The 72,089-nt window shown below is 44.1% G+C and overlaps 1 protein-coding gene across 2 annotated transcripts; it reads right to left on the reverse strand.

The window, feature by feature from the left end:
- Window positions 1-11,608: 11,608 nt before the first annotated feature.
- LOC138303759 (uncharacterized protein SCO4629-like) lies at window positions 11,609-40,288 on the reverse strand. 2 transcript variants are annotated; one of them, XM_069243143.1, is made up of 7 exons: window positions 39,809-40,106; window positions 37,898-37,986; window positions 33,462-33,585; window positions 24,721-24,873; window positions 16,065-16,247; window positions 15,117-15,182; window positions 11,766-14,186 (listed from the first exon to the last, which is right to left on the reverse strand). In XM_069243143.1, the coding sequence occupies exons 2-7, from the start codon at window positions 37,967-37,969 to the stop codon at window positions 14,068-14,070; spliced, it is 717 nt and encodes a 238-aa protein (XP_069099244.1). In that variant the 5' UTR covers window positions 37,970-37,986; window positions 39,809-40,106; the 3' UTR covers window positions 11,766-14,067. The 2 variants fall into 2 exon arrangements, with proteins under 2 accessions (XP_069099245.1, XP_069099244.1); XM_069243144.1 differs by lacking the exon at window positions 15,117-15,182 and having other exon boundaries at window positions 11,609-14,186; window positions 39,809-40,288.
- Between the last annotated feature and the right edge of the window lie 31,801 nt (window positions 40,289-72,089).

Raw genomic sequence — 72,089 nt, forward strand, 5'->3', positions numbered from 1 at the left:
CTTTCACCACAATTCCAAGTAGGATAAAATAACAAACCTTTGCTCAATGGAGTAAAAGACTGTTCCAGATGAAGACGCGCTTACTTCAGTATGCTCTCCGAAGGGTCTATATACCATAATATCAAATACAGATTTATCATCTCACATCAATATTCAATTTTAAATATCATTAAAAAATATATTGTCCAACTCTGTGTAGATTTTTTATTATTTACGCCAAATGAAGTGATATGTTTGTAAAAGGTATTTAGGACACACTCGCTGAAAGTATTAGTCATGAGCTCAAGAGTGATACAGCTGTATGAAAAAAGCAAAGCGAAGAAAGTGATTGGCTATAATATATGCTAGGTGTTGGATCGAAAAACTGCATTCCATGATCTTTAACAAGAGCAGTAATATACTGTGAGGAAATGGGGTGTATTATAGGGTGCGGTTGTTTGACTTCACTGTGTAATACACTACCAGCCCCTTTAGGGCCAACTATGTTTCATTTATTAAACCTTAGCTCAACACTGGGTAGTTGTGGCTTTTAGCAGCCGGGCTTACACAAAGGAAAAAGTGTAAAGCTTTTAAATAGCACTAAAACTATTGAAGAAAGAAATTCAACACTCAAGAAATCCAACACCGGTCAATGTTCAGGGCATGGATAGAGTGAGGAGGAGAACATGGCGGCTGCTCGGATTGCAGCGCTGAAGTACCTATGTGGGATCTTAGGAAGCTCTGCATTTTCTAGATGGGAGTAGCTCCCCAAGTCCTGGGGCTATTTTTCGAGGTTTTGTCGGCCCCTCAAAATCACTAAGCTGGTCGAGGGCGAGATCGAAGATTAGGTGATCCAGATGAGTTTCAGCCCAGGTTCCCTTCTAGGGCAAGAGCGTCAGAGTCTGCGCAAGCGCTGACAGGCTGCCGGTTGGTAGTGGGGGAACCACAAACCCTGCAGAAGAACAGCAAAGGTATCGTGGAGGGGGGGCTGCAGCCTGCCCTCCGCCCAGGGAACGAGTGGACCATTGTGGAGAGGTAGGAGTTGTCTGGAGGGGGGAGAGACAGCAGGGACTCGCCCAGTCTAAAGTGGATTCTATGAGGCGTAACAAGCCACAAGACAGACAAGTTTTGCCTAGTACTAAAGTTGAAATTGGGAAAGGGAGGTAAAATTGTTAAAAACACTAAAGTAAAGAAAAAAACTTTCACTACTAATCCTAGCTCAAAGCTTACTCCATCCCTGAAAACTTACCTTAAGATGAGGACCCCAGCTAAGTCTGCTAATGAGCAAGAAGAAATGAGTGTTAAAGTTTCAGGAGCACTGGGTATGGAGGGTGAGGGCGGACACCAAGTAAAAAGTTGCTTATATAAATTGCGACAGCAGCCATTGATGGTGTCCCAGGAAGCTGGTGACCTTCATAAAGAGAGTAGGGAGAGCATGAGTAACGAGGATGTATTATTCGACACTGCGGACCCCTCAGTACCAGTGTGAACAGAAAGCGAGGTACCAGTCATGTCTACCTCCCTGTCTTTGGCTCCCACCCCAGGTTCTGTCTTACTTGCAAACAACCCAGATTCTTCTATTGAGAAGGCATTTCTGGCCTTGTCTAAAGACATTAAAAGGGGTTTGCAATTTCTGAAACTAATCAAGGACAAAAAAGGGAGGCCTGTGGAGCCTTGGAAAAAAAGCTGGATCTCCTGGTATTAAGAACGCAAGCATTAGAAGAGTCGGTGGAAGTAATGAAGGACGAAATTAGAGTACACAAAGAACAAATTAACACATTAAATGAAAAGGAGCAGACTTTACAAATTAAGCTTGAACAGTTAGAAAACAACTCTAGGCGGAATAATTTGAGAGTGTTGAATGTTCCAGAAGGAGCGGAAGGGGAAAATCTTAAAATGTTTTTGTGCTCTTTTTAAAAGTTTTGTTGTTGCTGGAGGAAAGTCCAGAACGATATTCAGTGGATTCATAGGGATCCTTTTAAGAAAAAACTTGATAGTGTCAAAGCTCGGAGGATTCTAATACATTTTCAGACATACTTATTGAAAGAAAAAATCCTTACCTTGGCACTTAGACAGAAAACCTTAAAGGGAGATCATTTTACATTTGAGGTCAGGTCTGTCTAGTGTAACTATAAATAAGCAGTGGGAGCTTGGGAGGCGGATGGATGAGTTCAAGAAATTGGGTGCATCTGTACAGTTGAGATTCCCAGCCGCCCTCAGGATTATGTATAATAAAAAAATGTATAATATGAGAGGTGAAAGCAGCGGATGAGCTATTGGAGGCTATTAAAGACAGAGAGATCGAGAGATAGCTGAGGGTACCGCGCCCGCTGAGGAAGACCCATAGGTGCTTCAGAATTGGGCCAACATCGGTCCTTATGAATGGAGGGTTCTCCAAGGGAGGGAAGGGGGTGTGGTGGGGTTGGGAGGGTTTGGGGAGCACTGGGTGGGGAGCAGATGGGAAAACAATATGAGAAAAAAAGTCCTGTGCACCTCAGAAATCACTAAACAAACTACAATAGATGGATAATAAGGGGGTGGCCCAGGGGACCAGTGGCAAACAAGGTATTCAAAGTCTTGGAATGTGGACGGTTTGACGGCGAGAGGTAGAAGGGACAGGATTCTGCAGTATTTGAGGGACTCTCCCGCTCAGGCTTTGATATTGCAAGAAACTCATTTAACCGGAGATTAATGTAAAGAACTGTTTAAAGAACAGAAATGGGTCCGTCACTGTGTATGTACTGAACACAATTTTAATACTAAGGGGTGACAATATTGTTTAAACACCAGATTGATGCAGTAATATTAAAGGTTAATATAGATAATACATGTAGGTGGGCAATAGTTACAGTTATTCGAAAGATTTATTACGTTGGTTGGATATTATGGCCCAAATTGTGATGATATAGAATCACTCAGAAAGTTGTTTTGCCAGCTTCTGGACTTTCCTGATCCAGTTTTAATGGCAGGAGATTTCAATGTAGTTTTAGACAGTAAACTCGATAGATCGACAAAAAGCAGATCATCAGTTAGCTCAAAATCTCAGCAATTTTTTTAGAAGAATGATGAGGGAGAGGGTTTTGTGATTTGTGGAGGGAGAGAGCTGGTCGGAAGCAGGTCTTTTCATATAATAATAAAAAATACAGCCATTCTTCGCGTATTTATTATTTTGTGGTCGACCAGGTGTGGTGTGATGTGGTAGAAGATATAGTGTATTTTCCTCCCCACCTATCGGACCATGGGGCTGTAGTATTAAAAATGAATTTACCAAAGGAGAGAGAGAAAAAACGGTGGACATTAGATCATACTTTATTGTTAGACAAAGAAGTTGTAACTAATATGCGTGTAGAGACTGAGGAGTTTTTTAAGGAGAATCTAGGCTCAGCTTCACTTAATATGGTCTGGGACGCTTATAAAGCAGTGATACGAAGGGTAATTATGAATATTGCTAGTTACAAGAATAAGCAGTATAGGGCTGAAATAGGTAATTTTGAAACAGAGATGAGGGGATGCAGAGAGTGGTTATTGAAGAGTACGGATGAAAGTGAGAAGGTGGTGTGGCAACAAAAGCTGGACACTATAAAACAGCAATTTGAAGGCCATTACAATTAAGAGTTGCAAAGAGATGGGAGGTAAGCAAGTTGGCCCATTTTGAATATAGGGAAAGTCAAGGGAAGCTATTAGCGTGAAAATCTAGAAAGGATCAAGTGAGGAATTACATTAAGGAAGTTGAGTCAGATCAAGGGGAAAGGACCACAGACAGTGAAAAAATAAATAATGCCTTTATGCAATTTTTTTCCCAACTCTATATTGAAGAGGCAGGGGTTGGGGAAACAGAGGTTCGAACTTGGTTAGGGAAGGATACACTTTCCACTTTATCGTCAGAGCAGCAGCTCTGGTTGACTAGACCAATTACGTTAAGTGAAATAACAGCTGCTTTAAGGGGTAGTAAAGGAGGAAAAGCCCCAGGCCCAGATGGTCTCCCGGGGGAACTGTATAAAGCATTGGAGGAGGCACTAACACCATTCTTGCTAAAATTATTCTCTGAGGTTTTTGGGAATAACTCTCTCATTCCAGCTTCCTGGAATGTGAGTCATATACTGTAGACCCATATCTTTGCTGAATTCTGATTATAAGATATTTGCAAAGATATTAGCGGATAGATTAAATGTGGTAGTAAAAGGCTTGATTAATGTAGATCAGAAGGGTTTTATCAAGGGTAGGTATTTACATGAGCTTACGCACACTCTAATTGGGGCAATAGATCTGGTAACCACTTATAAGATCCCTTTAGGAATTATAACTTTGGATGCTACAAAAGCCTTTGATAGGGTCAATTGGGATTATTTATCTTTGAATTTGAGATATTATAATTTAGGCAATAGTTTTCGTAGCATAAGACAGATTTATCATGTTCCCTCAGCTAGAATTCTGATTAACGGGAAACCAACAAAGCCCTTTAGGATATCTGGGGGTACCAGGCAGGGTTGCCCTCTATCTCCAGGGCTGTTCGATCTTTACATTGAACCCTTTGCCAGGAAAATAAGACAGGATACTGAAATAGTTCCTTGTTAGTGGGAGCATTGGGAGAGGAAAGTAGCACTCTATGCGGACGATTTAATGGTGTATACACGTTTGTCAACCACACTTCCAGCATTGCTGAGGTTAGTTGAGGATTTTGGTTCTGTCTCTGGGTATCAGGTGAATTCAGACAAGACGGAAAAAATGTCATGGAAGCAAGAAGGGGCGGTATGGCAGGGGAACGCGGAAATGAGGTACTTAGGTTTAATTATAACCCAGGACATTGAGAAACTTGTAGTGAATAATCAGGAAAAACCTCTAAAGGATTGTACTAAATTAATGAAGGGATGTGTCCATCTCCCACTGACGATACTGGGGAGAGTTAACTTGGTCAAGATGATAATCGTGCCCAAAATAAACTTTATTCAGAACGCTATCCCGTTACAAATGAATGGTAGGCCCCTCAATAAGCTTCAACAGGCTATTAACTCATTCATTTGGGCATGCAAGGGTGCCGAATTGCATGGAAAAAGCCGCGAAGGAGGAGAAAGAAGGGAGGCCTATCGCTGCCGGATCTACAACTATATGCATGGGCCTTCCAATTGAGGAAGTCAAGGATGTTATTTGCCTCACCGGATGCTACAGTGATGGGTGTTATGTTTAAGGCTATGACACGAACCATCCCTGGAGCTGAAAACCATTTTCTTTTTAAGTTTGGCGACCCAAATTATTTCAGGAAAATAAGACAAAAAATATTGAGGGATGCAGCAATGTGCTGGCACCAGGTTAAAATGATCACTAAGATAGCTTATTACAATCAGTGGGCTCCGATTTGGGACTCCCCGGGTGGGTACAGCAGAATGTAGGAAAGACGTATTGGCCAAACCAATTAGGGAAGCCGGTTTGGAATTTTGTGCAGAATTTCAAGGGAAGCAGTGTTACTCCCCTGGGAAGAATTAAGGGATAAAACTGGGGGGGCTCTAACCAGGTTTAAATACATTCAAGTGGAAGCCTGGGCACAGTCCATTCGATTAAGTCGGCGGGGGGGGGGAATCCCTTAGCATATAATCTTTTTGATGGCTCCTCTAAAAGCAATAAGGTCTCAACTTGGTATTGGGAGATTCTGGAGCTAATTGGTGGCGACTTCCAATTGCCTGAGCAGCTGTGGGAGTGCACTATGACGAGGGAATTGATACAGATGGGAGGGCAAGAATCAATGAGAATGTGTTTTGAGGTAGTAAAAGCTGCAGCGCTGAGGAAAAATCATTTGTCTGTGATACATAGAGCTTATATCACCCCGGCAAAGCTCCCTAAAACAAAGAAAGGGGAAGTGGTGAATTGTGCTAAATGTGGGGCCCCAAATGCTACTGATATCCATATGTTTATGGAGTGTCCAACAATGGACTCCTTTTGGACTGAGGTGGTGGAAACATTGTCGGAGATGCTGGGAAGGGAAATAGTCGTAAATCTCCCCCTTATTATTTTTGGGAAACCACAAGATTTGAAGGGTTGGACTGAAGAGAAAAGGAACTTGCTGTTTTGTGCTATTCTTTTGGCAAGAAGAGAGATTTGCTTGAAATGGGTTAGAGTGTTTCCTCCCACGCACAGGAGTTGGCTTGAAGCTCTTCTGTATACGGCTAAACTAGACACAATGGTGGGTGGCCCCTAGCAGAGACTGAAAACGAAGAAGTTATGGGATCCCCTTCTGGAGTGCCCCTCTCTTATCTTTCCTTAAACTAGAATGTTATGATATAGACACTATGATGAGCCGTTCAAGGAAGGTAATTGTTGGAGTTAAAGTCTAATGATTAAAACCTTTGTCATCCGTGCCAGCCACGAGGGGCGCTCCCAGGAAGGCTGAGTGGGTGAGATGGGTCTCCTTGGGCTGATTGTCCGCCTTTCATGCCTTTTGTTATGGAAACTGAGAAACTTGCGGTATGAAGGTGTGATTGAACTTCTGAGGTGTAGGAGGATAAAAGGAAAAAAAAGAAGCCCAACACCAATTTATAAAAATAGATTATATTTTTATGAATTTATGGACACCAAAATGAAAAACATCCACCGGAGGGTTCCAGAGATTAACATTTTACAAGAAACAATAAATCAGGGCTTTTCACTTAATTATGAACAAGCAAATTTGACATTTAGAAACTTGTTCAAGAAGAGCTTTGACAAGTTGGACTTAGGTTACTTACAGTTACTTTGAGCCACCAACTCTGGCATGGAGCCCTTTAAGGGGACAAGCAAGGTCCAAAGGACTGGTTACATCCTCAAGGAAAGCAGTCTTCAGTCCAGTTCCAGCGCCAGTAGCCTCATGCCATTGACGTCTATGGAGTGGTCCAGATGCAAGGGATACAGGATGCTGAAGAAGTACAAGGATGCTGAAGATGCTGTGCAGAGAGCAAGGATCTTCCTAGTGTGGCATTTAGCTATCCCAGAGTAGTTGTTTTTGCCCACTCCCAAGATGTCAGGCCCATCTCATGGTATATAGAGCTCAGTAGCTTGCTGTAGCGATGTGGCTACCTGTGTGCTATTGGCCCATGGAAAAAAATGGATTTCCAGTGTTTCCCTCTCTGTGTCTCAGATGTAAACCTGTCTACCTGAATAGAAGAGGAGCCCCTCTTTAGTGTGTCCAATGTTACCCTTACAAATGGCAAAGGCGAGTTAGCAGTTTTAAATTGCTCTACCAGCCTGCAGAGGCAGGCTTGGAGAAATGCTTTACTTTGTCATACTTGTGATGGCATCAATAGTGCTGCAATCTTCTGTTGACACCTTACTTAACAGCCTTAGGTACTCCTGCTACCACACCTAAAGACGTACAAATAAGTTAAGCTATGCCAGTTTGGGTTAAGCCAATCATCCATGTACCTTTTTAAAGGTCAGAGCATATCCACTAAGTCCTGATTAGGAGGACTTGTGGCATTTCAGAGTCATTACACTAGTACCTAGTGGTTTACAATTGGAGCAAAAAGTGGGGTGAAACCTGCTAAAAGTTCGTTTCATCACATATACTGACAGTTCAACTATGCAAGCAGATTTCATTAACCTTCAGGGAGTCCAGGAAGATGCCCTGGACAAGTGAGAGATTCGCAATAGTTAGTAGTGAATTAACAAATGTCACACAAGAGTTCCAAAGACAAAATAACATGATCATCCTTTTATTTCATGGACAATAATTTAATGAAGTCTGAAATTTTGTTAGCAGAAGTATCTCAGTTAGGGTACAGATCTTCACATTAAAGCAGTCCCTGTCCCTGAGTGAAAATCAATCTAAAACTTAAACATTTTGCATACAGTGGGTGTACAGAACTTCACCCTACATCCGCACTTGGCAGTTAGACCATCATCCTTCATTATCAGGTGGTGCAAAGCCATACTTCCTACATCCTTAGTTGGTGTACAAACCTTCAACTTACAGCTGCAGTTGGTGTACAGACCATCACTGTACATCCTCATTCCGTGCTAGCAGAACTTTCGTGATTTTTTGTATTTCGTACACCAGGGTACTTATCACTGAAACTTTGCATTTGTGCAAATAAGCATTGCAAATGTATTTGTTTTTTTTCTCCCTGTGTTACAGGAAACTAGTCAAATAGTGTTTGCAGTAAGTTACAACACTGAACAAACTGTTTTTCTATTTGCATAATAAGATGTGACTGATATACACTTCTTCCCCTTTTACATGCAAAATGTGGGATTTCTGTAATAGAAGAAAATCAGTGTGTGCTACCTAATCCAATAAAAATGGAGCGGGCAATCTGTATGCTTTTTTTTTCATAGGTTAAGATTGGTTTGTTATAAACTCCAGGGCAGTGGTTCTTAAATATTTGACTTCTGTGGACCCCCAATGAACCATTACTGGAATCTGGGGACTCCCAATGAATCACTACTGGCTTTCGGGGAGCACCACAAGGGGATTACTGGAAGCTGTAGACCCCAGCCTAAGCAATTTGTATGATTTGAGTCTCAAAATGATACACAAAATACTGAAACTAGTGCACAGCAAATGAATCCATAAATGACATATTTTAATAATTTTACAAACATAGAATTTTCGAAATTTTAATAGGAAGGTTAGAGTTTTTCTAAATGTGGTTTTTATTTGTGGAAGATGAGGTGATATGCCAGACTCTTACATATTACTTAGGGCTTAATTTAGATATTGGCAGATGGGTTACTCTGTCATGACGGGTATCCCATCCGGTCAAATCTAAATCCCATTATTCCTTATGGGATTTAGATTTCAGCGGCGGGATATCCGTCACCGTTGTGATGGAGTAACCCATCCGCCAATATCTAAATCAGGCCCTTACTCTTTTTTGCCCCTAATGCATGGTCTCTTTCTGTTGTGCTTCATTTGAAGCATTCATCATTTATACCACATTCTGTCTGCTGCACTTGAGCTGCTCACATGAATCCAGTTAAGGATACAAAATTAATATTTAGCCTCTAATTTCAAATTCCTTTGTATTTATAGAACTTAAATTTTTCAGTTTTAGATTTTCCTTCTTTATTTATTTATTTATATATATATATATATATATATATATATATATACACACACACACACGTTAAATGTCTACTAACAATATTTATTTTTCTAAACAGTTGCAGATCCCCTGAGCAGGCACTGTGGACCCCCAGGGACAAAAAGACCACAGGTTAAGAACCACTGCTCTTTTATTTACAGAAAATGATGCAGGAGCAAACCTGATACATTTGGATTCACAATCTAGAATCTTTTTTTTGCCCAGGTGCAAAACAAACTTTCTGCAGTATGGAGGAAACACTGTGAGGATCATCAGCTATAACACCACTGAAATGATGAGAACTCTCAAAAAGCAGGGTCGTTCAACGTGGGACCAGAGGGCCTGAACCATGCCATATTTTCAGGATAACAGCAGAACAAGTAAATGGGCTCTAGCTGGACGAAATGTATGCAAGATGATCTAATAGGGACACCCTGAAAACGTTTCCCAAATGTAATACGATCTGTAGGCCTAGTAAAAACTGTGAAATCTAAAAATGTGTTCTGTTACTAATCATTGTGCAGTATTACAAAGTACAAAGGATCTCTTCAGAAAAACGCCACATGCAAACATGCTTGCAAGCTACAAACAATGTACATTCAAGCTGCACCATCCCACTCTGTGCCTTGGTGCCCCTTAACTGGGCACCCTGGGAGCACACCACGGCTGCATGCCTTGTGATAGTAACTGCACTATTCAGGGTGCACGTGTGGACTAGTGTTTGCCCTTTAGACAGCACACTGGTAAAGGGCAAGCCAGCTCTTTGAAACCTCTGCATTTGACGGCAGATGGAGATCCGCCCTGAGTTTCAAAGAAAAGTGGGGGTCCCCCCACAGGCAGGTCAGACGCTGTACCCACCTGCTGGGGGATACAGCGCGGTACTGTCTATGGGAACTCCAAACCTCCATCTCAAGTGGTGCCCTTGGAAGAGGCGACGACTGGGCACCACCTCTATGTGAAGCACAATCAGTGTGCCTCCCAGCCCTCTGCATAGGTGCCATCGCGCGGGCTCATATGTACGGGACCAAACCCATGTGCAAATGAGGCCCCACCCCCTTGGAATCACACTGGCGCACATTTAGTGCTGGCACGTGCTGTTTTACAGAGGGGGCTATGCAAGAATCTGTGGCCCCTGCTGAAAGACCAAAGTGGTCCTGGGGCGCAAAACAAGAGGCCCACAGCCCGGCTGCGCACACGGGCACTTTGTATAATATGGTCACTGGCATCTTATTTACTAAAGGTGCCCTAGTTGTTGAGGTATTAAATGCTTGAGTGACACTTGCCTTGCAAATTTTACATACACGAGTTCCCCAGCTTTCACATTGTTTTTTATTGATACGTTACCATTTAAAGGGCACAGGTCACCATGTTTTTTCTCCACCACACAATTAGTTACATTGAATGTACTTACAAAGTGTGTTTCAGAGTTGTAAGTATAAACAATGGAAATTTAGAGTGGGATTCCAAATGTTACGTGGACGAAAAAATGGTATGTTATCTTAAAAAAATAAAACAAAAAAGGAACTATATTATCATGAAAATGATGTGTTCCGTTAAGTATTATATTTTTAAATATTGAATGTTAATTCTATTAAGAAGCAGTAGATGCATGCTTGCAGTTTCTAAAAGTAAGCAGAGAATGTACCAACACCACGTTCAAAAGCTTGAAGTCGTATTTTTCCCTTTCGGTAACACAACTAGTTTTGTTTTAAACGTGCAACACACCGGGCACCTCTTGAAAAGTTTGAACATTCATTTTGTACACTCTGTTGTTATTATGGTCTGGCTTGACATCCAGGTGGAGAGCTTCAAAGTGTGTATGTCACTTTGGCCAGCGCAAGACAGCCGTCCAAACTGACATGCACCCCTGTCTCGTAGTGGGTGGGGCATGGGGTGACGCACCCTACAGCCCACGGAGGAACCTATTATTCCACACAGTAGGGGCCAACAGATGTAATTTTGTCACAAAACAATGGGATTGTTGAGGTACATGTGCAAAATATATTTCACCAAATGCACCACCTTTTTCCATTGAATCACTGTTCATGAATATGAACACAAGAAGAAAATATGTATTTCTCAAGAACAGATTGGGGTTTCCCATGCAGGACTCTGATAAAAATGGAACTTATATAAAGGTAAAACTAATGATTAAGTTCAATCTATGCAGAGCAGTCTTTGTGGGAGTAATGCTACATTTGGTCTCATAAGACACGCCGCCACGTGGCCTCAACATTCAACCATCAGCCCAACCCTTGTTTCATGGAGCGATGCAAGTGAAAGGAAGTGCTGCTTTCACGGCTGCTACGTAAAGGGATTATCTTAGTCTTATGAACTCAGGGGCCATCTGCTGACCAGGAAACATCTTCTGAATCAGAGCATTTCTAAGGTGAAATACTTAATAAGGGTCGCCGCCCTTTGTATACCTTGAGCCACAGCGAGTCTATAGTCTCACTTTGCGATGTATTTCAAGCCCAGCTTCAAAAAGGGGACATTCTCTTAAAAATGGAGGCTGACCGCTTTCATCTGTGTACATGGCTTGAGGTGTTTAGAGAGTAGGACTAAATGCACTTCGAAGGTTTTCTCAGACAATCTTTATTTTATATAAAGCTAGGATAGATTTTTAACCCTGTACTTCAAATTTCCACGCAGTGCCACACTCAAAACCTGGTCTTCGTGTTCTGTTTCATGATAATTCCATATAACCAAATAAAGCTAAATTAAACACTTTTATTTGAAATGTGTGATCTTTAATAAAAATGTACAAGTTGTTAGCCTTGTGAGGTTGTCTTCTGTAAAAACCTTTTGGTGTTCTGAAGTTCTCAACGATTCCCTTCAGATGACTGCTTGAAGGGAACGCTTTTGGCAGCCTGGCATTCCTGGCATGTGGACTCTAAGCCGTGACACCGTCCATTTCTAAACCTTTAAAAATGGGAGGTGTTGAAATAAAATGGGCCAGGTTCATTCATAACCAGAGGTTAGACAGTGTAAAGTAGCACCACGAGCCAAGTCAAGAATCAGTATAAGAGATCTAGATATAACATATCTGAACACAGCAGGAAAAGCAAACAAGTGCACTCAATAAATACAACCCATTAAGACCAGTCTCTGTACAAGGACCAACTAACATTTCACTGCAGCACATTCTTTGTATTTTTTCTGGAAAGAAACTGCGCCATATTTGATTTCCTTACTTTTTCCCTTTATCAATACATCTTAAATTTTTAGCCTTCATGGATTTAACTTAGCTATTTTCTGGCCCTATACACTTAAAAAGCACCCAAAGAAACAGTAGCCTTTTCTTCTCTTGCGGTGTAGCCCACTCAATAAACTAGTCCGCGACCTTTGTCCAGTGGCTTTGCACAAAGTGATGGGGCCCCCCTGCAGTATGTGAAGACTTGCCTAAAGCTCTCAAATCTCAGAGATATTCATTGGCCTTGGACAGAATGGGGCCCCCTTGAATGGTTAGGGGACCCCTGAAGGGTTGAGGTCCCCGATGCACCACAGGGGCAGCGGGACCAGCGTCAAACGCCTGGCTTTGTCGATACAACAGGAGCAGCCCAGTTGGGTTTTTGTTGTAAGACGTTCCCAGAAGTGGAATTATTGCAATGCCTCCACTTTTTTTTCCAATCACTATTTAGAATAAATTACTTGGGAAAAATATTGTTGGGAAAAGAAACCACAATTGAACAGTGTAAATAAAAACCTAAACTACTTGTAACTAAGGGAGGTTAACAAATAATAAAACAGCTTGGCCCTCTAGGTCATCAGAAGTAGGATTAACTAGCCCCATACTTGGATGTTTAGGATACAAATGATTGGACTGTGATGGTAAATAAGAAGTTCTGTTTCTACGGCTGGATCAACAACTCTCTGCCCAACTGTCTATGCCCTGGCTCTGAAAGTCAAAAATCTGGTCCCAAAAGATTTTCTTCTTTGTTTGGAGGCAATTCCCATATCTGTTGGAATTCACAAACAATAGCACAAGTACTTAAGGAAATGTGTGATAGTTGCAGAGATCTTCGAGTGCACAAAGAAATCACACATGGAAAAAATTCACCTTCTGGCAAAATATGCATATGTAAATCTGATGCAAATGTGCTTTCATAAATGTAATATTGTTTTTGATTCTCCAAGCATAAAACTGTTTTCCCATGAAGAAACACCTTCACCTACACTGTCACTTTTACCAAACATGCCTTTGCGAGGATTAAGAGTTTTTGAGACAAGGAAACTGTGCCGGAGGGTCGCCAACACCTGTGTACAGCTACATCTTAGAAAACACTTGCAAATCCACCCCTATCACTACACCTGTGAATGAGGAAATTCAACCAAACTGGCAGAAATGTGAAAAGTGTCACTTTGTGTACCTTAATTCCACTTAGATATTCAAAATGCTTTGTGAATCTGTACTTCTATGATTAATATCCTTGATATTATGGAGGATATTTAGCATGCCTGTTCTACATGCATATACAGTTGTTATTAGAGAGGGAGCTTCCTTGCTTTTTGCCAGTGAGGGAGGAGGTCTTGACTCTTGAAGTAAATTATCGTTACTGCACGTTATACTGGCCAGGAGTAACATGACTTCCCGCTGATTTTGTTCATGGGCAAAACATGGCTTTCCCGGGTGACAAGCATATTCACCAGCAGTCAGCCGTTGCATGGGTGCCCCTCCCGGGTGTAGGGGTCGTGAGTGCAGCAACACCGTGGCCGCCCGGTCTGTGGGGCCCACTATGCCACAACTGTAGGTGTGTTTCACTAGTGCTTACAAGGGTGCCCTGCCATTCTTGCTCCATCATTAGTGCCTCTAGAGCAAAACAGGTGCCAGCCACTTACCAGCATATGTGGTGATCACCTGATTTGTACCCCGGTTTGATCCCCCATTGACTCTGCCAAAGGGTATGTCAAGGAGAAAGCAGGCATTATGTTGGTGTGATTTATTCTCATTACAGGAGGAAGGGAAGATATCTGCCTAAGGATGCCCCAGCAGAACTTATCCAGTCGCCTTGGTTGAGATGTGGCAAGCATGGGTGCCTTATTTTGATTGATATCCGATGTGGCGCAGTTCACTGTACGCTTCCAGTACTTCTGCCGGGATGCTCTGCTCGATCTGAAATCCTTTACTTGGGTATTCCCGAATCCGCTCCACCGTACCTGGAATAGAAAAGGAATCAGAAAGGATCATTGTTGGATTTATCATGAGTATCAGAGAACCAGAGAGGCCTGCATTTAGACTCGTGCAGAATACTAACAGAAGGATCTTCGTCCATCCTTTACCATCATATTGATTTTACATAAATATTATCTACAAACACTAGCACTTAACGGTGAGGTATGTAAACTTTCAGAGATGCCACTGATGCTAAGGTGGCTTTGCAAGATCATTCCAATTCGGGAATCAGTAACTTTTCAATATTTGGTGACTGAATTCGAGTTGCAAAAGATTGATACATCATATACCACTTCAGTATGTAGCGGGGAAGTCTACAACATGTCCCTTCTGTTAAAGCTGAAATGAAGAAGTCTTCAAATAATGTAGGAGTTAGTCATAGGGAATCTCCAATTTCATTTATTCTAGTTCCACTGCAGCAGGGGAGTCTCTGAGCATTCACCAGAGTCTGCTTCAGCTTACAAATTACTCAGCTGATATATACATTTGTAGTCAGATAGGAAATTAGTGAAAACAATGATCATTAACATCAGTTTATTGGTTTCCTTCCTTTCTCGCAATGTCTGGTTACACTTTAAGCAAACCATTATTCAATGACCTTGACAGCACAATTGGGCGTTTGTAGTATTTATAACTAATCTTATGAGAACATCTGTGCAGTGCCATCTTTCTCACTGGCTCTCAGGCCCTGGTGGCAGTTTACAAGACAAAGATAAGCTCTTTCCTTTAGAGATCTTTGAACGGGGAGGAAAAGATTCTGCAGTCAAAGCCTTTCCTAAGGCACATCATTCAAATAACCTTTCCATGAACCCAGCTGCACTCAGCCAAAGTAGATAAACATGTTTATCCCAGGAATAAGTTCATGTAAAGGGTAAATAAAATAAAGCAAGATTAAAAAGGGTGATCTCTCTCACTTCCCAATACCGTATCAGTATGGGGCTGCAATCCCAGTTCAGGAACCAGCAAAAGTTTACCAACGCCTGAAACAGGATTAGTACATTAGTAACAAGCATTTGCAATGCAACGGGTCTCGCGTTTGCTCATGTTCGAGCTGATAGCATTGTAAACTCCTAACCCGACTTTTCACCTATCGGCAAAAGTGCATTTATGTACGTAAGCCGAAAAAGTGCATTTAACTATGTAAAGCGCTCGACTTCTGGCAAGCGAAATCGCACTAGTAAATTAGAGAAAAAGCAGTCCACGAGCCGGACAGAAAACAGCGAGCCTCGCATGTTTTCTGTACTTGGTCAATGCGCTCGAGGAGGGCTAGCCACCGGAAAAGGCATGACGTATGCATGCCTTCGACTAATGAAAGCAAGCAGATTTTAATAGGTAAGCCCACTAACCAATTAAAAACACTGACGTGGCGTCGACAGGGCTCCGAGCCCTTTTCTAAACCCTAAAGCGTCTTGCTGCGATATGCAGGCTCGACCCTAAAAAGCAAGGTTGAATTTGCAAAGTTTGAATCCGCATGTTGCAACTGTAAAAAAGCTTTGCACTACCCTTTGGACTTTACTCAAGGAAAGGTTGAATTAATTTAAATTTAATATTAAGCCATGTTCTATGATGTTCTCTCTCTAAAAGTACGCATTTGTCTCAGCACGTGGTTTAAGGGAGTACTAATGTGCTGATAAATTATACTTTATGGGCATGCAATGGCTGCACATTTCTCTAGGCTTGTGTCCTGAACCAGCGTGGTGGGCCAGGCTAGAAAGGACACAAGAAAAACTGAATACCAGCCTAGATGTTGCCACTTCTCAACTCAGAGACCAACAAACAAGCTTCTAGTCCAGTGTAGTGAATGCAGAGACCTAAAGGTGACAAAGTGCCATGAATGTGCTGCTTATGGACGATACTCTTACCCAACATGTATCCAATCAGGTCAGCCATGCTCCCCACAGATTCGTTGGGATACTGTTCAATACTCAGCTCAGGAGAGGCGACGAGGGCCCGTGTGTTCTCCTTATCACCAGGCCATTGCTGCAAGAACGTGGCTAGGACTCTGCGCTCCATGAATGGCTGCTGAACCAAAATGACTCTCTTAGCTGAAAAGGATAAAAGAGATGCAGTGAGAGTGTGAGTGAGTGAGAGAGAGAATAAGGCAACAAGTGGGTCAGTGGATGAGTATTTGTGTGGAACAATTCAGTGAGTAAATGAGTAAGGGACCAGCTGGGGGAGAGAGAGTGAGCTAATATTTAAGTGAAAGTATGTGGGTAATTGAGGCCCTTATTACAAGTTTTCCACCCCCAAACTCTTTGGGGCAAGAAAAACCCCACTCCAGTATCCGCCCACTGGCCCTATTACGGGTTTTCCACTGGGCTAGCGGGAAACAGGCCACAATATTGACGCCTGCTAGTTATCGAGCCAGCGGCAATATTGCGGTGCGCCGGGCGGAACAGCACCCATTGCACTTTTCACTGCCTGTAATTCAGGCAGTGAAAAGTGCGACAGGGCTGTCCATGGGGGACCCTGCACTGCCCATGCTAAGTGCATGGGCAGTGCAGGGGCCCCCATAGGGCCCTGGTACCTCTTCTTCGGTAGCCTTTGCATGACGGTGGAACTGCCATGCAAAAGCCGGTGTAGAGGAAACTTGTAAACCCCAGGGAAGCGCTGCTTGCACCACCAGGCTGTCAACCAGCGGCAAAATGGCGGTGTTAAAGGTCAGACTGTGGCGGCTCTGCCACGGTCATAATGTGGAGGCCAGACCACTGCTTTGGTGGTGGTCCAACCACCACCACATGGCTGGCGGTCCCAGTACCGCCAGACTCATAATAAGGGCCTGAGTGTGTGGATGGATGGGTGAGTGAGCCAGTAAAAACATATAAGTGAATTAATGAATAAATGCATGAAGGAATGAGCATGCAAGTAAATACTTTGAGGGATGCACAACACAGACTCTGTAACAAGTTCCTGGCTTGCAAGTATACATGGAAAAAGAAACAAATTACACAGCCCATTTGTTCACATAATAATTTAAATAATTCAGAAGCATTGCTCCTCGTGATGTGATATATGGGGTAAGGTACCCGTTACTGTACATATAGTAAGCCACTTAACATTCTAAAAAGGCTGAAGGCAAAGTTGCTTTTTAAGATCAAGGACTCTGTAAGCTACTATGGGGGTCATTCTGACCCCGGCGTTCTGAGACCGCCGGGGCCAGGGTCGGCGGGAGCACCGCCGACAGGCCGGCGGTGCCCCGCAGGGCATTCTGACCGCGGCGGCTTGGCCGCGGTCAGATCTGGAAAACCGGCGGTGGGAATTCTGACACCCCCTACCGCCATCCTGTTCCTGGCGGGTCTCCCGCCAGGAACAGGATGGCGGTAGGGGGTGCCGCGGGGCCCCTGGGGGCCCCTGCAGTGCCCATGCCAATGGCATGGGCACTGCAGGGACCCCCGTAAGAGGGCCCCACAAAGTATTTCAGTGTCTGCTATGCAGACACTGAAATACGCGACGGGTGCCACTGCACCCGTCGCACCTTCCCACTCCGCCGGCTCAATTCTGAGCCGGCGTCCTCGTGGGAAGGGTGATTTGCCCTGGGCTGGCAGGCGGCCTTTTGGCGGTCGCCTGCCAGCCCAGGGCAAATCCCAAAATACCCTCAGCGGTCTTGCGACCGCGTAGCGGTATTATGGAGGGGGGAACTCTGGCGGGCGGCCTCCGCCGCCCGCCAGGGTTAGAATCACCCCCTATATCTTTTTTGCACAAATGGCAGGGCTACTATAAACCTTATTACTTATGGTCACACCACCAGTCTTCACCCTGCAGAGCTTTATGAATTCCTTCCTTTCTTCACAAAACGTGTATTTGTATTTCTGGTACTTCTAAGGCATGAACCTACCTGGTTAGTAATGGAGCACTATACTCTCGCAAGCTCTAGAGGATACATTTTGGGAAAGGGACTAATGGAGGAGGTGTCCTAAGTAAATTTATTTTGTCTCAAGTATTCCTATTTTAATCACTAGCACAATTTATCTGTATTTTGGAATCATATGTAAAGAGTTCAATATCAATACCCAAGTTGCCAATCAAACATGCGTTGTGTGGTTTTGACATCCCAGATCACAAAAGGGATCATAACAGCTTTAGCCTGCACCAAATGTGCCACTCAATTCTACTAACAGCAGCCAAATACCCTAAATGGCTATACATTGAAGAATCTTTACTACATGACATGCGTTAAAGGTCACAGCTACCCAAATTTTATACATGTGACTAAAACATCAAAATATCATTGGAGTGATAGCAAAACAACTTTGCAGGTATCTGAGACAGTCCATCTGTCACCATTCAAAAAGGAACTCTAGTGAACCTGTGCTGATCATGGTATGATCTTTACAAAGCAGACTGCACAGAATGACACATGTATTTCCTATAATAGCTCTAGCTTGCCTCTCAAAGCCCTCTGGGAATATCTACATATCAAATCTGCTCACAAGCTAGAATGTCAGTCACACCTCCCATGCTTCAGCTTTTCAAGACTTTTGCAAAGCCTTATTTTCCCACTGAAATTAAACTTAATAAACCTTCACTTTCCTATCAGCTTCTGCAAGCTGATTTCACATCCTGCAACGACAAAATATTCAATTACTGGGGCAGTGATCTCACTGTAAACCAGTAGTTTGAATCTAAAACAATGGTTAAAAAACAGTATGGATATTGGCAATGTCCTTCAACGCTTCTTGTTTAACCAGAAAATATTCTTTAGAATAAAATGGGATTCTACTCAAACTTCACAGAAGAAACATTAAAGAAAACTCTTCTTGTGGACGATAAGGTCAAATTACATCTGGTTAGGCTCATGTGTTTATCTAGTGTCTTTTGCCCAATACCTGCTGGCATTGAATAAAATCTAGATTAAAAACTATCACTAATGCCCTCTTTATCCAGCACCACCAGCCATCGCAGTCAATGATTTAACACATCTCAAACATATGAGCACTGTACAGTTTTCCTGGGTGTCAAAAATGCCAACATTACCAAGCGCGTAATCCAAACATTCTGAAAAAAACAAGTAAAAGTCTTCTGTTGAAAGCTGCATTGCCAGCATAACATTCAAGCTTCTGTAGAAAAAGTGACTTACATAATATTTAGCAAATAATAAAAATTTCAAGACACCTGGGACAGCTGTCTAAATGTAGATTTTGGATCTGTTATACCTCTTATCATATGCTGCTTTACCTTTTTATTTTCTCCTCTCTTTTCTCAAATGTTTCTTTTTGCTGATATTGTACCTTTCTTACCTTGTCATTTCCCTGAGCTTGTGTCTTGACATTTTTATTGCACTGTTTTTTGTATAACTTTTATCCTGCATCTAATATCAATAATAATAAAAACATTATTATTGAAAAATTACCAGAGTAAGAAGAAATAAATCTATTGTGCAGTAGAATATTTTCCCTTGATACTTTGTTGTTTATTACAAAGATTTCATCATACATAATCTTTCTGAATCATGTCAGACCTTTCTTCAAGCGCACTTAGTTTTTGCTAGATTTAAAGAAATAACGCAATACAATTAGAGCATTTATAAAAAAAAAAAAAATAACACTGCAAGCAATACATCAACCTATAAAATATATTAACAGGGGTGAAAGCAAAATAATGGATGACTAATGTTTATAAAGTGACAACTATTCTATTTAGGAGTTAAGTGACAGGGATAGATCTGGGAAAAGTGGAAATTCCGGAATGCATAAAGTTATTGTTTATGATTTCAAGTCTGAGAGGTGCTATTCATGACTGTAAATCAGTTAAAATAGCCAATAATAATCCTATCCTTCAACGTTAATACTAATCTGAAGGACTTTTTTCCAAACTTGCCAAAAGTGCCAAAATCCTTGGTTGGATCTCATTTCGGTAGCACCCTCAGATATCTCCCTTAGAATTTATATTTACACACATCGATTGAAGAGTCTCGAGCATGATTTCATCACCGTGAAATGAAACTTTCTTACACATACAAATTCATTTGCCGTTGGGTTGTGCCTCAAATCTGAATTTCTGAGGTTACCAGATCAAAAGATAGTCTAAATTCTGATACGAGCATTTTAAAGACACGAGATTTGGTGTTCCAATGTCTCCATTTTGAAAAAAAATATTCTATGATTTTACTGTCTATATATTGTTTCTCAAATTATCTGATGTGAGCTGTCCTCTTTCAGAACATGAATTATATGTTTAAAAGTCTGTACAAGGATTGCACATCTGGAATTATCTGCCTTTCCTTCTGCCATAACTTGAATAGGGTTCCTATATGGGTCCCGAACACACTTAATACAAGACAACTTTATGGCATTCTCTGTAGGGAAATACTTGGATATTTGTAGATTCTGTATCTTTTTCAGCTTGTTAGGTGACCTTGACTCCACTTTTTCTGAAAATGATAGAGTTTAATGTCTTTTTGTGTTACACCATGACGGGTCTGGCTATTTAAACAAGCACTTTTAATGCAACGGGGCTCGCATTTGCTCGAGTTGGAGCTTTTTGCATTATAAACTCCTAACCTAACTTTTCTTGCCACACAAATTAAAAGAAAAAAAACACAGCGCAATCGCGCTATGTAAAATGCAGCGCGATCGCGCTGAAATTGAAAACAAAAAACCGGAGCGCGATCGCGCTAAGTAAACCCCAGCGCGATCGGGCTGCAGGGAAAATTAACAGATAAAGTAGTCCAGAAACCAGGCTCTAAACATCGAGCCTCGTATGTTTCTAGTAGTTTACCGGTGCTGTGTAGGTGGGCTAAACACCAGAAAAGGCATGACGTATGCATGCCTTTCACAAATGAAAGCAAGCAGATTTTAAAGAGCAAGCCCAGGAACCAATGAAAGAGACTGACGTGGTCTGAGCGTGGTTTGAAGCCCAAAGAGAGATTACTTTATGGATGGAGCGCTTTGCGCTCGCCCATAAAAAGAACTGTTTTCTGACATGAAATAAGAGCATTCCTACTCTGTCTTGACATTGACTTTTAAATGAGATGGTAGCACTGTCTCTCAGACTCAATAATGGCTGTTGGTCTACAAAATCGAATTTGCCATTTCGCTTATAGCAGTGGTTTTCAAACTTTTTTATGCCGTGCCTCCCCTAGGTGGAAAAAGAAAATCATCAAGCCCCCCTCAGAATTTTTCACAATTATTCTAATAAGTTGGCAATGTTTAATTATGTATAGGCTTATTTAAACATTGCACTTAATTTATGTTACCCTTTAAAAAATGCAATAAATTGCCATTCACAACCTTGAGGTCATCTCACACACAATCTACCACTTTCCCTTTGGGCAGGCCACTTATGTTGGACAATTTCGGGTCTGTGTCAATGAATTAATATTTGAACTTTTTGAAGCAATGTATTGCCTATATTACACTAATGGTGAATATAAAGCTGTTCGGCATCAGGGACCATAGCAGATCTAAATGTCTACAAAAGTTGAACCGACACAGTTAGGAAACGTGGTGGAAATAGCCAACTTATGAGAACAAATCAGTACCCAAAGCCAACATCTCCAGAAGAAAGCCAACTTCATGGCTACATTTTGATTCTTTTCTAATAAACTGAGCAGAGCAATTTCTGAAACTTTACATAATTTTTGGTCCTTGACCAAGGGTGTCCCAAAACGATTCTCTAATAAACTTTACACATGCACAACTTTACACTTCAACTTTACACAGCTTTTAATGGATGACATGTAATAAATAAGGCATGTAATTGCTCTGATTGTTAGGTAAGATTGCATGTCGGAATGGCGGCTCACGACATCTAATAGGACAAACGTTTTCTACATGGTGTGGACAAGCAGTGCTGTCCAGGTATGTCTTTATTTGGTTAGTTCTGGCATTTTCTGTCCTCCAATTAACAATCAGTCCACTGGAGATGCTTCTTCTATTTACTTCATTACCAATAACTGAATTGGTTCTCTGGTTATTGGTGGACACCCAAAATGTGGCTCCATTCTCAGTGAAGGTGGTGTCCACCCAGGCTGAGCAGCGGCAGAGTTTGGTGGCAGAGAAGTGTGCATGTATCCTGCGGGAGATCTTTGCCTGTATCCCTGTTGAAGGCTGCCTACAGATTTTTCTCGGGTGAAAAAGATTCAACTATTACCCACAAGGTGGTCCCTTGTTTCAAAATATATAGTAAATATTTAATGGCTGTCTGATTGGTTGGTTGAGTGGTTCTCGGATGTTGGTGTGTACTGCAAAATTAGATTTTTTTAACCATCCAGCATGGGTGTGCTTCTATCCAAGGATGCGACACCACCAAAAGCATCATGTACATCATGGTAGATGGAGAACGCTGTTCAATTCTTTTGCTTAGAGTGGGTTTCTCCCTTCTTGCCTTAGTGAAATCTATTCATACCTGTCTTCCGGCATTGTTGCTGTTTTTTTAAAACAGCAAGAGCCAATTTGACTGACATGGTATTTACAATACCACCTTGACCAGTCTAAACTAATGTCATCAGTAACCTTTAGTCACACAGCCTGGAAAAATGGATGACACCAGGAAAATGCACTTCTCCAAGGATGTAACATGGTTTGAACTTTTAAGTAAAATAGACTTTAAGTAAATAGACCTCTGGATGTCTCTGGTTTGCTGCATCCAAAGGACGATACATTCGGCCCTCGGCCAGTATCAGTAGATCACCTTGATACTCAGAAGGCATGTCCACCAATGTAGGAAAAACAGCTCACATGAAGTGGAACCTCTTCTGAGTTGCTGCCCTATCGCTGAGTGTGGCAACTGACTTCGCAGTACGTATACCATCATTCGTTCCCCACTCACAGGCACATCCGCGCTCACACTTGTGGACACCCATTATCTTGCACGGGGCATTCGCACAGTCATTCACTGTCGGCTCCGATCACTACCTCACTCCTCCCTGCCATTCAGAAACCCGGAGAACTGGCTGAGAAATCGCCAATCCTGCGACGAGCAGGTGTACATAGAGGGTGGTCCCTCACGGCCCTTCAGCCAACGGACCCTCCAGCATATCTCCCCATAACTCCAAATCCCAGCATTTTCGGCAGTGCAGACCAATTTTTGCAGCCACTTCTCTGCAAAATCCTAATCGCGCAGGTTTGCTCTCTATTAGTCTAATGTTGGGGGGTCAGGGCGAGTCCAGTCTGGTCTAATTTAGTAACACTTGAACCCTATTTCTAGGATGTAGAGTTACAGACACTCACCTTTTAAAGTTGCAATTGAAACTCCACCTCCGAGTCCATATTAACAGAGAGTGAGAACTGGAAAAGGCAGTAATTCAGTGGGTGCAGTTCCCATAGAGAATCTACACCCCATATCATGGATGGGGAGATCTAGGTCCCCATGTTTTCGGTACTTTTGGGACTCCATGGTGGATGGCGGCCCGGCACTCTACCAGTGCTATTGAAAAGATAGGAAATAGTTGGGTCTTAAACTGGTTACAGCACCCAGGTGACTTGCCCCGAGGGCTACCTGGGCACCAGCAAATGGATCCAATGTGACCAGTAACTTCATTATTAGATCTAGGAATACCTGTGATGTGGTGAAGTTGTGTCGTTGTTTGGATGGTGGGTTTCGGGCAGTGCTTAATTTGAGCTGGTGATTTCTGGTGCTCGGCACTGGCAGTTTATTGTTAAGACTGGCACTTATGAGAGCCTGCCACCTGGTGGCGCAGTTTGCCTAATTTTGTGTTTCTGACTTCCAAAATGAATGGGTTCGAAAACACAGGATCTTAGTTTACCATGTGCAATATACACTAAGAAAACCCGGGGCTGGCATAGGAGTACGGGTTGTGGTCAGAGGCACAGCCCGACCCTGCTTGCCAGTTAGAGCACTACGGGGCAGCAGACCATGTCTAAATGGAAATATAGAAGTGTTGTCGCTCAATATCCAAAGCAGTTGTTTGCTCCTGAAAAGTGCAGGTACTCTTGCATTAAATGTCTTGAGGGAATGCTGAGAAATGCAGGTACGCTCCCTTACAAATTAAAGAAGTGCGGGTACTCAATACCAGGCAGTAGCTGCTCATTTAAAGCACTGGTTTCCCCCGGAGAGGCCACAGTCTGTCCATCTCAGAGATGCCCTCTTCCCACTCTTCCAAAATCCTCTGACCAGCACAGACATCCTACCCCCTACCCTCACAAATATTTACTATCTCCATTATCCTCAGATTAGGAGTTAAAGATCAGACTTGATCGTTCTAGAATGGATTAGGATTAAACCGGCTTTAAGGGACTGGGTAATTCAGGGTATGTTTGGTTAGTTCCCATTATGGGTAGTTCAACGCATGATTCCCGTTAATCAAAAGCCGTCTTCTTTAATAATATCAAATTATATATTTTTTGTTCTGTACTTTTTGGGGCAGGGTCAAGACTGGTTTGCATGCAGTTAGGACCTGTCCATAAAGGTGCAGACAAGCTGAAAAACAATGGAATAGAGCGTGTCTACAGTAAGAGGTTCAGTTAAATGCAATATTTTCCATCCATTAGTGTTTCTTAGAGCTAACCTAGTGCACAAGTGAACTGATATGAGCATCACGCCTCCCTCCCCTCTTACCTGGGATGTTTTTCTCGTTCAGGATTTGCCATGAAAACCTTATATTTTCTCCTGTATTGGTTGCCCTTTTCTCCAGAATGATCTTCGTTTCGGGAACTCCTAATTTCATTGCAATATCAGAAAAGACCTCGGCTTCTGGTCGGCCCCACACACCTGCAACAAGATAGGAGGGGAAGCGGTTTGACGCTCACGGACTATGACAGAAGCCATGCTTGCAAACATACTTCAGAACATTTGTTTTTAAGGGGCGTGTCAAGCGTGGTAGTGGAAATCTGATTGGACAAAAGTGTACAGGCCGTGGGATAGGAAAAATCTTGGCTCATTGTCTAATTGACATAAAAATGGACTATAACTAGAGATACTGGAATCATGCGATTTTGGGGCCAAGGCGTTTTCTGCATAGGTGTGGATTTGACGCATTTGCCACATAATCCGTCATCCGCTACATAATCTGCTGATTTTAACAAAAAGGTACTTCTAGGTCAAGGGATCAAAGGTTATTATACTTCAGCGACAGCTGTTGCAGTGCAGTGGAAGGAAAGCCTTTTGTAAAGGTTGACTGTCACATTTCCGTTAGTTAATACTGTAATTGGGTGTTACATTAGCACCCATGAGGTGCAACCCTGGTCCAGATAGTACCCGTCACCTTTCTATTACTTATAACTTCATTTGGGTGTGAAATAAGCACTAATGATGTGAAACCCTGGCCCAGACAGTGCTAACGTGTAAAATGACAAAATAATGAGGTAGCGCTATCACAAAATTTGCCACAGTGTGCCACAGAATTTGCCTTTTCTTAACTCAGATTATTCAATCCTGCCACATAACTGGCCCCTCTGCCGCATATTTCCAGTGGCCCTGGCTATAACAGACAACTGAAAGTACAAAAGAAACAGAAGAAGGGCCAAACTGGCAGAGTTATTCCAAGTAAATTACACACAACAGCCATTTTGCAGTAGAGTGGGCCTCTGCTTGGTAATGAGAAAGGAGTGATTTGGCGAGGATCATCATGTTGCAAAGGGAGCTTCTCTGAAAATCAAGAGTGGAGTTTAAATACCATGATGGAAAACAAATAAGGTGGCTCTCGGTTGCTCAACACGTTTAGTTAACAGGGTAGTAATAGACTGTGGAAAATAACATAAATAAACCTTGGAAAGTAAAGTATGTAAAAGGAAATTTAAAAAGAAAATCTAAGAATTGATTTCTAACTGGTAGATGCTATCTACCTTGAAAATGTTGATTTGTTTTGGTGACTTGTTTGTCATGACTGGTATTCTATGAATTGGGTTTTCTGTAAAAACACATAAAGCCCTGCACAGTATTTATTTTTTCTCTCTTTTTGTCTCTTTTGCTCCATCTGACTTAATTCACACTCCTTGGCATGCAATCTGGCTCAACATTCTGACCAATCAACTGCACCATTCTAACCACGTACACAACTCATGGGGAGGTCTCACACCACCTCCTACAAAAAGCGTGCCACACACACTTCTATGTTATGAAATAAGCAGCACGGATATGATGTCATAACATTTCAGGTGTTTGCATATGAGTACCAGTTTAGCAAGGGGGAAGCTAGGGCACTCTGCAGTAAGTCTGAAAAAAAGTTTTCCAGCAACATTTCCTGGTAGGACTTGCGTATGTTCACTGTGCCTTCATTGTTAGGCTGATAACCACAGACCATGATCTTTTGTATGTGCAGTTTTGCAGAATGTTTCAGCTCCAGCCAGCTCTGAAGACTCCTGAGATAGCATCATTTTGGGGCTTGTGCTGAGGTGGAGCACATGCCTGCCAGCTAGGAGATGGAGCAGGGAGAGCACAGCTTAAACCCAGGAACCACATTTGTAGTGCAGGCAGTGGCAGCCCCTCCACTGTAGCGGAGAGTCGCTCCCCTCCCTCCCCACCCCCCGCCAGCAGCAACCTCTGCAAATCCTTTAACAAGGAAGGGTTAATAAACTGGGATTATTATCCTTTCCTTGTTAAAGGGGAGGGGCATGTGGGATGACGAGCACTGAGGGGATTGCACTGGGCACTCCCCCTCAGTGCGCATGTGTGTTTGGCCGGCTATCTGGGGCCGGGCAAACACACATGCACAGTGGAGCCTGGCACTGTGCTGCCGGACTGGAGAGAGCAGGCACAGGCTCCCAGCCAATCCCGCCCAGCCAATCCCGCCCAGCCAATCCTGACGCTGCTCTGGATTGGTCTCAGGGCAGGCTGGGAGCCTGTCTGTGCCTGCCTGGCCTGGTGGGAAGACAACAGAGGATCAGCAGCGCTGAGGTAATTTTTTTATTTTTTTACATTTTTTTAGTGTTATTAATGTCCCCGGACTCCCTCCAACACATCACCCCACTGAGCCACAACTGAGTGCAGGTAACCTTGTAAGTAAGGAATCTACGCATTACCCCATCATCCCTCTTCTTTGCACAAACGAGTCGGCTAAAGGCAAGGTCAATTCTAATTTACATAAAGGTGATTCCTATCAGTGATGAAAAAGGTGAGCTAAAGACCACTGGAATGGATTCACCCAGAATAATATTAAAGCAGGCATAATTGTTGGCTTTGTAAGTGAGTCTCTCTATGTGTGCAGGTATGTCTAGAGAATGGGTACCATACTCGCGGCCAAGATGCGTCTCTCGCTTAAGGACCAGTATCCCCTTGGTAGCTCATAATTTAGAAAGTTACTGATGCCTCACAGATCTATCCTGAGAGACGGCCCAGGTTCTTGAAGATCAAAAGGACTGAGGGAACCGGCTTCTTTTCCAGTCTCTTTGATTGTTCAAAGGACTATCGGGGGATGAAAGATAATGTGTTGTGTGTGCAGAATATCCAACAAAAGGTGAAAATCCTATCACAGGATGGTCGGTTCTGAACATCCTAAATGGACACCTGCTCCAGAAAACGTAGTAAACATGCAAAAAGCTGTTCACTAAAGGTCACAGGTCAGCAGTGGATTCTGAATCAGTTATTCCCACAATAGCATCAGTGAAGTAGCTTTATGAAGAAGGCCCTGATCCACAAACTGCATTTTGTAGACACAAAGTAGTGATACTAAATTAGTACTATTTACTTACTACAAAATGCAGACCAAAAAACTGCGGGTGGAGAGATCGACTCGCCCTCTCATCTTTTCTATGGGGAAATCTCAACACGTATGTTTACTTCCTAGTAAGAAAAGTGGTAGGGACAAGGAGGAGGGGTGGGCAAATTAGGGATATATATCACAAGATGGGAGGTGTTTTGAAAACAAAGAAGGAGTTTGAGGAAGTACAGGCTACTAAAACTCCCTACCCATGTAAGAGTAAGTCCAGTGCTATTCAAAAGCTACACGTATAATGTACAAGTTATTACAGCCTTAAAGGTGATAAAACAGTAGTAAATGTACTCCAGCCCAGCCTTGAAGTATGTCGAGCACCAGCAATGGCCCCACACAGGTACTGCAACACACTCCCATCAAAAATATTAAGGCAGGGCCTTACAATAACACCCCAGGGAATGATGGTACATAAATATAACAAGCATATGCAATGTATTGGGTCTCGCATTTGCTCGCCTTACATCTATTAGCGTTGTAAAGTCCTAACCTCTCTTTTACGGCCACATAAATTGAAAATGAAAAGCAATTCAGTTTTACATAAGTGAGCCGATTTAAAGCACCACGCCATGAGCATGAGCGTGAAGGGGCACACAAAAGGAAACAGAAGTTTGCTCGCAGTCAAACGAATTAGCAGTTATGCAATTATCCATGTAAAAGGGTCAATGTCATGCAAAGCGCTCAACTACTGGCCATCGAGATCACGCTGCGTAGGAAATAAAAAGAAAAAGTAGTCCAGAAGCTATGGAAAACACAGTGTCTTGTATGTTTTCAGTGGTTGGCCGGTGCACTCCAAGAGGGCTAAAGACCGGAAAAGACATGACGCATGCATTCCTTTTATTAATGAAATCAAGCAATTTTTAAAAGGCAAGCCCACAAACCAACAAAACTGATCGGCGTGTGGTGGGCGTGCTTAAAAGCCCACAGAGAGATTACAGCAGGCTATAGCGCTTGCGTGCTCAACTCTAAAACTGAGACAGATAATATTAAAGTTAAGCATATTTAGTTTAACAGTTTACATTATTTTAACATATTATAATAACCATATTATTATAATAAATGCTAATTAACTTCTCAATTTTTGTTCAAAACATCAAAATAATTTAAATTAATTCAACACAACTTTTAACCAAATTTAATACTTAGTAAATAAAAATAAAAATTGTTAGTGGTGTGAATTTAAAAGTATTATTTTATTGTATTTATTATTTAAATAAATATATTTAAATGAATTATTTATTAAACATTCAAGTTAATCAGTTAGTACACTAACATTTTAATTTATTAGTTCAATGTTAATAAATGTTTTACATTATTTTACAGTTATATTTTATATTGAAATATTTGTGATTTTTTAAAAAGAATAATAAACTTTAATAATTTCCCTGTACTTCCCATAGGGTATTTTTAACCATAGTGGCGTAGATCTCCGCCTATGTGTAAAAAAATACTAGTAGTAAGTTTACACTCATAAATTTAGTCTTAGATGTCTCCACCACGTGAAATGAGGAGGAGGAGACATGCAAGACTAAACCTAAGTGTAAATCTACACCCAGAAATGCAGAATAGTATAATAGCAGATTTACAAATAGACGCAGGAGTAGATTTACATGTGAGGCTGAACAGGCCGCCAAAGTATTTATTTTTGTCTTGATTTAGACAGATTACATTACAGCACATTGGGTTGTGATTCTACAAAGTTTATAAAGCATTGCTTTAGAGTATAAGTTTAATACAAATCATATACGTATTTTAGAACCAAAGGGGTACAGGACGACTCACGCTTAGTCAAGCTAAAACTATGCCCTGTTTTTACCTATTAATAAACTATGAGGGCTCTTAACATTTTTCAGAGTGTGCAGAAAGTTTAAAGTGTTGGTAAGCAAGGGACTTATATATATATATATATATACACATATATATTACCTAGTGGCAGTTGGCACTAGGTAGCGACAGTTAGGAGCTAGTTTCTATAGAAAAGGTGTTTTTTGCTTTGCGATTAACTTTAGCACCGTTTGATGAATCTTCACATAATTTTGCTCACTTCAGCATCTGTCTGGAAAGTTTTGGGTGATACATCAAGCGGAGCCCAAGAAAAAGCTTTTTCCCCTATGCATTTCTCCATAGGGATTTTGAACAGGAATAGCACCCGAACCACTGGACGGAAATATACCAAATTTAGCAGAAAGGTAGCTCTTCATCCAGAAAGTGACCTTTTTGTTATTTGCTGTGAATTTGTTCAGTAGGTTTTGAGAAATGAAAGAAAATTCAATGTTGTGTGTATATATAGGGACACAAATGCTTCGTGCACCCTCCCGATCTCATGTTGAGATCTGGTTGGCTGCCAACAGTTCAACAAATAAGTGTTGGCAGCCATGTTGGGACTCTGCTGAAGCTGAGTCCCAGAAAAAAAGGTTTAACAAAAAGAAAAGGGTCCAGAGTAGGGACACCCTGACCCCTTTCCTCTGGTGCTGGGGTCGCAGAGGGACCTCCCCCAGAGCAAAAAAACACTGTTTTTTAAAATGTTTTCAGCGAGAGTCACAGTGGATCTGCAATCCTGCGAAAATTAAAAAAAGAAAATAAGCGCAGGCTCCCTCACTTGTTTCAGTGAAGCCCCCTGGTGCGCCAGGTCCCGAGGGCATTGAAATTTTGAATACGGACTGGCACCTCATTGGGGCTAATGCCTAATCAAATGCGGGTGGGAAGTCTGCCCCCCACAGCCACGGGGACCGCCATCTCCCTGGGCCTAATGTCTTAATCAAATGCAGGGGCCACAAACCCACCCGCAGCCCCTGGGACCACCACCTACCTGGGGGTAATATCTTAATTTAATGCGGAGGCCCACTTGGCCCCCCTCTGCGCTGGTGATCACCATCTCCCTGGGGCTAACATCATTATCAAATGCTGGGGGTCACCGCCACTCCCCCTGCAGCCCCAGGGACCACCACCTCCCTGGGGCTAATACCTTAATCAAATGCAGGGGGCCACCCAGTCACGGCAGCTCCGGGGACCGCCACTTCCCCAGGACTAACATCTTAATCAAATTCAGGGGGGCTGCCTTCCCCCCGACCGCAGCACCGATGACCGCCACTTCCTCGGGGCTAACATCTTAATCAAATGCAGGGGGGACACCCGCCCCCCCCGCAGTCCTCAGGACCACCACCTCCCCAGGGCTAACATCTTAGTCAAATGCAGGGGGCACCTGGCTCCCAGCAGCCCCAGGGACCGCCACCTTCCAGCAGGGAAATTTAAATAAGATAGGGGTTAATTTAGGACCCCCAACTTCGAGGACCACCACCTCCTTGGGGCTGCTTAACATTGGAGGGGGCCACAAGGCCCCCCTTGTGGAGCCAATAATGGCCCTAGGGACTGCCACCCACCCCCAGGGCTGGCTCCTGCTATGTCCTGGGGTGCCCAACCCCGGGACATAGCTGTTTTCTCTGACTTAGCAGGAGCTTAGGCAGCTCCCGTCAAGACAGAGCAAACACTCCGGTTCCAGCAAGTGAGAGCCGTCAAACAGTTCTCACTTGCTGGGAGAGGCAGTTTCTCCGGTTTCACTGCCTGCAGAGATACAGGCAGGGAAACCGAGGAAACAATTGCTCTCACAGACAGGGAGCTGGATAACAGCTCCCTGCCTGTGGCTGCAATGCTGGCTCCTGCAGGAGGCGGAGAGCCAGTTGGGACCACGGGGTCTTCAGGTTCTCCCTGCTGTCTCCAACGGTGGGGCCTGGGTGCCCTGGGGGGCACACAGATGATGTGGCTGGGCCCCAGGGAGTAGGGTCCCCAGGACCACGATGGGCCTGGGGAGGGGGTGATGGAGTCACCGGGCCAAGATTGCCCTGGGGAGGGGAGCAGAGCGCCCCCCCCCCAAAAAAAAATGCTTAGGCTGGGGGATGGTGTCCCCGGGGCCAAGATCAGCCCAGGAAGGGGGGCCACGTGGCTCCCTCCCTAGAAAAAAAAATATATCAACACCGGGCCCTGGGGATGGGGTCCCAGGGGCTGAAGTTGGCCAAGGGAGGAGGGCCACGTGGTCCCTCTCCCCCCAAAAAAACTAATTTAGAAGGCTGGGCCCTGTGGGGATGGGTCCCGATTGGGGTCCCTGGGCTGAAGCCGTACAGAAAAGGAGGGGGGTTCCCGTGGCCCCTCTCTACCCAAAAAAATACATTTTAGAAGGCTAGGCCCCAGTGGATGGGGTCCACGAGGTCTAAATCGGCCAGGGGAGGTGGGACCATGCGGACATGCCAAAGGCCATGAGCAGCGTGGGTTTAAATGGTTGGCCACAGGGACTGGCTGCAGGATAGACCCTGCAGCCAACTCCACTGCACTCGGCCTTTGGCTGTGAGTGACGCAAGGTTGGGTTATTATAGGGGGATTGGCAGCTGGGCCTGGCCACAGGCCAGGCCAACCAGCACCACGGAGGGCTGACAGCCATGCGCAGCTGTGTTCAGATTAATGTATATTAATGAAAATTACTATTCATCATAAAAACGTAGAAATTCACTGGAAAACAAAACAAAGGTTGTTGGGCCGTTGTAGTTAGGCTCACATTTTAAACGTATAAACGTATAAAACCACAGAAATTCACTTGTTAGAGTTATCTCAAGTAACTATAACTCATGCTCTAAGGTAACTATAACGTACGCCCTTGCCATGCACTGTTAATTACCCCACAAATTACAGCACTCATGACATCTTTGATAACATCATTGATAATATCAATGCAATATTTGCAGTAAAATATTTGACGAAAAAATTCTGCATGACGGGGGCGCAAGTTAAAGTTACCTTATAGAACGAGTTATAGTTATTTGCGATAACTCTAACAGGTGAATTTCTATGGTGTTGTACATTTAAAATGTGAGCCTAACTAGAACGTCCCTATAACCTTTGGTTCTTTAAGCGTAATTTTATGTATATATTTTTGCCTTGACTTGTGTTTGTCACAGCACTTTAGAGAGTGAAGGGATCTCCTGCACATGCACATGAAGAGATGTGTTTTTTGTCTGCCAGATTACAGATTCTACCCAATTGCTGTTGTTGGAGATTAAGGTAGTCCCTGGTCCAATCGTTTTACATTCCCAACTAACCAAGGATGCAATGCACATGTCCTTTGCACCAGAACTAAGCTACATGCAATATCAAAAGAAGCCTGGGTCCTGTCTTACACCTGGGAGAAGACTCATGTCAGTTAAATCCTCTTGAAATGGTAGGAATTTTTCAGTGATCCCAATGGTGCAGGTTCATTTTTCAAACTCTAGCCATTCTAATATGCCTGTTTATTAGTTTATATAGTTTATTTCCATTACAAGAGAGATTGAATTGAAATGGACTGGAACTGTACCAGCTGTCCTTCTTACCAATATTATGGTTTGCTATGGCTTAAACACCACTGACAATGACTTTACGTGTAGTATGGTTCCCCACAGCCTAACACTACACCAGTTGCACCTCTTTTCTATTACATAATTCTTAAAGTTTTCTCATAACACCGACTGCATCTCTTTACTGAGGCATGCTCTGCTTGAATTCATAACAGAACAAAAGTGCCTTTTGCCTATAGCATTATGTCTGGATTGTCATATACTGGCATTGCATCTTGCCTGTGATATGGTGACTAGATGACTCACACCATAAACGCTGAGCCTCTTACCTATAGTATGGTGCCCCTGGTATCCTGTGAACAGTATCCATGGAGCCCATCCTTTGAGAAACAGGGCGGCTGCTCTTTCTGCCACGCGTACATCATGGCATCCCAGACAGATGATGACATCACTCTGTCATCAACAAAGGAAAACAGACACATTATTTGTGTACTATGTAGCAAGTAATCAGTGTGAATGTTCTAGTTATTCTATAGACATTTCTGGAGTCGAAAATCAATTAAACGCTATATAAATCCGTTTTGTGTTTTTGTATATCATTCAAACAACATAAATGATGGCACTGTGTGCAGAAAACAGGATCTCTAGCTAAACTAACGCACACCCTAGATTCATCGGTGGCTGGGACCAACAAACAGAAATATCTTTTTCTGGTAGAATCTCATGTAAAACAAATATTATTTTTACATATTGCCATCCACCTCTGAAAAGGGCTTGCTTTAGTTGCTAAAATATGATGTAGGCATGCTATGTTTAAGAAGCCACACTTGGAGGAGGCATGCTCTGGTCTGATACAGTGATGCCATTGGTCTGTTCTGGTGATGGAAATGTGTTCCAGTTGTGGTGGTCAGCCCTGGAGGGGGAGACATGCTCTGGTATAGGAGGTGTGCCTTAGTGGTAGTAGTGTACAGTGTAGAGGCGTAGTCTGCTGGAAGAGGTGTGCCCTCAAGGAAGAGGTCTACTCTGGTGGAAAAGTCACGAACTCTTGGAGTCAGCCCACAATGGTAGAGGTGTACTCTGGTGGAGGTATACTTTGATAGAGAAGGACTGATCTGCTGAAGGAGGCATGCTTTGGTGGAGTAGGTGTGTACTGGTGTAGGAGGTCTGATGTGGTGAAAGAGGTGTATCCCGGCTGTGGTGGTCTGCTCTGGTGGAGGAGACGTGCACTGGTGTAGGAGGTGTGCTCTGGTGTTATACGAGGTCTTAAGTACTTGTGGTAGTGTGCTCTGGTGAGGAGTTCATGAGTGGAGATGTTCTGCTCTAATAGTTTTAATTTCACTATGTGGTGTTCTTTGGCACATCGCTATGAACTTTCGATCTCTTCGCAATGATGGTGATTCGTTCAAGATTCTGTTACACCTAAGCAGGGGAAAAGGGTTGAAACGTAAATGTCCCAAGAAATATATTTTTGCCGTCAACGACCAAATGGAATGACATATACTTAATCTTGACAGACAGAACCAAAGTGCTTATCGTCAGTGTCAGCAGTGTGTGCTGGCATTTCACCTTTTTTCCAGAAATGATAATGGTTAAATATTTGGGTAAAAGGTTCATAAGGTCTCTGTTTACCTGAACCCCCCGCTAATGTGAGTGCTGTGACCACTTAATCTTCTGGTGATGCCTGGATTCAGGGAAAGGCCTTCTGAGCATGCTTTCTCAAATTTGCAACCACTTGCCTGGTATTCTGTGACAAATAACACCAAAGCTATAGTGATGCATTTGTACTTAGACTTTGGCCTTCACGAAAGTCACAAAGTGCAGCCACTCCTGTCACAATCAGTGTGAGTAAAGCCTAAGGTGACTAGTCCTCGACAAGATAAAAACATAACATAGAATGCTTTGAAAGCTGCTAATTCCTGTTATTGTGAGAATATACAAATGAATTGAATTTACTAGTGTTCTATAGATTAGGCAAAACTATAGAATCTTTTTTACAAGCAATTCTCAGACACAGTCAGTTCTTAAATGTTCTCAACTACAGTGAGTGAATTCCTAAAGCAGGAAACTTTATAAACCAATAAGTGCCTGGCAAAGATATCAGGCAGAGAGCAGCTCTTTACACATCCTAAAACCAATACCTTCAGATGGACAAGAGTCCTAACGTATTACATTATTATCTAGATAATTCCAGTGTGCTCTTACTTACAGCTGTGAGGGAGGAATTGAGTAGAGGTTTGCTTCTGGAGTCTTTGCACTCCAAGGAGGTCCAGTTTTTGCATCTTGGAAAGTGTGGAGGTAAGCCCTGGCCTGATCAGGACTTTATATATCAAAATTGCAGAAAGCCAAAGCCAGTTTCTCAATGATGCAGATCAGTTATACCAGAAATATTTTCTCACTGCCTAATGACAGGGAAAGATTCTCATCTGCACTGTCTTTAATTTGTGCCAGAGTTTAGTACCAGCACTCAGGCTTGAGGACCGGGGCTTATTTTTCATCAACAGAACAAGCGTGCGCAAGGAAGAAAAGGGAGAACCAAGGTGGAAGAGAAAGATGAGAAAAGTGGCAAGGTAGAAAGCTGGGATGAAAAAGAATCTGAAACAGGAGATATAGTAACAAAATATAGGGCGGTGGCAAAATCAATCTAAGCAGCCTTAGTATTCAGCAGTGTTGGTGGCAGGTTGCTGAGAAAAACTTTGAGCCCCTGCGCTTATTTTATATATTTATTCATATATTTATTTACAAGTTTAGCACAACATTTGGATAATGTGATACTTTTTTCTTGAAGCTGAGATTGGAAGTTGGCTAGCGAGGCTCTTCCAGCAGTCATCAAAAAAACTCTTCGGTGATCTCTTGTGGCCATTTGGTAAGCTCCAAACTAATTGCAAAGTAGGTGGGCCTTCGCTCAGGACAAATTGCAAACAGTGAAGTGTTTGTGATGTACAGGGTATAGAAGTTGATCTAGTTTCAAGGGAGAACTTAGAAAATCACAGCTGCTTGTATCAGGAGTGGAAAAAAGTTCTGAAGAGATGGCCAGGAAATATTACATTGTACTGTTGCATTTGTATAGCGCTCCATGCCCTATTGAGTTGTGTCAAAGTGTATGTGATTCTCTCCCTCCCACATCCCCTTCCCCAAGATCCATCCTTTTCCCTTCTACCTGCGGCACACCATCACGTTTGTGCATCTTCTTGGCCTGGACTCCCCTCCCACCTCTGTATCCATCACTCTGCAAACATCCTCTACGCCCCCCGCAAGTGACTGTGCACATCCCGATCTCTGATCTGCATAACATACTAACAAAATCCATTGCTGTTTTTTTCTTACTCTATGTAGTGCAAACAACTGTACAAGTGTGTAGGTCCCATACTTTGAAAATGGGAGGATATCCCAACTTGCCTTGTTTTTGCTTAGTTTTATACACTAGATGCATTAAGCAGAACCAATACTCCTGCTCTGTGATATCCTGTGGAACACCTGCACGTGATATGCTGTTGTTCATTCTTCTAAGAATAATATTATGATACAGTACCAATATCAATGTACTCACCATGCAATACAACTCAAAAAAATTGGTTTAAAAAAAAAGAGTTGTGTCAGAGTGCTCTCAGTTGCCCTCCCCACTAAGGAGATTCAAGAGAGACACCACCCAATAATGGGTTTCTTTTGCTTTGTGCTGTGTAAAAGAGGAGGTCTGTGTTAAATGCACCACAGTGAACATGTGACTACAATATGTTTCTGTGGAAGGCGCTATACTGTCCTTTAGAAAGCACAGTGGGTGACTTGCATGGAATGCGGCCCGGGCTATTGGCAGTGGCTAAGATTAATTGAAACATTCCTTCCATCAACTTGTTGTCTGCTTCAGTAGACGCCCTAGGTGTAATGGGTATGCCCAGACATAGGTCCTGTGCTCACTGTGCCACAGGACTCAAGCTATAGCTCGCTGACAAGGTTTAGGTATGCTGAAAGTGGTCTGGAGTTGCTTGTGTTGCCATCTGAAGGGGACCTGGTCTGCCATGTTGGTGCTGTACTGTTCCTACTGGAGCAGGACCAAGGCTGATTTGCATATGGGCAGTCTCTAAATTGGCAATGTGGGCAGAAAACAATGGACTAGAATGCAGCCCTAAGCGATCACCAGTGACTGAGATTAAAGCATTCCTTCCTTGTTTGCTCTATTTAGAAACTAGGAGAACAGCAAGGCTAACAAGGGCATTGTGAGTCCCACCCGATTCTTCATGTGTGCTTCTCTAAAGACTCTGATGAAAATCTTCCTGACCACCTCTGAAGAAGGGTCGGTAGATTGTATTCTTGCACTGAACAGTGTCTGGGTGCCTATTCGTCACGAGCAGAATTTCAAATCAGAATCCCACCCACCTTCTTGCACAATTTATAAACCAACCCAAAGCCTGACCACTGCAGAAACAGGTTATTTCATGCCACAACTCCTGCCTATGAACTCCGACCTCGCATCACCGCGTTCAATGCCAGCCAACATCCACAATCCTACTGTCCCCCACCACCACTGCTTTCCAGTTCCAATCAATAAAACCATACCGCCTCACCATATTGTGTACATGTTCTGTGGTGTGCATTGATTTCAACGAAGATCAGTGATCGTTTCACAACCTCCCTCCTTGATAGATTGAAATTCATCTGCCTGTGATGGTGCCACACACATCCCTAGCTCTAGATACAGTCCCTCTTAGATGATTGGTAATCCATATTGCTAATCCTGTTTGTCTAAAAGTGCAAGGTAACGTTTCGAGACCTGTTCTAGGTGGTGTCCTAGGTGTAGATAGTTCCAGAGGGTGCCAGCCCACCTCCGCGTGTCTGCATCCATCCGCTGGACATCGTAACCTGCAATCAGAGAGCACGCAGCGGGATCAGAACTTTACCAGTTGATGGTTAACTCTAGTCCACCCCCATAACCAAGATTTTTATACTCAAATTTATGAACATGTGGACTGAACCAATCATTGTACTAGGGATTTTACGGGGAGGGTCTGTTCTTAATTTTTATGTCTGGATTCCTTTGGTTCCATACAGAGGAGAGAAACATCAGTTGGACATGGTCAACATGTACAGCTACACAAGTCCTCTGTTCTGCTGCGAGAGGCTGTTTGTTTACCCCACACACACTCCACAGTCAAGCATGGAACAATAATCACTTCTACTCGTCTTCAACTGTGTTCTAACAGTTCCAGGTACAGGATCCTCTGGAAGAACAAGTTACTTATCATTGCAATGCTCTTTCCAGGGGAATAATGACCGTTCTTACACACATGCCATAAACCCACGATAGCTTTGTGCGATTTAGCACTATTTATGCACTGCTTATATCCGGTCCAAGAGTCAGCCTCATGAGAAATACGGCAAGTAGCATACATAACGTGTAATTCTAAAGCGCAAGTTCGCCGCTTGGGTCCCCTTAAAGCTTAACAGATGCTGTACCCCGGCTAATGGAACCCATTTTAGCAACAGACGAATTACAGGCGGCCGAGTGGATCTGCCAGAATATGAACCTGTGATCAACTGAGCTACTGTAAAAGTGTGAATACAAATAAAATTAAATTAAATATATTTGGTGGTTTAACTCAAATTTACATTCTATTGAAAGTTTTTAAGGTCTTGGTTTTGACAGCACAGCTGTTAGCTATTGCTAACATTATACTAAGAGTGGGCTTTGGGTCAGCCCTTTCAACCACTGGCTTTCTTCAACTAGCCTCTTTCAGCCATTGGCTTAACACTTTGTCAATCACATCTTGCTTCAGCCCAACGGAGTATTCAATTCTCAACTATTGCTACTGGGTTTTCAGATGTATCCTTCTTCCTGCACTTCAGCTCCTGCTCTGAAATGCATGAGGGACTACTTTACATCTATAGCCCTCCCCGTGTGCTCCTGATGGCTCCCTCTCGTGTGTCTTTCTCTATAGTGCTAGTGCTGGATAAGTTAGCACATTAAACCCAGCCCTACTGGCTTTGCCAATGCTTATTTATCTAGAGTGCATCCCTAAAACGGTCTGTCTTTTACATTATGCTCAATCTACAAATGTGTGCATTAGGCACATATTGTTTACACATACATGAGATTGACATCTGGCTTTGTGACTCACATTATTTCAATAGTATACGTTATAAATGTGTCAAATCTGACAAGGTTTTTAACTCGAACCTATAAGTCGATTTCCTTTATTTCAATGGGATGCCCAGTACAATATTGAAGCTAGAGGGTTTTAGCAGAAAGTTATAAACAAAATATATATATATATATATATATATATATATATATATATATATATATTACAATCGAAGAAGATGTGACCCCTCTCCTCCACCCTTAACTCACACCGATGACAATTATGCGTGGAAAATTTAAGCAATGTTATGATTTCTAAGATGGTTTAGCACATTGATATCTGGCACCTACTGTCTTATGTTATAGAGTGCATAATATAACTATACATGCGTAACCATAATCACACACTGTCCTGAGACGAAGACGCAAACGGGCCAGGTATCATGATGTCACAGTCTGGATTGTTACTCAGGAGATTATCAACGTCACAACACGCTGGGTGATTTGTCTGAGAACACAATGAGGGTCTGTAGCGGAGCCGAGACGGGCCCAAGGAGCCACATGACGTGCAATAAAAGATCAGAAGAGGCAGGGTCACTGTACCTGGGTGTTCAAGGGCAGTTGCGGGAGGCCACCGGGCGACTGGAAGAAGGGTGCAGCCTGGACTGCTTGAGGGCCGAGCATCGGAGCCCACCTCTTACCCAGCAAGGGCTGCTGGTACTGGGAGCTCCATTGTCGAGGCGCGGTGCCTGCTGCCTCACGGGGATCTCTGCTGCCCCCTCCCTGGTCATCACAGAGGGGCTGTCGTCTGACCCGTGACAAACACAGCCGCTTCCCGGAGAGGCCTCTCTCGTGGCGATGAATGAGCCTGGCAACCGCAAGCTCAGCAACAACCTGGGAGGCTCTGCAAAGATCGATGCGGGGGGAGGCAGGCCGAGTGGGCAGACATTACTAGGAGGCCAGAGCGCGGCACTTCCGGGGTGCCACCTGCACGAACGACACTGGCATCTTGTCACCGTCCCTATACATGAGACTATAGGACATCACGGTGGACGTATGAATCTAATGCAAGGGACCGACAATGTCCTATAGGCACGGCCAATGGAATTATTGTATTGCCCTTGTCACATAATCCATCATCTGCCGCAGAAGGTCTGCATATCACCCGCTTTCCAGTCAATTAAGCACTTCTAAAATGATTTGAGCCCGGTTTTGGATAATATCCCTCAGGATCTGAGGAATTAAGGCTATGGGGGGAGTGTGAAATGAAGAGGAGAAATTAACTTCCACTGAAACACGTCCCCAAAAGCTCCTTTCGTCAGATACTGAAAGGCACAGAACTTCAGGCAATGTGAAATTAAATGAGTGGCAAAAAATCCATGTGTAGCATGCCCCACTGGTTAAAGATGCTCTTCTTGGGTGGAAAAAACACTCATGGTTGGCAAAAGGACAGTCTCTCACATCATCGACCCAGACATTCATGGGGCTGGCAAATTGAGTCCCCACCATCGAGATTCGTACTTGGTGCACCCAAGACAACAGCCTCAGCGTCTCCTGACAGGCAGGTTAGGATCCACCCCTGCTTTTAAAATAGCAGATCATGGTTTAATTGTCTGTTAAGATCTGGGCGGAGTGACCACAAAGAGAAGGGAGGAATACCTTTGTGCGCTAGGCAAATTGCCCTCATTTGGAGCAGAGTGATATGCAAATTCTACTCTGCTGGAGACCAGAGACTTGACTCACCTTTTTCTGAAGATGGGCTCCCCACCCTAGAGTGGAGGCATCTGTGGTCACGGCTGGAGGGTTTTGGAAGGACACCCCGCTAGGTTCTTCTCCACACTCCACCAGCCAAGCTCTGTTTCATTGTCCCTGGAGGTCACAATGGAGTCCGACAGTTCTCACCCGTGTTAGAACCAGTGCCTGTGGTGGCATCACAGAAGAGCCATCATGCCAGCAGGCATGCGTGGCAAGGAAGATTTAAAAAGCCAGCAGACTGAGCAGGAGTAGGACACACACAACTTGAACACAAGGTTCCTCCTGACAGAGCGAGAGCAGAAGATGGATGCCTTGTATTGTCAGTGCAGGTGGAAATGCTCTCAACAAAGTGGTCTCCAGTACTGCCCTGTGAACAGGAAGTGCTGGTAGGGCTCAAGGTAAGATCTGTAAGATTTAGACACATTAATTGAAAAGCGTAGGCACAGTAGGGAAGCTGCGGATTGCTAATGGGAGATCACGATATCCGGAGTTCTGGCTTTCAGGAGGCAGTCATCCAGGTGGGGGATAACTGGAATCGCCAGCCTCCAGAGATCGACTGCCATCACCTCATGAGGACCTGTGTTGTCGATGTCAGGCTACAGTGAAGAATCTCAAATTGATTGCGAGTCACACCCACCACAAACCTCAAGTACTTCAGGATTAGTATGTATAAATATGTATCCTGTAAGTCGAGTGACACAATCCAGCCTTACAGTTCCAGCGCCAGAAGAACCTGGGCTAGGGGCAGAATCTTGAACTTCTTCCAAAGCAAAAAGGCTTCAAGACCCTGAGTTCCTGGATGGACATAGACCACCATCCTTCGTTGGGACAAGAAAGTACAGCAAGTAACATCCTTACCCAAATTTCTGCTCTGGCACCAAATCCACAGCTCCTTTTTACAGGAAGTCTACTGTCTCCTGCTGCAGCAGAAGAAGGTGCGCCTGTAAAAAGTCTGAGCAAGGAGGAAATTCCCAGAAGAGGACTAGTGAAAGTTTAGGGAATACTCTTTTTGCACGGTCTATAAAATCCATTCATCTGAAGTTATGGCAGTCCAAGTCTGTGAAAAAGAGGACATCTGGCTTCCAACTGGTCTCAAGTTTCCTTACGATGGCAGAATAAATCTGCTTCCCTCTAGTGGCTGGGGCGGAGGAGCAAGAGAATGAATAAGTGGGTTGAGGGGGGTCTGACCTTTTCTTTCTCTATGGCCTCTGTACCTAACACAAAGGGATTTTGGGCCTGTTGCTGTGTGATGGCTGTTTTATGCTGGTGGAATCTGAGCCCTCTTGCAAAGACACAACACTAGTGAAATCCCTAGTTGTTCCTCTTTTGGGGCTGTAACCCAAGTGATGGAGAAGTAGCTGATACGTTCTTACAACGCTCCAAGGCAGAGACCGCCATATCACTGAGGAGTTTGGAGCAATCGAATGGGAGGTTCATGAGGATTGATTGGACATCATTAGAAAGCCCCGAGCTCCTCAGCCATGCATGCCTATGCACCACCAGATGTTATTGCATTTGCTACTGAGTTCTCACTGTCGAGGCAAGACTAATTAACTTGCCCAGAAGATGCCTGACCCTTGCATATTAGGTCCATGAAGTGTGTATGGAGGTCATTGAGCAGTTTGGGTTTGATGAAACAGGCCCTGTGCTATAGAACATGAATATATCTCACTAAGAGGCGTCTGGAATTGAGAGCCTTAAGAGCCAGACTCCCAGCAGCAAAAACCTTTGTGGAACCAGCCTCAAGTCTTTTTGATGCTCTGTCGGCAGGAGCCAAAGGAAAGGTGCCCGTAGAAAAGAAGAACTGCCGAATGGGATGCAGGCTGATGCAGAATGTTGGCCTCGGTTTCTAGTGGAAAGCCATAAATGGTTTAGAAACTCTAATTTGGGTGTGGTGTTGAGCCCACTGGCCTCTGCAAGCTCAAGAAAACCCTCAGGGATATCACAGGGTTTCCAGCATCGTCCTGTTCTGAATCATCCAAGCCAAAGAAGTCCTATTAGGAGTAGTTTTTCTCTTAATATTGCTGCTCCTCCAGGAGGTGTGATACCTTTCTTCTTGACCTCTGAATCGGCTCTGTAGACTGTGAAGTCGAGAGGACCAACATAGGCACCTTCAGTGGCAGCAAAGGTCTGTCTGGATCTGTGCCACCGAATTCTGTAATGGAGCAATGGCTTCGCTGACTGGACCATGAAGGGTGCCAATCCATACGGCAACCCTAGGGGGCTTAGAGGTGGCCCAGAGGGGACCATAGCCTACTTGAATATTTCAAACATGGCATTCCAGTACGGCACCAGATCCCAACTGGGCATTTGAAAGCCATGGTAGGGTTGTGCACTGGTTGCTTGAGGCAGCGGTGGTGATGGGAACTCCACTGGCAGTGGTAGCACTGGTTTTGAAGGGGCCTGTTCTTCGACAAGCTCTGGCTCTGAAGACGAGCCAGTGGGAGGGGAGAATCCCTCAGTCTCGCCTCTCTTTTTCTTCTCGCTACTGTGTCATTTCTTCTTCCTGTGCTTGCAGAGGGACGACTTTGAAGTTGATTACCCTGGTGACCTCGATTTGGATAGAGGTCATGCATGGCATCTGTCCTACTGATCATCCTTGGCCCAGCATAGGGAGTTTGGCTTTCCTCTCCTAAATGGCTTTAGGGTGCATATTTTGACATGACTCACTTCGAACCTAGACACCAGAAGTAATTGTGTGGGTCGGTGATCAATATTTGATCCCCACACTCCATACAGTTTGAATCCTGATGGTTTTGGGGAAGTCATGATTTCGTTGCACTCTTGATGAAAAAAAAATGTTAAAAAAAATAGTTATTGATCAGTAGCACCCCCCTCCCCCCCAGTCGCCTTGAAACCCTCACGGGTATGTAGCGCACTTTAGAAATGCAGTGATTGATTGATTGATTGAAGAGCTCCGGACAGCGTCAAAAGCTTTATTTCTCCTTCGGACGTCACATGGCATCACTTCTAACGCCAATTTGAGGACAGTGCCCCCTGCTGTTGGGGAAGAGATATGGAAAACGTTTTTCCGGACCTGTATGGCGCCAGGAAGAATATTCAAGAGGTGATGATGCTGCAGGTAGAAGTATCCATCAGAGCCACTATTCCAACTCTCGTCTCCCCTTTGCTAAAGCCTAAATATTGGTTCAGAGCAGACTCATTTGGGTGCAAAGTGTTTGTTTCACGGACTTCCAAGTACTTGTTTTTGGAGACTGAAAACTCATATGCCAAGACTTTGATCCACATAGATTGTTCCACCCAGAGCCAATAAATCAGAGAGTCTGACATACAATAGCAAGGTTTCTACTTTGGAAGTTTTGGTGAAAGGGACAGAAGTACCAGCCAAAACCAATACAAAGACTGTAAAAAGCAGACTAACAGACACAATGACAGACTGTAAAAAGCAAAAGCAATAAGCAAAGTTCCCAGAGCCAACCTAAGGTCTGCTCAAGTTTGATCATTAGGCCACAATGGGAACTGAAGCCATTCGCTAAAATGGCTGAGGCGATGTCAGTGCAGAAATGGAAGACGGGGTCTGTGAACTTCTGTGAGACAAATCTCGGAGGCCAATTTAGTATGCGGGAGGATGCAATAGAGTGCTTCGCTCTAGGCACCGGGAAGTATTTAGCATATGCAAAGACATGGAGCGGGATATTTAGTCCTGTTTTCCAGAGGAGCCCCCACCCTCACGGACACTGACAACACTCCTCGCAGTGGCAGGAGGCCTTAGGCTGATAGCGCACATATACTGCGCAATCAGTGACGACTTGCGTACAATAACCCCTAAAGCACACACGGCTGGGGCCCAGTGGAAACTGTCTGTCCGCGAATGCGAAAAATCCATTGAGGAGTACGAACGGTGCCCTTTAAACTAATACAGTATAACTGTACGCATCAGGCGTATCTCTCACCCAAGACTTTGCATAACACCTACCCCACGTGGCAGGATCAGTGTGGTCGCTGTGGGACCGCAGCAGCGGTTTGTTTGTTTTTTTACATGCGGCGTGGCACTGTCCCGAGATTATGCACTTCTGGAGAGTAGTGTTAGAAAACCTACACAGAGGTGCCGATTGGGAGGTTCCACCCACGCCGCGTGCAGCGTTATTGGGTCTCATCCCAGCACCGGCAAAGATGAAACGTAGTCACCAATTTATTTTACTGGGCCTACTGCTTGCGGAGAGGCGCATTGCTATACAATGGTTGAGCGATGTGCCCCCAGGTATGTGGAAAGGCTCTGAGGTATGTCGGAAAGGGCAGTAGCGGAAGAGGTCAAGTTGAAACTTGCGAAAGGATGAGAAATTGGAGGCTGCCCTGATAGCCTGGGCACTGATGCTGACGGAGTTGAATGGAATGGCAGATATGAATGCAAACATAATAGGGGCAGGAGAGATGGGAGTTACAGTGAGTGAGCACCCCATAGTTCCAGTTTCACCTCAATCCAGACTGAACAGGGGTTATGGAGGATAATTTGGGGGGGTGGGGGGGTGTAAGTTCACAACTATTGGGCTGGCAGTTCAGACGGACTATTATTGACCTGGGAGGTGCAGTTAATGTCTAAACCACTGCTCCTAAGTATGATGATTGCCCATCATTGAAATGTGTATCCAGGCCACTATGAGTAACATTGTGGAGGTGATGGAGAGGGGAGATGGGAAACACTTAGTAAGCACTGTATTTTTGCCAAATATGAGTAAATACTGAATCATTGGAGTCACAGTGTAATGTTTAGGTTTTGGGAAAATTAGTAAAGAGTTAAAAAAAAAAAACAAAAAAAAAAAAGTCTAACCTTAAGGCCATTATTGTAGAAAATCTAGAACTCTGCATGTTTTCTGATGCCCAGAAAGGGTTAGGCATACCACCATTTGGCTTCATTAAAAATAATATTATGCTTTAATTATCTGTACATGCAACTATTCTGTGAAGTTACAACATAGGGGAAAGAGTGAGTCTAATGAGTGTTTTTGTTTTGTACCAGCTTGCAAAAGAGTTTCTCCCTCCTACCACTTTCTACAGCAAGCCATAACTGCTCGCCTTTGCTATTGCAGGAGAGTCCATTGCCTAAAGTGAGTAAGCTGGTTATCCAATTGCAGTGCAATTCCATTGATAGTCCTGGAACGCCAGTGATAAACAAAATACAGATGCAGACTATTGCGCTGCAACCAATAAATGCTGCAGGACCAAAGAAAAGTCTTCACATTGGTCGGCAAGTTATGAGATCATGAGATTCCTGGCTCTAGAGCACACTAAGGCCCTCATTATGACATTGGCGGTAAGTCCCGCTTACCGCCATGCCGACTGCCGCCAACATACCGCTGCGGTTTACTGCTACCCATGTTATGACCCACACATAGCAATCCGTCACTATACAGCCACACACACAAGTCCGCCAGCCCAAAGGTCAGTGATGAACTGGCGGTATCCAAACCCATACCGTTACGCCAACAGAACTACACCCACCACATTATGACCCACGAATCACCACAGCGGACATTCAACCGTGATAAACCATTGGCGGTACATATCGCAGTGCTCAAAATACACATAACCTAACAAAACCACACTACATTCGACAATTCAAACTACACACACCTGACACACATACACACACCACACCCACACCACTATAAAACACACACACACACTACCCACAACCCTTTACGACTCAAAAAAATTGACAACAGAGAGAGACACCAAGAGCACCCACAGAACCAGAGCCACATAACACCATCACCCATACACCATCCACGCACCTTACAGCACACACCCCAACACATCACCCCACACACCCTTGCACACATCACACACACTACACCCATGGCACCACAAAGACACCCCAGGTTCTCTGAGAAGGAGCTAAGGGTCATGGTGGAGGAAATCGTCTGGGTAGAGCCACAGCTATTCGGATCACAGGTGCAGCAGACGTCCATTGCTAGAAAGATGGAGCTATGGTGGAGGATCGTGGACAGGGTCAAGCCGTGGGACAGCACCCCAGAACAAGGGATGACATCAGGAAGAGGTGGAATGACCTATGGGCGAAGGTACGTTCCGTGACAGTGTTGAAGCAGATATGCTAATTAAGAAAATTGTTAATGAATTATATGTGTTTACTAATGAGAAATGCGTAGAGAAATTAATCATAGAGAAAATAATGTGCATGTTTGAAAATGTGCCTTCGGGGAGCGATCACCATGTGTACTAATATGACTGAAAATGTGCAAAATAATGAAAAAATATAAGAAAAATGTAATATGTCATAATGAGATGTATAACCTATGCTTTGCATTAATTTGTAGTGCTAAGTTAGCCGAGCTAAAGGCCTAGTTTTTCCTGGGCCTCACACACACGAGAAGTTGAAATCACTGAGCACTTTGCAAGGAACTGGAAGCACGCAATGACCCTGACCCTCTCAATGTTAAAGTCGTTTAGCTAGAATATTCTGCAATGTACCGGCGGACAGGAGATGATGAAGACAATTTGATACAATTATATGTAGAGTAGGCTAAATGTACTTTCCCAGGACTTGAACAATGGAGCCACCGACTGAAGAGGAACATGCAACAAATTTGATACCTGAAGAGCCGGATGATGAGAACATTGCATGGTGAACCAATCTGCATCTTGTGAACAAACTAATATTGAAATTAGTAGATTCGGTAAACAAAAGCTGTAGGTTAAAGTCATATCTGCTGACTGACTCACCAATTAGCAATTAGGGAGATGGACTGGGAGACCCTAATAAAAAGTCATGACAAGGGGCAAATATCAGAGTTGCGGGGAGAGAATTGATGAAGTCAGGAGACGCTGTCCGAGGTGCTGATATTGGGCTCATACTCTGTGAGCCTGATCCGTAGCTGACTAATTAATGACCTGAAGACGAAGACTGACTTGTTGCTGATCCATCCCGGATAGGTAGCTATGAAAATGTGACTGACAAATTTTGTGCCTTTTCTTCTAGGTACCAACTGCGCTGGTTATAGATATTCTTATTGAGATATAATTTTTCCAAATTAATGTTTTCTCTAAAAGGTTTTTGCATGAAGTCCCACATGCTGATGTGAATCTTGGTTAGATAGGCTGTTAAGGGAGACGCTGACAGTGACAATTGACTGACGGACTAAATTGCTGAACTTCGCTATTAATGCTGGTATTCTTAGTTTGTGGAGTTGTATTTACGCATATGTTTCCTTTAAGTGATGATGTTTTCTAATGATGAATTAATAAAAAAAGTGGTTTTGAATAAAGATCTAATTAACAAATGCTTAGGGCTGTAATCAATAGGGAAATAAAAATTGTTAACTCCTTCCGAGTTGTGGTTATTCATGAGTAGATGGTTTCAAGCTGATTTCATATAAGATGTTTCTTGATTATTGATGTTGATTATTGATCCAGTGGTCAGTGGATGACTAGGATACTCCATGCTATTCAAAAGGTTCATCGGCCTACATGCGTCCCCTTGTAAGTTTACTTACTAAGGACCAGGCGCACTAGCAGTAGCAAGACACCAGATAGCTGTACAGAGGACTGGCGGTGGACCCCCACCTCCTCCCCCACAACTAACAACATGGGAGAAGCAAGTCTTGGAAATCATGCATCCTGAGGGCCTGGCAGGAGTAGCAGGAGGATTGGACTCTGGTAAGTCAACTCTTTACTACTTTCACCCCCCCTACCTGCAGGCCATCACATACCCCCACCCCTACCCTCACCCCCATCACCCCACTACCTCACATACACCCCACCATCACTACCACCCATACCAATGCCAAGCCCTGCATGCACCACTAATGCATGGACATCACTCACAGCCCGGCATAGACACCCATCACTAAAGCATGCACACTAGAGAGAATCACCTAGCCCACAAAATCACTACTCACACAAGGCCAAGCTGACAGGGCAATCACAACCATACAGGGCAACACACCCATGCACAAGATGTCACACGCAGAAACAGTAACACTGCATTTACATCCCCACAGGTCCCCCACCCAATGTCACCAGAGAACAGGTGCCAGTAACATCCAGTCCCCCCACAGAAGAGGCCCACATTGATGACAGCAGCTCTGGACACCTGGATCTGGATGACCAACCTGGCCCATCAGGGATATCCGGACAGTAGGTTACCCAGGCACAGTCCCATACCACCACAGAGCCTCCCCCCTCAGGGAATACCAGCACAGCACCCACCCAGAGGGCCCATACCTCTGTCCCCAGGACACGTCAATCAGCAGTGTGCCCACCACTACAGGGATCCCAGGCAACCCTACAAACACAGGACGATCAGGGACCTGGGGTCAGTGGCAGTGGGCACATGGTTCAGGGGACAGAGGCACAGGACAACAGGGAAGCTTGGAGGACTGCTGTGTGACAGGGGGAGACAATTTATAACACAAAATTGGTCAAAAGGCCGTAATTAATAACTCTATTTTCTGCAAAGAGAAGTGATGAAAACTCTCTTTGGGAGATCATTTCTTTACAAAATGTATTCACATAAAATCAAGCAGGACGAAGAGAGAGAAATACTCAGAGAAACGGAGTGTCCCGACAAAAGCTGGATCATAGCGCCAGGAATACATTTACACAATGTCAACAATTACGGAACATATGAATAAATGTAAACTAATCACAAAACATGGAGGTGGTGGTACAAAAATCACAAAGTCGTAATCCACTCAAAAGCGATGGTTGTGGATAGGTATACCCACGAGTGCTGGACCCTGATAAATTTCTTCTTGGGGTTCCTTGCATTGTGTGATGTAGTTCTGGAGGGTCTAATATGCTTTCTACCCAACCTCGCCACAATCCAAGAGGTGTCGACGCGTTTCTGCCCCTTCAGTTCTGGGCCTCATTAGGACTAGAAAGGGACAATGTTGCCTTAACTGTTCCTAGAACTTGTGGCAGTCAAATGGTTCCTCGTCCGAGGGAAACTGTACAAATGAATTATGCAGAGTCCTCCAGCTGTAGCGCACTGCGAGTCTGCGCGTAGCGTCTACCCGGTGCTTGTGTAGAAACTCTTCTTTGGCAACGGGGTGTCGCGCGACTAGCGATCCTCAGGGGATTAGTCAGTGACCAATTTCGTGTTATAAATTGTTTCCTTACCCAGGTCAGGTAGGGTTTGTTGGGTTAACCTTTTCTTTATTACATGTGACAGGGGGAGGACAGGCCCAGGGAACCGACTCTCCAGGAGGCACTCACCAACATCTTGGGAGCATACCACCATTCCCAGGAGACGATGGGCCAGATACTTGACAAGTTGCAGGAGACCCAGCGGCTGCAGGAGGGACAGTACCTGGGGATCACCCTGGTCACCATTGCATGGGTGGTGGCAGACATGGCCAACACCATGAGGGAGGCAGTGGCACACCACCAGGCCCCTAACACTAGCCACACCGATGAACAGCTCTCCACCTCTGCTGCCGCTAGTGGACAGGAGGCCCCGCCACAGGAACAACAGGCCACCAGCACCCCTCCCCCTGCAGAAGGAGAACCACCCCGCAAACGGTCCCTGCGATCCAGGCAGAAGCCAGCGAACATTGCCAAGACCCCCACCAGGAAATAAGACTCTCATGATTGTCACCCTTCTGTCCCACTCTGTCACCCTGTCCACCTTGAACTGCCATTGCTCCCCTTCCTATGCCCCCTTGGACACTGCCCCTGTGATACAAATAGACTGGACTCTATCCTGGACTTTCCTCCACCATCACCCCAGCTCATTGCACATACCCCTCTACTTATTAGCACTTAAATAAACACCCTTTGAAAAAATACAAGTATGGAGTATGTCCGATGATTTAACTATGTATTAGTTTAACAAGGTTTAAACACTGCAATACAACTGTACAGTTATGTATACATAGGAATGACCTGTAGTTGGCTGCAGTCAACACATCAGGTGCCAGAGTGGGGCACAGATATCTGAAAATAGAGATGCCAAAGGGTACAGTAAATGCCATAGAATTGGGAGAATCTGCCTGCCATGTACAATGTCAAATACAAAACTGTCAATGCGAAGTGAAGTTAGTGTCTCACCTGTGTGTCACTGGAAGTACTGTCGTATAATAGCTGTTCTGTTGTCCTCAACCTCATCCTTTGCCTCCTCATCATCACTGTCCACAGGGTCCACTGCTGCCACACGCCCATCTCAGCCTCATCCTCCTGCAGAAAAGGCACCTGGCGTCTCAAGGCAAGGTTATGCAACATGCAGCATGCCACAATTATCTGGCAGACCTTCTTGGGAGAGTAGAATATGGATCCTCCAGTTAGATGGAGGCAACAAAACCTAGCCTTCAGGAGGCGGAATGTCCTTTCTATGATTCTTCATGTTCACCCATGTGCCTCATTGTAATGTTCCTCTGCCCTTGTCCTGGGATTCCTCATAGGGGTCAGTAGCCATGAGAGGCTGGGGTAACCAGTCACCTGCAAATATCGAGGGATACCTGTTAGCCAAACACTAACCCTTATGGCCAACACCATACCCACACACCAACATCTACTGGGTGGGAACCATGGGCTCACCTATTAGCCACACCTGGTGCCTCTGGAGTAGAGCCATCACACATAAGGGATGCTGCTATTCCTCAGGATATAGGCATCATGCACAGACCCAGGATACTTAGCATTGACATGGGAGATGTACTGGTCCGCCAGGCACACTATCTGCACATTCATCGAGTGAAAGCTCTTTCGATTTCTGAACATCTGTTCATTTCTCTGTGGGGGGACAAATGCAATATGTGTACCATCAATAGGCCCAATAATGTTGGGGATATGTCCCATTGCATAGAAGTCAGCTTTCACTGTGGACAAATCCTCCAACTGGGGGAAAACAATGTAGCTGCGCATGTGTTTAATTAGGGCAGCCAACACTCTGGTCAGCACTATTGAAAACATTGACAGGCATTCCTGATGCCAAGCCCACTGTAACTTGGAAGGAGCCAGTTGCCAAGAAATGGAGCACAGACAGGACTTGCACAAGAGGGGGGGATCCCAGTGGAGCGATGGATAGCAGATATCAGGTCTGGCTCCAATTGGGCACACAGCTCTATGATTGTGACCCTGTCCAGTCTATAGGTGAGGATAATGTGCCTGTTCTCCATTGTTGCCAGTCCACCAGGGGTCTGTACACGGGGGGAATGTCTCCATCTCCTATTCATTCGCAGCGGTTGGAATCTTGGGCGCAAAACGGTGAGCAGCTGGTCAGTATTCCACATTTCCAAACACTACACTGCATTGCATGTTGTGGCTGTAACAGTATATTGTTGGATAGGCCCAAATGGTGCCTAGCTGTACTGTGATGCAGTTAGGTGCCATGGCCTGCCCCCCTCCTGAAATGGTGTCCGCCTGTCCTGTGTGGATGGACATGTGGAAATGAGGTAATGCCGCTGACGTTGTGCGCCGTTGCGGGAGGCGGTCGAGTACCGCAGTGCAACTCCTCATTGGTTGTCATTGGGCCCTATGGGTTACAGTGGCCAATGGTGATGTACGCTGGCGGTGAAGTTACGCACCGCCGCGGACCTGACCGCCATTTTCTACCTGTTCACTCACTTGCTACATGTGAGGGCTATGGTGGGCCATGGGTGTAACAGGCCGGACGGTATGACTGATACCTTTTTCTATGTGTATTTTTCTGCAGGTCAGCGCCCATCAGAAAAATGGTATATGGCATGCCATCGCCAAGGACGTGCGGACCCTGGGGGTCTATGGCAGGCGGAGCACCCACTGTTGCAAACGGTGGGAGGACCTGAGACACTGGGCAAGGAAGGCGGCGGAGGCCCAGCTGGGGATGGCCTCCCAACGAGGAAGGGGTGCCCGTCGAACCCTGACCCCCCTGATGCCCCGCATACTGGCGGTGGCCTATCCGGAGCTAAATGGGCACTTGAAGGCATCACAGCAGCCACAAGGGGGTCAGTACAGTTTCCCAATATACTGCATGCACATGGTGGGGTGGTCTCCGGGTGGGGGATGTGGGCCTGTGGGGGCCCCTAGGCCAGGCCGGACATTGCAGGGTAGGTCCCATGTTGGGCAGGGGCTGATGAACACCACCTCCTACCAAGCTAGTAGGCACTGTGGGATGCAGCTCCCCCGTCACTGGTGCCTCTTCTCCTCCGCCAGATGATGCTAATGCACATAAGGACAAGGTGACAAAACAAAAAGGAGGGGGAAAGAGACAAAGGATACACTTGGTCAATGGCAGCAACAACACCACCGTTGGCGTACATATCACTATCACACAGACACAGACACAGACACACACAGACACACACACACACACACACACCTTACAGTAACCGACTTGATGACATTTTGTGATCTATGTATTTAAAAGAGCTCTAATGCCAAAGCTTCTTGGTACTAATTAGGTCAACACAACATTGCCGCCATGCAAAATTTCTACAAATGGAAAAAAAAGGCAGTAAATGATGTTCTGAACTGTACACAGAGGACTCCACTTTTGCTGCCAATGCGTACAAATCTAGTGGATTGGACCATTAAAAGGCCTTGATCAAAATATCTAAACAAGTCAAGAGGAGAGTACCTCCTAAATTTGGATATTAGAAAAGAACAGAATTATCCAAAAATAGTTTAATGGTCTATGATCAAAGATTAGAATACATTTTGTGTTGTTATAGGCAGTAACTGAATACCATGTAGAGTGAAAATATGTGGTAGTAATTACAGAGGACTCCTACCAATCTTCTGGTGACATTATACACTTGTTGAAAACACACTACATAACACCAGGGGCTGTAAATCAAATGCCGCTCATTCCATAATCCAACTGGGCCACATGCAGAGCATTTTACTACAGTACCATGAAGATCAAATTGTAAATAAAACAGTATTGTACGATTTGTCTTACAGGTGAAAAACACATTTGCTACATGCTTCTTCAGGAGCCATCTCTCACTATCGGTCTGCTAAAGGTTTTTGTGTTACTTAGAGGAAAGGGGTAGATACCCATTGTTGGAAGCAAGACTGAGGCATTCCATACAGTAAAGGCAGTCAAAAAATGCTTGATTCAGTTTTAAAAAGGTTGCTCATGTTCACTCTCTAATGTGGCTAGGCTGAAGTTAGCATGTTAAGCTCAGACTCACTGATAGTATCTTGAAGTTTACTTGCCAACCCAAAGACCAGTCGGGTGTTATCAGCATGTGAGTAATATCTGATATCCACTCTATATAGGAGGGAGGCCAGAGGCCTCAAGTACATGCAGAACAAGAAGGGGACATAGAATTGATGTCTACAGGAAACCTCAATTGTCTCAATGAGTGGTCCAAGCTGGATGAAGGAAGTGTTATATGGCAGAAGCACCTTCTAATGAAAGAATTAAACCATTGAAATTCAACTCTCTTCAATCCAGGGTGTTTCAATCACTTCAGCACGAGGCTATGGGCTCTAGTATCAAAAGCGGCTAAAAAAGTCCAAAAGAGAAAGTGCACCAACACCACCTCAATATACTGGTACATTTAAAAACATCCATGGCAGAGGGCACCATTAATGGTCCCAGGTCTGCAAAACATTCAGCACTTGGATACACTGAGAAAAAGTCTGGACCTGCTTCATACCACCTTTTTCAGATGTTTGGTAATATACAGGATTGTGAGGTTGGACTGCTTCCCATTATTTTTGCTACATTCTAGATCCCTTTGCCGGCCCTCTATCTTCATTTCGAGCTCCCTCATTTTAAACTTGTGTGCCTTCCTTTTAAAAGCCCACAGCTGATTATCTTCCATCGAATATAACCCTTGAAGGCATCCCATACAAAATTCAAGGGATGGGGCCTTCATTCACCTGGAAAAACTCTAACATGTCTTTCTTAAGTTGCCCAACAACTGTGGGGCAATTTAACACTACTCTATCCATGGCCACCTGCACCAAGATGATTCTTCATCCAAGATGATCTCAAGTTTCACAGCAGAGTAATCAGAAAGGTGTTTCGGTTGATGCACTACCTCTTATTTTTGGAGCCAACCTCCTTATCAAAAACAAAAATCTATCAGTGAGAAGTTACCATATTTTTTGTTGTGATACGTAAAGCCCTTTTCTTGAACCGCTTTCTCCTCTGAATATCCACTAAGCCAAGGTCTATCATCAAACAGTGAACATCCTCCCTCATCTTAGGAAAATTAATCGCTTCTAATGTAGATTTATCTCGAGTGGGGTCTATTCGTAGATTAAAAGCACCTCCTACCACTAAATAATGTCCCACCTTCACTACTTGTCTGTACAACTTCCAGAGGGGAGTTGGATCATCAGCATTAGGACCATAGTACCCTAGAAATGTGTACCCTACCCCCTGTAACTTAGCATTTACTATCAGCCATCTCCCTCCCAGATCTGCCACTTAATTTTCTACCGTGGCCTGCACTGAATTCTTCAGCAGGTTGGCTATCCCCTTTACATTACACCACTGATATGTACATGCACATTGACTAATCCATTTCTGCCCTTAGAATTTTGTACCATTCTCCCTGGAGTAAATACATGTGTTTCCTGCAGTATTATGAGCCAATAGTCTGAATATTTTAAATATTCTAAGATTCTTCTCCTTCTGCTCTGCACCGAGCCCATTTACATTCAAGGACAGGAGCCTTAACCGTGTCTTGTTCGTCTGTTAACTGAAGGCCCCTAGCTTTTATATATTTTGTCTCATATGAGGAAATCCTTTTTTTCCCCACATGCTCCCCACCTTGTGAATCATCTCTTAATCCTAAACCTGATTGCATGTTCCCCCCCCCAACCCTTCCCCACCTCCTCACCCTCGCTGGGAAACCCTCCAGACCTCCTTATTGAGTATCTCTGGTAGCCCTAGGCTCCATCTCCCAGGTAGCTACTCATGATTCTATTTTATCTGCTGAATTAAACTCTGAACCTCGATGGACTCTATTACATTATACATTTTGTTGTTCCACATGATCCGAACAGTGGCAGGGACTTTCAAATGGACAGTGGCACCAAGCGATCTAAGCTCCTGCATATTTTTCCCCAGCTTCCACTGTCGATCTTGCTTCACCCTGGAGAGATCTGATACGAAAAGATACCTCAACCTTCTTAAAGCTATTGGCCCACAAGGCTTCAGAAAGGATCTGCTCTTTACAGAGTGAGTCCTAAAGTTGACCAATATTTTCCTGGGTTCACCCTTATTTGGATTTTTCCTAAAAGGACCCCGGTGAACCCTCTGAATATCAGCCCCCAAATCCTCTGAGGGGACATTCTCCTTTCTCAAATTAATCACAAAGACTTTCAGATCTCCTCCTTCCATACCTTCCGGAATGTTCAGCAATCTAATACTATTTCTTTTGGCATTGTTCTCCAGGGACTCTATCTGATCATGTAGCTCCTTTTCCCCAGATTTTAGCGTTTGAAATTCTTTGTGGTTACTATCAATTTCCTTATTCAAAACATCAATGGAAGCTTCCATGTTTCACGTCCTCTCCGAGAGATCACTCGTTTTAACCTCCAGACTCTCACAAACCCCCTGAATTTTTGCCTGGTTCTTCTCCAAAATTGCGAATTTCTGTTTAATCTTTTCTGTGAGAACTGCTGGTAATAATTCTATACCAGGTCGATCTTCTGTGCCCTGCCTGTGCTTGCCCGTATCAGGGGACATGGTTTGCAGTTCCCCCTTGCTGCCCTGTGCTATAAGTCCATGAGAGAGGGCCTGAAACTCTTCCCTCCCTCCCCCAGTTAAACACTGTCTGGAATTCATGGTTTCAGGGGTAGCTGACGTGTAGAGAATCTTTCTATAGCGAGTGCTTCTGCTCACCTTCCCTGTGTCTGGCTTGCACTTTAATAAAAAATATAAAAAAAAGAGTACAAAGAGGGAGTAATTTTTTGTCTACCCCATGGTTTTACTGCGGTAGTGCGGGTTTCATTACTGTTTGTGCTTTTACTACCTTCTTTCTTTGAAATTTTCTTGGGTGTTGGGGGGGGGGGGGCACAATCCCTGCTCGGCAGCCAGACCATCCAGCTCCCCTCCGATGCAACTCTGCAGCAAAAACCAAGACTACAAAAAGCAGAGGCCCACAGAAGTATCATGCCACTTCTCCCTCGCCCATAGCTTGTTTCATCCCTAGCTACCGGGAGAGACGTGAGCCCGTGGCCGGCTCCTCAGCTACCAGCTATGTTCCCCCTCGAGGTGCCTCTCTCTTGTTCCTAGTCAAACTCAGTAATAAATGTAAAAAGGCAAGAGAAAAACTGGCAGATTATTTGGATGATCTCTTGAGGAAAAAAATGGGAGGTGAGTAAGCTGGCCCACTATGAGTATAGGGAGGGCAGTGGGAAATTGCTGGCATGTTAGACAAGGGTAGAAAGATCAAATAACTTGATTGTCAAATTGTAGTAAAGGAGACTGGGGAACGGTGCAGACAGGACTAAAATATAAAACAAGCATTTGCTAGCTTCTTTCAGGCTCAGTACACAGGTTATGTAGCAGCCACAGAAGAGCAGATAATTAGTTGGCTCAAAGAAGCCGAACTTCCCGTCTTACAGTCAGACTTGCAGCAAGCCTTAAACCAACAGATAAGCTCTGAGGAAGTTAGTAGAGTCTTTGAAGGGCCGAAAAAGAGGAAGGCCTCAGGCCCAGACTATTTACCTAATGAGTTATACAGGATATTAAAGGATGAGCTAACGTCAGTCCTGACTAGGCTGTTAAACGCTATATACATAGACAGTAGTGTACAACCAAGTTCATGGGATAAAGCGGTAATTAATATACTTTTAAAATCCAAATAAATATCCCAAAGCTTGTGAGTCATATAGACCTATATCTTTGTTAAATAATGACTATAAAATGTACACACAAGTCATAGATAGAAGACTGCAGAAGGTGATGGGAGGTTTGGTGCATGAAGATCAGAAGGGCTTAATGAGAGGCAGACAATTGCACGAGTTGACCCATGACCTAGCGTCTGCTATAGATATGGCAATAGAAGGAAACATACCTCTAACTGTAATGAGATGCGATGCTGCAAAGGCCTTCGACATAGTAAAATCGGCCTTTCCGACCTGCAGTAATTAAGCAATAAAGTTTGGGGGACTGGTTCCTCGAGGCGATTAAGGCTATCTATATGAAACCATCAGCAAGGATATTAGTTAATGGGAATCTAGCTAATCAAATTCAAATACAGAGAGGAACACAGCAGGGGTGCCCCTTATCGCCACTACTTTTCAACCTATATATTGATCCCTTAGCGATTCGGTTGAGGGGTGACCAGAAGATTATCCCTTTTAAATATCATGAGGGTTAAAAAAATAAAATAAAAAAAAGTGGTAGTATTTGCGGACAACCTCATGATTTATACACAAAATTGTATAGGATCCTTTCCCGTCATAACAAACATACTAACTGATTTCGGGACAGTATTGGAGTACTTAGTAAACAGACAGAAAACTGAACTAACGACCTGGAACGCCACATCAATTAGCTCCCCAGAGAAAAATTAGATTAGATATCTAGGAGTTCAGGTGTTTAAGGACTCGAGTCAGGTGGCTTAATTAAACTTTAAGAGGCTTTTTTCAGAAACTAGGAGACTTAAATTCTTGTGTCTGTCTCCCACTTTCACTGCTTGGCAGGAGTAACAGTTTAAATGATGATACTACCTAAGTTTACTTTAATTTTTCACACAATCCGATTACAGTTTAAGGCACAATGGTTTATCAAGCTCGGAGCAGAAGTGAGTAGCTTTATCTGGGCTCACAAAGGGGCACGGATTGCCTTGAAAAAGCTGCATCAGTGCAAAATAAATGGAGGGATTGTTTTGCCAGATTTCCAATTATATCACTGGGCCTTCCAAAATGTAAGACTATTATTAAGAGGTGGATTTCAACAGATCTCCCCCTTCTATCAGGCTCTAACAAAGCATTTGGAGGAAGAAGGGGCACATTTTCTATTTAAATTTGCTCATCCAAATTTTTGTAAGAAGATCAGGCTAAAGACTTAGAGGGCGGCATGCAAAGCATGGATGCAGCCTAGGAGTGTGCTGAAAATTCCGTACTACAGTGAATTTGCTCCGATACCGAACTCTCCCGGTACACCAGAATGTTTACAGGACGTATTAGCTACACCTTTAAGCGATGCTGGGATCACAAGGTGGGGACAACTGCGAGAAGAGGCAACTTTGAAAACTTGGGACACACTATTCTGGCTCACGGGAATGAAGATTTCTAGGTTCAAATTTTATTAGATAATTAGTTGGGCAGGAGCACAGAGACTTTGGAGATGGGAATGCTGAAGGGGAACTGCTGAGCGCTTCCCTGCAGAAAAAAGAAGTGTCCAAATGGTATTTTATGTTGGTGCAGGGAGAGGACGGGCCACTAACGTTGACAGAGGAAAAGTGAAGATTGGACCTACCGGCGCTGGAGCTAACAAGCCTGTGGCAAGTATCAATGTCTACACTTTGGACCTTAGTCAAGCCTGCACCCTTTAGGAGAAATCATGTATTTACAGTTCACAGAGCATACCGGTCCCCGAAGAGATTGATGAAGCTGAGAGGGCAGAGGACAAGATATTGCCCAAAGTGTGGCCTTGAGAAAGTAGATGAAGTACACTTATTCTGGCACTGTCCGACATCTACAACAAACTCTTCTGGCAAGAAGTGGGTGAGATCTTAACTGGCACATTAAAAAAAGAGAGATTAAGATAAGGTTAGCTTTGGTCATCTTCGCTACCTTAACTGTGAAGGAGCTGGTATTAAATTAGGGTAATAACAGTCCCATTTACTTTTCATACTGGTGTTGATCACACAACGAGAAATCTGCATGAAATGGTTTTCCTCGGAGGCACCAAACCGCGTAGATCGGGTTAGATCAGCAGAACATACTTGTGGGTTGGATTGTGGAAATGGGTCTCAGAAACAAATGACGGTGGGAACCATTTGTGGCACACTTTTCAGGGTAGGGTACAAGGATTAAAAGCAAGTCAACATTGAGAGGAGTACAGAGCGAAGCTTTGGAAACTCTCCAGATGTTGAAAAAGGCATAGTGACACAGCTGTGACCCTGTACAGGGAGGGCTGGTCGTAAACAGAGGCAGCTTATGTGCTTCTTGTCGCATAGGAGGACAAAAAACTATATACAGGAATATGGAAATGGGCCTGAAGTTATTCAGCGATGAGGGTGACAAGTGTTTTGATAAAGGCTTCATGAAAACAACATCAGCTCCTTTGGTACAAGCCCAGTGTGCAGTGTGCTGTTAAATGAGAGGCAAAGAGGGCTCCTTCTTATGTTGCTTTAAACTGTGAGTTACTGTGAAAGATTGGGGATAGGACAGATCAGCTTAGCCGCCTGCTTGTCGACAGAGCATTGCTAGTGGCCTCCACAGATCTGCAACCTGCCTTTATGCTGCCCCAAAGCTCCCACTCTTCACCCTACTTTGCTTCTGTGTGTGACACCCCACACTGAAGTGGTCGTTCTGCACAAATGCTCAGAAGCAGGCTAGATGCGATGCATAAGCAAATTATGACCCATAATGGTACTTCTTACAAATGACCAATACCTGGAAGAGCAGGGTGGACCAGCCTGCAAAGGACAGAACTGTGCAGAGTGCTCAGTCTCCCATATAGTACATTTTTGCTGCGTCCCTCATCCTTACTGTGCTTTGAATATTTGTATTAACTGGGGTGGTCTCGCTGATCTACTAATAGGGGTCCACAAATGGTTTAGTGAACAAAGCCGTGCATTCCCTCTCTGTCTAGGACCACAGGAAGAGGAATGTCTCACGAGATCCAGGTCTTTACCTGACAACAGGACTTCATGTTAGGCACCCCCTTCACACCTCCAGACTCTGGCACCCACAAAACAACCTCAATCCATCCCTTAGTACAGAGATGCCTCACAGGAGGAATAGTTGGAGGATAACATCAGTGGGAAACGCTTAAAGAATGATGATATTGTTGACGTGTCTCTCCACATCTGTGAAAGGCCAGGTTTCCAGAAATTCGAGACATTACAACCTATGACCCAGCCCTGGCAAATGATGCTCTCTGCAGGTAAGACATTTCTCCAGTTTCAGGCCTTCCACTCCTTCCCAATATAGGTAATTCATCAAGGCAGGAAAGAACCAGAAAAATCACCGATCCCCTGCTGCTGCCCAGAAACATACACTGAAGCTTTCCTTGTCTGACTTACCAAATAATTTAAACAATGGCACTCAGTTTCTATGTCCTGCATGGAGAACAATGCCCTTTAAAACCACGTAACTGATCATGGATTAAAGCGCAGAGAAGGTCCCAAAGATATGGCATGTAAATTCCACTTTTGCTCTCCGAGTTGACACCTTCTCTGCCAAACAGGGCACAATCCATCCTTTGGGTGTTCCTGGCTCTTGAGAGAGCACACGAGGAAAGCTAAGACCTTTACTCAAAATCATGGCAAAAGAATCGCAGTTTACCTTTGAAATCTCTATTTTCTTGCATGCCCCTGATGCTTCGTCTTTCATCCTAATTCTTCCTCCTCCTACTCCTCCACATCCTCTCATACAGCAGTAAACAATCACACACAACAATTCAGATGTGACACTCACAACTAGTATGCAACTAATGGCCTCCCCCATCGATGGATACACCGCATTAAAGATGGCCTCCATAAATGTATACAACACTCCAGAATTAAGCACAACAAACTATCTGCCTGTAAAGGTATCAGGGGAGGCCTTAAGAATTGGGCGCAATTATTTTTGATGTACCTTGCTATGCCCCTAGGTATTTGGAAATAATTTCTCCTGCTGGTACCTCAAGAGGCTGAACAGAAAAATGGGTGTCATTGCCTGGTGGTGGCTACAACCTTTGCCAGAGTTGTTGAAAGTTTTAGGGTCCTCTGCTATTGTCTGACTGTGTCTGTATTTGGAAGAAGGCCTTGTTTTGCAGCTGTTGACGGTAGTGCTCGCGCTGCCTGTGTCGCTAGTGTTTGAAGCTGCTGGTGGGTTCATCTTCTCCCAAACCACTTGAGATGAACACTAACAAATGAACTCTTTTCTCCAAGTCAACATTCTAATGTGTTTGATCGTCTGTCCTCATAGTCTGTATCTCTTTCTTTGCCTGCATGACACCCGAAGAATGAAACCTAACAAATCGACGATCCTCAGTCTTTCTCTAAGCACTTAGGGTAGGTCAGGCAAGACGCATACATTGCTTCAGAACCAATACAGCAGTGATCAATCACACAGAGATAAATCACTGGCAGATCCTACTGCTTGGTGGGAGATCATTTCTTGCTTAAGGATCTATGGAAGTAAGGTCTCAAAACCGCTCTTCCAAATGTCACAGACCACAGTGCTAATCGCAGAAAAATGCTTTCTAACACACTACTCAAGACTGATGTCACCATTTCTCACGGTATTGTTTCCAAAAGATCTAGCCGTCTTCTTGCTTTCTTAGACGAAGCCTAATATTGAGACGATGTGATGTGGAAAGGTTTGCAAATAGCAAACTAGCACGATGTCTTGAGAATTTTTTCCTTAAAAATGTGTGGCCCCAGTCTGGTGAACTCAAGTTTTTGTTATAGTATTTTTTTTTAACTGGTAGGGAAGACAGCATTAGAAAACCTAAATTGTACATTACAGAGTCCAGAAACTGTAGGTTCTACAAGTCCCGCATGAGGTTTTTGGCTTCAAGGCCTACATTTTAATTGACCTATATATATTCATCTTCCTAGCTGCTTTGTTGGTCAACATTATGAGGTTCTTCTCTTAAGAGTTTCTCAATTGGGCCAGGTCTGGAGGATGAAGAGAATAATGGTAGTACTTGTTGTCAAATACCATAGGTTCTTGAGGTCTGTGATCTGAGCAGCACCAGCGCCTATATTACCCCTTGTTTACAAAGCACAGCCCAATCATGCATGTTTTTTCTCTGTATGGCCTCACTGCCTAAAGAAAACAAATTACCTCCTTATGATGCCGATGGCCAGATATTGGTGGGAGAGACATCCTGCTGGGATGGCACAGAGACTACTGTCCCCATCTTTCCCCTACAAATGAAGGCCTCAGCATCCAAAGAACCCTGGTCAGCAAACAGTGCCTCAAAATCAAAAATGTTGCTAGCAAAGCTTGCAAAAGCCAGTGCTTTGAAATCGACCCGGGGACAAATGACCCAGTGTCATCATTCACTGAGGAACCCAGTAGAAAGGGCCTTTGGGTGAGAGAGGGTGTTAACCAGTCATCTAAATTGAATTGCTGGGGTAGTACCATGTTGTCTTTTTGTTGGAGTTTGTGATGTAAAGACTGTTCCTTTCACTTTCAATTTGTTTGAAAGTACTGGCAAAGGCTGGCTTTACTAGTCCACTCAGCTATCCACACAAAATACAGATTTGTTCTTTGCAGCAGGCGTATTGACCCACTGTGTTACTTTACAGCGAGTCAACACTGCCACTGGACAAAACTCCCACCTCTCTCTCTGTAGCAGGAACATTAATCCCAAGAGTTTTCTTTACATTTTTATTGCTACCTGAAAGCTGGACACACAAAGAACTCTGCAGCAAGTGTTTTTAAATCACAAGCTATTGCTCAACACACAGACCCCCTAAGGCTAGTACCCCTCTCCCTCCCCTCCAGGTCAGCGCCCACCGCTGCCGCACCAGTCGCACTGCCCTAAAGCTGGCCCTGGCATCAGAGGTAACACCACCTTTTTACTTTCTCCGCACCGGAATTGTGGAATGTTCTCAACACTGGGGACAGGCTACAGGGCATTCAAAAAGCCTTTATGGCTATTTTTGGCAGCTAAATCACTAGCTTTTGCTGATCTGACCACTCAGCAGCTCAGGGTCATTAGGGTCAGAAGCCAATAAAAGCTTGGAAAATCAGGGAATACACTACAGTGGACCAACTGATATGTCCATCACGTGCAGGAAATGAAGGATCTCAGAGGCATTGTGTCTGTGTGATGTTACTGGAGAAGGATGGAGTCAAATGAACAACTCGCTGTGCTATCTGAGGACCACAAAGTATAAAACAAACTTCAACTCATTGAAGCAGCTACCATTCCCAGCACCTCTGGCGAGTGCCAAAAGCATCCCATTACAACCAATGTGAGAGATATAGTCTTTAGTGAAAGGTGCTGTTTAGTGATGCAGGTGGCAGGACAGATGAAGATGGGGGAAGGAAGCTGCATGTCCTACCTGGTGGACCAAGACATGATCAGAGCTGCCGCACATAACAGAAATGCTACTGAAAGAGCTCAGATAGGAAGGATTGCTGGTTGCGCAGTACCATGCTGGCACATCACCACGCTACATCATTTCATGAAAATGTAAACAAATGCCCAGGTGAATCCCCTTTCCCATGGGCATCATTTAAGGGCCACAAGCTGCGACCCCAGGAATACCTCCTGCGACCCCCTAGCCTCAAGGATCACAACGACAGTGCCGAGAAGGAAGTAAAACAGGCTCTGAAGAGCCGGGTTGAGTATCTGTCATTCACAAGAACTGGGACATTTCAAATGATTGAAGGATGCAAGGCGCCTCAGAATGTTTTAATTTTAGCAGATAGAAACATTCTGAAGTGCAAGCCTTGCACGCACTCTAAGGACTGGAATGGATGCTCTCCTACTGGATCTGTGCACTTGGCCCCTCTAACCCTCCCATGTCAGGGTACACCTAGGTTCACTTTGTTATTGCTGAAGTTCGGATGTGTCGGTGTCTGGCCTCCCTCTCTCTTCCAGGACAGAAGGGTGTGAGGCTCTCCAGAGACAAGGGTGTGGCTGCAATGGAGTCCCAGTGAATCCAGGTCCTGGTGCCATGTCCCGCGTGCCACGAGGGCTTTAACTGACCTATGCCCCTAAACCAGACTAGCTTCTAATTCCAAGTAGTTTACTTTCCTACTTAGAGCGCAATACTGGTTTTGTCACTGGCTCCAATAATTCGGATTGTAATAAAATGTAAAAAAATGATCTTTGAAATACACCTATTAAGTCTGAAAGATGTGACGTGTATTTTGAACCCCTTGGAGCGCCCTTGCTTGGTTCAAAATGTGCTCTTTGAAGTTCACACTTGAACTGTATTTGATGCCATACTCTGCAACCGCAAGGATCCCTTACTTAGCTGTTGCACGTGCAGCGTGCAGCGTCCATCTGGGCTGTTTAAGTTTTGGTAGTCGCAACTTCTTAGGAAACGTTTGCCTTCGTGGACGTGTAATTTTCTTTTGCAAACGTACTGTAGGATAAAAAGCCTGGGCTGGCGGAAAGTGTCGCTACTACTTACCTAGCTGTGCACAACTAGCCCTGCCTGTTTGTCCATAGTGTCTGTCTCATGAGACGGGGTTCCCCGCTGCAGCCTATGCGGTGCCCAATTCCTGAGGGAGGCTTACACTGCAGCCTGATTCCTCTGCTGCAATTTGTGCTGCAGTTTTGTTAGGGAGACTTTATTTTGCTGCTGACCTCACAGCAAAGGCCTCATTCTATGTAGCACACAATCCCAGTTTGCAAATGTGCACCAGTATCACCAGGTTCAGTATTTAGTGGGTGCAAAATTACTGCACCATTGCCCGTTTCAGACCATGAAACGGTGGATAACACTCAGAATATGCTATTACCACCATTCCAATGAGCACTAAAAATGTGCCCTGCTTGCTCACATGATTTGCACCAGGATCACGTGGTGCAAATCACAATTGCAAACATCTGATGGACGTACTACTTTCTCAAGACAGATAATCATTATTTGGCCCCACAAACAAACTCGGGTTTGACCTGAAATAGGACTTGCAGGCCAGCTATAATGAGGCCCAGTTGTATGCGAACAAGACCTGCACAGCAGCTAACCATACGGTACCCAACTCGTGAGGGAAGCTTGCATTGTGCTAATTCCTGTGCTGCGCTTGTGTTAAGAGCTGTGCAGGTTGTGCTAATTTCCACACTGCCGGTGCTTTGAGAAGGAGGAAGACCAACTACCACCCAAGCTGGACCTATTTTGTTACTGAAGCTTTCACTGATGCTTTACTTACAGCACTGTGGCTGTTTTGCAGAAGAGGCTTCCACAGCTGCTGCAGGCTTTCCGTATTGGGTGCCTTTTAATTCTCATGTAGTGCATGTTTAGTGATGGAGGTATACTCAACTCTTTCTCATGCTGGACCTGCTACCGGTTAGTGATGGAGGTATACTCAACTCTTTCTCATGCTGTACCTGCTACCGGTTACTGATGGAGGTATACTCAACTCTTTCTCATGCTGTACCTGCTACCGGTTAGTGATGGAGGTATACGCAACTCTTTCTCATGCTGTACCTGCTACTGGTTAGTGATGGGGGTATACGCAACTCTTTCTCATGCTGCACCTGCTACAGGTTAAGTGATGGAGGTACACAACTCTTTCTCATGCTGTACCCGCTATCGGTTTAGTGATGGAGGTATAGTCACCTCTTTCGCATGCTGTACCCGCTATCGGTTTAGTGATGCAGGGATACTTAACTCTTTCTCATGCTGTACCTTCTATTGGTTTGTGATGGAGGTACACTTGACTCTTTCTCATGCTGTACCTATCATCGGTTTAGTGACGGAGGTATAGTCAACTCTTTCTCATGCTGTACCTGATACTTGTTTAGTGATGGAGGTATACTCAACTTTGATGCTGTACCTGCTACCTGTTTTAGCGATGGAGGTATACTTAACTCTTTCTCATGCTGTACGGGAGGTACACTTGACTCTTTCTCATGCTGTACCTGTCATCGGTTTAGTGACGGAGGTATAGTCAACTCTTTCTCATGCTGTACCTGATACTCGTTTAGTGATGGAGGTATACTCAACTTTGATGCTGTACCTGCTACCTGTTTTAGCGATGGAGGTATACTTAACTCTTTCTCATGCTGTACCTTCTATTGGTTTGTGATGGAGGTACACTTGCCTCTTTCTCATGCTGTACCTGCTACCGGTTAGTGATGGAGGTATACTCAACTCTTTCTCATGCTGTACCTGCTACCGGTTAGTGATGGAGGTATACTCAACTCTTTCTCATGCTGTACCTGCTACCGGTTAGTGATGGAGGTATACGCAACTCTTTCTCATGCTGTACCTGCTACCGGTTAGTGATGGAGGTATACGCAACTCTTTCTCATGCTGTACCTGCTACTGGTTAGTGATGGGGGTATACGCAACTCTTTCTCATGCTGTACCTGCTACCTGTTTAGCAATGGAGGTACACTCAACTCTTTCTCATGCTGCACCTGCTACAGGTTTAGTGATGGAGGTACACAACTCTTTCTCATGCTGTACCCGCTATCGGTTTAGTGATGGAGGTATAGTCACCTCTTTCGCATGCTGTACCCGCTATCGGTTTAGTGATGCAGGGATACTTAACTCTTTCTCATGCTGTACCTTCTATTGGTTAGTGATGGCGGTACACTTGACTCTTTCTCATGCTGTACCTGTCATCGGTTTAGTGACGGAGGTATAGTCAACTCTTTCTCATGCTGTACCTGATACTTGTTTAGTGATGGAGGTATACTCAACTTTGATGCTGTACCTGCTACCTGTTTTAGCGATGGAGGTATACTTAACTCTTTCTCATGCTGTACCTTCTATTGGTTTGTGATGGAGGTACACTTGACTCTTTCTCATGCTGTACCTGTCATCGGTTTAGTGATGGAGGTACACTCAACTTTCATGCTGTACCTGCATTCAGTTTAGTGATGAGGTATACTCAACTCTTTCTCATGCTGTACCTGTTACTTGTTAAGTGATGGGAGGTATACTCAACTCTTTCTCATGCTGTACCTGTTACTTGTTAAGTGATGGGAGGTATACTCAACTCTTTCTCATGCTGTACCTGTTACTTGTTAAGTGATGGGAGGTATACTCAACTCTTTCTCGTGCAGTGCCTGCTACCTTTTATGTAAGTGATGCGCTACTGATTGCTCTTTACAGCCTTTTTATGAGCAGACCCTCTCAGCTGCTTCCTGCACTGTGACTGTTGTTGAAAGTGTATTTTTCATGGCACTTGCCCACATGGTTCTTAATTTGTGGAAAGCGGGTTTGTACTACAGCTGTCCATATTCTGTCTGCGGAGGCCTGCTCCGTAGCTGCTTGTGCTACGCCTGTTTTAGGTCACGGGAGCTTGGACGCCTACTCCCTATGTTTCGTCATTTCTGAGTGAAGGAAACTTTTACTACTGCTGCCCTTGCAGAACCCCTACTGTTTGTGAGTGATGCTTTCAGTGCTGCTGCCTACGGTGAATCTTTTCCATGTGTGAAAAAATCAAGCTACTGTTTGGGAAATACCAAATTTGTGTAGATCCAAAGCTTGTAATACTGGCACATGTACAGAATCTGCTGTGTACGTAAATGAAACTGCATTGCTTTTGTCTGTAACATACCTGATGTCTATCGATGTCCTTGCATCCTCTTACAAGCATTGAAGTGATTGCTGTGCACCGGGCCCAGATTTGATTTCCAACAGGGCCACAAGGGAGCAAAGCACTTGATATGGTTACAGAGACAAACAAATAGAAGGGGAATTAAAGTGAATTAGGACAAGTAATGATAGATGGAAGAAGAACAAAAAGGGAAGGAGAGAGAAAGGGAAAAGAAAACAGGTAAAATAGACGGGGACAGGGATGAAACTAAGGCAAACAGGATAGAGAATGAAATGGGGGTGGAAGAACTAGCAACAGAAAGAAACAGAAAAGTATGAGAAGTTGTAACAAAAACACATATGCAATTGCGAAGGAAAGTAATGAGAGGAAAAGAAGCAAAAAGGAAAGCAATGACAGAAATAGAAAAGGGTTAAAGAGAAAGGTCAATAAAGAGAAGGATCAATATGAAACAAATGTGAGGAAAAGAAAGAACAAGGGAAGGACAGACAAAGAAACATATTTACAAGAAAACAACAGAGAAATACTGTCTAAAAAAGCACAAAGGAAATGGAAAGAGAAAAGCAGACAGCATAGACCAAGTAATAGAAAGGTAAACAGATGGGAGGAGACCATGACTGAGGCCAAAAAAGGATTTCAGGAGATTAGGTGATAGTGGTTAAACAAAGATGTAGTCAGCGAGTGACAAGATGAGAAACGGAGTGACAGAGTGAATGAGGCACATGTAACGTGTAAATACAGTGGCAGAGCTGGTTACCATAGGTCCTAGTGCAAGCAAAGTAACTGGGCCACCTCACTGGTCTGCAGCTGCCCCTGACATTCTTAATCCTTCTTGAACAGAGTCTGCAACGGCAATATCAAAACTCTCTACCATTCTCAACCACACTATATTGTGTTTCCAGTCCCTGCAAACTGCGCAGCATTCCTGCAAGTCAAATCTATAACTCCTAAAAAAAAACATGACAATAGATTTGGCCCTTGTAAAGTGCACGCACACAACAAAATAACATGCAGGGACAACACACACACAACTGCTGCCTTTAAATAGTAACACCCCTCAGGCTGCACTCACACAGGCATATGCCTCACTCTGCACATACAGAGGCACAGCTTTCAAGCTGTGACCACTTACGCTGCACTCACAAAAGACAATGTTCATCCTGCATTTACACAGGCATATCTGCACAATGCACTCACAAAACATTGTGGCTATCCTGCGCTCACATAAGCACACTGCTCACACACAGGCATACGGCTCACTATGAAGGAGCAGAGTATGGACAGATGGTGGCATAGGAGGCATAGTTTGAGTGTCTGGCTCATCGGTTCACTAGTGAAATTCAAAGCTATTGAACTAAGGTACACTGAGCCTGAATATCCACAGAGGTTATCTAATCTCCCATCAGCCACACTTTGCCCATAATGCAGACTATGTGAGTCCGATATTTGTTGACTTTTCAGGGGAAGAGTCTTAGCATAAAAAAGCCCTACTTGCCTTAAAAAAAAAAAAAAAAAAAAAATCCTGTAGTGGGTTTTTTGAAGTGCAAGACTATGAACAACGAAAGAAGGAAAGAGGGAAAGAAAGAAACAAACAAAAAAAAAACTAAGAAAGAAAAACGAAAAACATGCTGACTAAATGTGGAGGGCATGTGCTTCAATAAATTTTTTTAAAACTAAAGCTTTGCACTGGTCTGCCGACAGTAAAAAGAGATGAGAAAACACAATATGTTTAAAGGTGGTGGCATGGTTTTGAAGCTTGCAGGAAAATTGGCTAATGCTCTTCATAAGAGCATTGTGGTCCAATAGGAATGACAGCGGAGCTGCTGGCATTTCATTACTCAATTAGCACTAGTCTGCATTGACAAGTGAGCTGCGGGGGTTGAACTAAAGGAAATATTTGCAGAGGTTGGACTTCTCTGGTTGCAGAATAACTAAGGAGGAAATATGCTGTTACCCAGAAAGTCTGGCATCCTAAAGACCAGTGGTTGTCTACTAGGCAGAGACAAACATTGCCAACAAAGCCAATGGTTGCACGGGGCTGATCCTCTGCCCAATTGAATGTATGCTGTTCCGAAGGGCTTAACTAATATGTGAATAATACTTTGTCGAATGAGTAACTGAGGTGGGTTTAACTAAAGCCCATTTTCGCTGAGCAAGATTATGTATTATTTTGAGAAAACACAACTTGGAAGACATATATAACAGTATTTTGGTCAGACCTAAAACACACAGAAATAGATATAGCACAGGGCGCCGCAGGTCCTTGGCTCGCATGCATGACACGCGCAGCACAGGCAAGAACATCACAATCTTCCCTGAAAGACACAGAACAAGTGTGGTACTGTAGGATCAGTGCAAGTTTCCTTCAAAGACATGGAACAAGTGTGATACTGCAGTGCCAGCCAGTGCAAGCTTCTTTCAAATGAAATGGAACAAATGTTCTGTAGGGCCAGTGCAAGTTTCATTCAAGGGCATGGAACAAGTGTGATATTGCAGGGCCAGTACAAGCTTCCTTTGAAGACGTGGAACACGTATGATACTTGGGACCATAGCAAGCTTCATTCAGACATGGAAAAAGGATAGCACTGCAATGCCAGTGCAAACTTCCTTCGAAGACATGGAAAAAGCGTGATACTCAGGGCCATTGCAAGCTTGCTTCAAAGACATGGACCAAGTGTGGTACAGCAGGACCAGCCGGAGCAAAGATCCTTCAAAGACGTGGAACAGGTTTGGCACTGGGCAGCACCATTTAACGCCTCTCTTAGGTACAACAAACAAGCAACATTTAAGATTTGACACAAACACTGGTGTGTACAAGTGCAAGCTTGACTCGCATACCAAGATTTCCATAGGCAAAATAGGTAAAGCACAGGGTAGGTGTAAACGCTCGCCTCACACCCACAGAACACATATTGATCTGGACGGAAGCAATGTAAGCTTCCCTCGCATAAACAGAAAATGGACAGCACTTGCAGGAGCAGTCCAAGCATTAGCTTAAAAACACAACACACACAGTGTGCAGCATTTGGCAGCAGTTTAAGTTCCACTCACATGCAGCGCAGGTAAAGGAGTGTCATTAGCACTGCAAGCTTAAGATAGCCTCACATACAAACGGGTATCACACTGGCAGAACATCTAAGTTTATTTCTGGTACAGATAACCCAGAGTAAAATATTGAGGTAGGTGAGTGACTTAAGGCGAGGCTGTGGTTCAGCTCGAGGTCCTCTTGAGCCCTAAAACCAAAAATGAGTTGCACTTTCTTATGGCTTCTCTTTGGTATCTATGCTCTACTCCAATGCACCAAGAATGAAAGACAAAGCAATAAACTTTGATGCCAAACAGAAGCAAGAAAGGGATACAAATCTAGTGGTTGAATTACACAATGTGAAACCAGAAAACCTGAGATCAATCCGTGCTTGGTTAAATGACCAAATTGTGTATTTCCAGGCAATTATGTTATCACACCTCCTATTTTTTCATTATTCCATATGAGAAACCCTTGAAATACATGAGGATTTGTCCAGTAGAAAAATAAATCGTGCGTGCGCGTGTGCGCGTGCGCGTGTGTGTGTGTGTCAGATCTAACAGCAGGCCCCCAAGTGCTGTAAGAGCTCCTGGGACAGAAGAGTGGTAATGGTGTAGTATGATTTCAAAAAAGTTTGATCACTTTTGTAATAAGGAAAACAGTATAATACAAGAACAGATAGTACAGTATCACAGGTGATATGAAATGAAACCCTGATTCAACCTTGGGTAGGTAGATTATGGAGGCTGTCCATTTTGTAAATATGCACCCAGTTTGGGCCACAGTGGCGAGAGGAGCTGCCGTTAAAATTAGTAT

The sequence above is a fragment of the Pleurodeles waltl genome, chromosome 7 (assembly GCF_031143425.1).
Source record: "Pleurodeles waltl isolate 20211129_DDA chromosome 7, aPleWal1.hap1.20221129, whole genome shotgun sequence".
NCBI lineage: Eukaryota > Metazoa > Chordata > Amphibia > Caudata > Salamandridae > Pleurodeles > Pleurodeles waltl.

Coding starts and splice junctions, on each gene's coding strand:
- LOC138303759 (XM_069243143.1), bottom strand. CDS start 37,969: ATGGATGCAGACACGCGGAGGTGGGCTGGCACCCTCTGGAACTATCTA. Junction 33,586..37,897: donor TAGGACACCACCTAGAACAG/GTCTCGAAACGT, acceptor TGTTGATGACAG/AGTGATGTCATCATCTGTCT. Junction 14,187..15,116: donor TACTGATACGGTATTGGGAA/GTGAGAGAGATC, acceptor TTTCTATTCCAG/GTACGGTGGAGCGGATTCGG.